The sequence below is a fragment of the Schistocerca serialis genome, chromosome 8 (assembly GCF_023864345.2).
Source record: "Schistocerca serialis cubense isolate TAMUIC-IGC-003099 chromosome 8, iqSchSeri2.2, whole genome shotgun sequence".
In the NCBI taxonomy this organism is placed as follows: domain Eukaryota; kingdom Metazoa; phylum Arthropoda; class Insecta; order Orthoptera; family Acrididae; genus Schistocerca; species Schistocerca serialis.
The window spans coordinates 327,074,363-327,146,451 of NC_064645.1; positions in this window are offsets into that span (position 1 = coordinate 327,074,363).

The window sequence follows — 72,089 nt, forward strand, 5'->3', positions numbered from 1 at the left end:
CAGGCCTGGTAGCTAGTAATGTCTTCAAAGATAGTCCTGGCCATCCCAGTACACCGTCAGAACCATCTGAAAAAAAATTAATACTGTTGTTCCCCATGAGAAACGCATATCGGAAGCAAAACATCTGCCAAAACATGGAACCTCAAGGCGCTGTGTGCACTGCAGCACAAAGAAAGAACCCCACAGAAGCAGATGGACATGTAGTCACTGCCAGAAAGGAATTGCTTTTTACTGTATCATCAAAAGTGATGACATTTAGTGGGCACTGGCTCCATTTGAAACCACCCTGTATGTTTTCCGTTAATGTATATTTCATTTAATTTTTGAATTTTTCTGTAGCACTGTATGAAAATTAATACAATAAAAACAAGGAAAAATTAAATTTTTTTTTTTAATTTTGCCCCTGAAAAGGTTAAACCCCATCAGCTAATTTCTACAACCTGCTGTTGGGAGCATTGTCATTCCAAACGCGTTGTTGACGTGTGTATAGGCCAGAAATTACGACCGAATGCTGTTATTATTACTGTAAAAGCATAAGAACCGTCACCTCGCATCCGTATTGGACAATACAGAGCGTCCACAAAGTCTCTCAGCAGCGGCGACTCCCGCGTATCTCGCCTTCCGGGGCGCGAAAGGTTGGCAGCACATTCGTGTTGCGCTATAAGCTAGGCGCCGGGATTCACTACTAGTGGCTGCAGTTACGTTGGCCGCGCGAGGCAGCCGTGCGGTCTTAGGCACCTTGCACGGATCGAGTGGCTGCCCCCATCGGAGGTTCGAGTCCTCCCTCGGGCATGGGTGAGTGTGTTGCCCTTAGTTTAAGTTAGGTTAAGTAGTGTGTAAGCTTAGGGAACGATGACCTCAGCAGTTTGGTCCCATAGGACTTACCACAAATTTCCTATTGCAGCTATGTTGGGAGATGAAGTTCAACATCATTACAATAAAAACAATGGAATTAATTAATTATATTAATTATAATTACATTAAACGCACTCACCAATATCACAGTAAATGCTGGAAACGTTTTCCTCTTTCTCTGCCAATGTTTCACGTGTCATAGAATGCACATAATTAATTATCGATGTCTTCAGTTCATCTGTCGTCTTTGGGTTATTTTGATACACAAATTTTTTAGCTGCGCTCTAAAGGAAATAGATTGAAAGAAATCCGGTGCGCGGCGGTCAGAGATCTTTCGTAACTAATCTACCTCCAAAGATTTCATTTAGAATCCGTAGGGACTGGTGTGCTGTATGAGCAGTAGCGTTGTCTTGTTGCGAGAATGAATGACTGATCTCATTATCATTCGAGGGCAATAAATGGAAAAATTACACAGATCAAAAAAAGGTGTGCACCTCCTCGGGTCCCGAGAGTTCCGGAACCTGTACAGAAAATTGGAATAGAGATCAACAAAAACTTCATTTCCCCTCTTTTTATTGCTCATGAAAACCGCACATTGCATGTTGTACCACCATACAGCGAGATCTTTAGAGGTGGTGGTTCAGATTCCTGTAGACACCTGTACCTCTAATACCAGTAGGACGTCCTCTTGCATTGATGCATGCCTGTATTCGTCGTGGCACGTGGCATAATATCCACAAGTTCATCAAGGCAATGTTGGTCCAGATTGTCCCACTTCTCAACGGAGATTCGGTGTAGATCCCTCAGAGTGGTTGTCACGTCGCCCATAGACAGCCCTTTTCAGCCTATTCCAGGCATGTTCGAGAGTGTTCATGCCTGTAGAACAAACTGGGCATTCTAGTCGAGCGAAAGAAATCATTCACAATGGGACGCAAATTGCCGTCCATGAAGACGAATGCCTCGCCAATATGCTGCCGATATGGTTGCACTATCGGTCAGAGGATGGCATTCATCTATGGTGCACCCATTACGGAGTCTTCCATGACCACCAACGGCGTACGTCGGCCCCACATAATGCCACCCCAAAACATGAGGGAACCTCCACATTGCTGCACTCGCTGGACAGTGTGTCTAAGGCATTCAGCCTGACCAGGTTGCCTTCAAACTCGTCTCCAACGATTGTCTGGTTGAAGACATATGCGACACTCATCAAAGAGGAGAACTTGATGCCAATCCCGAGCGGTCCATTCGGCATGTTGTTGGGCCCCTCTGTACTGCGCTGTATGGCACTGTGGTTGCAAAGATGGACCTCGCCATCGACGTCGAGAGTGAAGTTGCGCATCATGCAGCCTATTGCGTACAGTTTAAGTCGTAACACGACATCCTGTGGCTGAAGGAAAGCATTATTCAACATGGTGGCGTTGCTGTCAGGTTCCCTCCGAGCCATAATCCGTAGCTAGCGATCGTCCACTGCAGTATTAGCCTTGGGCGGCGTGAGCGAGACAGTTCCTGTATCTCTGTATCTCCTCCATGTCCGAACAACATCGCTTTGGTTCACTCCGAGACACCTGGACACGGCCCTTGTTGAGAGCCCTTCCTGGCACAGAGTAACAATGCGGGCGCGATCGAACCGCGGTATTGACCGTCTAGGCTTGGTTGAACTACAGACAACACGAGCCGTGTACCTCCTTCCTGGTGGAATGACTGGAACTGATCGGCTGTTGGACCCCCTCCATCTAATAGGCGCTGCTCATGCAGGGTTGTTTATATCTTTGAACAGGTTTAGTGACATTTCTGAACAGTCAGAGGGACTGTGTCTGTGATACAGTACCCACAGTCAACGTCTATCTTCAGGAGTTCTGGGAACCAGGGTGATGCAAAACGTTTTTTGATGTGTGTGTTTGGGAAAATGGACATCGGTAGTGGCGGTAGTGTCGAAAAAGATCGGCCCCGTAATTCGCGCTAGCGTTATGGCAACCCTCACTCCCATTTTCTCTGCGTGCAGTGGCATTTCTTTTAAGGCAAATGGTTTTTCTGATGACCGAGCTCATGAATTTTGGGAATTAATGTAGCCAGATAGGTGAAACCAAGCCTCATCAGTGAAAAAAGCATGGCCCACACAATGTAATTTTTGGACAGCAGTAATTTTATATGGATTAAATCACATACAGTATCACGATGTGGACACCTCGAAAGTTTCCTCCTGCACGGAAAACCTCTTAAACTAAAACCGCTTTCCCTACAATAGTAAGCATACTCACTACACTCAGCTTATACAAGAACTAGACAATAACACAACTAACAAATGCAACGCACACGCATCATTAGTGAGGCCAGTTAGGACCTGGATTGGTACAGTGGCCTCACTCTGCTAATGCCAAGGAACAAAGCAGGCGAGACATGAATGTGCTGCCAACCTTACGCCTCCCACAAGGCGAGACACCCGAGGCTCGCCGTTGCAGAGAGACTTTGCGGACGCACTGTACTAAAGTTAAGAAACTGATTTGTTGTTTACTTGCAGATAAACGTCTACAGTCCTGACACAAACTGATACTCCATCGCCACAATACACACGCTGCTAGATGAACCAAAACAAAATGATGCAACTGACTGATTAAGTGGAGCACAGCGCGGTCATTCAGAAGACAGACAATGCTACAAACAATCCACGCTGAGTTGTTGGGAGTATGCGGCATCACTGCACAATCACATGACACAGTGGTTACGTGGCGCAGACGTATCCAGTGCGGGGAGTGTCAGACCATCTGTCTGTGAAGAACCGCGAATCGCAAAAGCAGTGGAAGCCCTCAAGCAAGTACAGATGTTTACTTTAGCAGCCTTTTCGTCGTGGACGAATGGTACGTGTATCACTACAAACCTGAGTAAAGGTGCGAAAAAAAAAAAGGCGAGGCCACAATCACCATCGCCGGCCGAAGTGGCCGTGCGGTTAAAGGTGCTGCAGTCTGGAACCGCAAGACCGCTACGGTCGCAGGTTCGAATCCTGCCTCGGGCATGGATGTTTGTGATGTTCTTAGGTTAGTTAGGTTTAACTAGTTCTAAGTTCTAGGGGACTAATGACCTCAGCAGTTGAGTCCCATCGTGCTCAGAACCATTTGAACCATTTTTTGAACCACAATCACCATCGGGGAAGGTGGTGCTGAGTACTTTATCTTTCAGTAGTAAAATATTATGTAGAACACTCTTGGTCACATAACAACACTGTTATTCGCAATTGGTTGCTGCTTTCACCCTAACAACATGTACACAATACTGTGAAATCACTGGTTTGAATTTAATAGCAAACAACTGTTTAAAAATGTTGTTTGCATTTATCGCTACCGATGAAGTGTTTCAGTCGTTAGGTAACCAGCGGCCCCCAACAGCCCATCTTTGGTGTCCACAAAATCGTGCAGAATGCAGTCCTCTAACGTGCTAACAAATGCCCTTGGCTGAATAATTACATTTTTGCAAGTTACGCTATGTAATAACTGTACAACATATAAATTGCTATGGTATATTAAGCTACCTCCTATATATTTTAGCTCCAGTGGAAAAACTTTTAAAAACAGTTAATTGCAATTATGTTAAAGACAATGATTACAAAAAATTCTCTACTTATTATAAGGGTGACGTTGTAACTGGTGGTGCTGGACAACGGCTACAAGGGTTTTCTGCAGTAAATGACACTACATAAAATGTTGACGGTCGGCGAGCTTAACAACCAACGCAAATATGAAGACCACAAGCGTATGAATGGGCAAGGAAGTGGCATAGCCGGCTACGATGGCCGAGCGGTTCTAGGCGCTTCAGTCAGGTACCGCACGAACCCTACGGTCGCAGGTTCGAATCCTGTCTCAGGCCTGGATGTGTGGGATAGGTTAGTTAGGCTTAAGTAGTTCTAAGTTCTAGGGGACTGATGACCCCAGAAATTAAGTCCCATAGTGCTCAGAGCCATTTTAACTTTTTTTTTAATTTTTTTTTTTTTAAGTGGCATACGGATGTTCTAAGGCGTGAAGAGATAGGCTTTAAGTTATCTGGGGCTAAAGATAGTACGCTAACGAAAATGAAACGCTCAGTAGGCTGTTAGTTGAAGAGGTTCAAATAGTTCAAATGGCTCTGAGCACTATGGGACTTAATATCTATGGTCATCAGTCCCCTAGAACTTAGAACTACTTAAACCTAACTAACCTAAGGACAGCACACAACACCCAGTTGAAGAGGAATGGACATTATAAAAATGGCAATCACACTGGGAATAAAAAGGTACAAGAAACGGGAAATTCATAAATACAGAAATCCAACTCACTTCTCAACGAAATTGTAGGAACTGCAGGGAAGTTAAGGCGAAATTGCTCCTTGAACACTGTGAAGGAACCGAAAAAGAAATCACTGTCGGAAGGAGTGACTTAGCATATAGAAAGGTCAAAAAGAACCTTCGGTGAAATTAAAAACAATGTGAATTGCACTGTGAATGAAGAAAAGATTGCGGATAAGTGAAAGAGTGCATTGATGGCCTCTATGGGAGAAGCATCGGTCTAATGACGTGACACACGAAGACACAGGAGTCGATAGAGAAGAGGTATGGGATCCAGAATTAGAATCGGAATTTGAAAGAGCGTTGGACGACTTAAGATCAAATGAGGCAGAAGGGTAATATTCTATCAGAATTTCTAAAATCATTGAGGGAAGCGGCAACAAAATGACTGTTGGCGTTCGTGTGTAGAATGTATGAGACTGGCAATATACCACCAGAGTTTCGGAACACCATCACCCACATAACCACGAAGATAGTTAGGGCCGACAAGCCCGAGAATTATCGCACACTCCGCTCAACAGCTCAAGCATCCTAGTTGCTGACAAGAATGGTACACAGAGGAATGTAACATAAAATTCAGGACCTGTTAGATGACGATCAGTTTGGATTTAGGAAAGGTCAAGGCACCAGAGAGGCAATTCTGATGTTTCGGTTGATAATGGCAGCAAGGCTGAAGAAAAACCAAGACACGTTCATAGGATTTCTCGACCTGGAAAAAGCATTCGAAATGTCAAATGGTGGAAATTTCGAGAAAAATAGGGGTAAGCTACAGCGAAAGACGGGTGAAGATACAATATGCACAAGACTCAAGACAGAACAATAAGACTGTAAGCCAGCCAGGGACTTAGTCTTTCGCCCTGATGTTCAATCTACACACCGAAGAGGTGATTAGAAAAATAAAAGAAAGTTTAAAGAGTGGTGTTAAAATTCAGGGTGAAGGGATATCAAGGATAAGATTCGATGATGGCATAGCTACCCTCAGTGAAAGTGAAGAAGAAATGTAGGATCTGTTGAACAGAATGAACAGTCTAATGAGAACAGAATATGGACTGAGGGTTAATAAAAGAAAGACGAACGTAATGAGAAGTAGCAGAAATGAGAAGAGCGAGAATTGGAGATCACGAAGTGGACGAAGTTAAGGAATTCTGCTACCTAGGCCACAAAATAACCCATGATGGACGGAGCAAGGAGGACATGACAAGCAGTCTAGCACTGGCAAAAAGAGTATTCCTGACCAGAAGAAGGTTGTTAATATCAAATGCAGGTCTCAAAATGTGGATGAAATTTCTAGGAATGTACGTTTGGATTACAGCGTTGTATGGTAGTGATATATGGTCTGTGGGAAAAGCAGAATAGAAGAAAATCGAAGCACTTAAGATGTTATGCTTAAGAAGAATGCTGAAAATTAGTAGGGCTGATAAGATAAGGAATGAGGAGGTTCTCCGCTAAATCGGAGAGGAAAGGAATATATCGAAAGTGTTGACAAGAAGAAGATACAGGGCAATAGGACATTTTTTAGGACATCAGGGAATCACTTCCATGGTATTACATAGAGCTGTAGAGGGTAAAAACTGTAGAGAAGACAGAGATTGGAATACATCCAGCAAATAATCGACGAAAAGGTTGGCACAGGAGAGGCATTCGTGGAGGGTCGCATCAAACCAGTCAGAAGACTGATGACTCAAAATGAAATAAAATCAAAAAGTAAAACAAAATACTGCGGACGAACAAAATGTAGTGTGGTAGCGGCACAGCATCTTTGATCGCTGTCGATAAACGTCCGCATCGCTAGGTAACCAGGGGCGTCCTGCAGTTCATCTTTCGTGTCCACAGAGTCCTGCAGAGGGCAGTCAGTAACATGTTAATTGATGCCATTGGCTGGTTAACGTTATGTTATGTAAAATCTTAACTGTGTAACGCAGAAATTGTTAGCAAAGTATTGAGGTTTATATCTACAAAGCGTCAAGACGCTGCAGCGTGGAATACTTCGTGACTTTACTTTCAGTCGAGTCATTTTCCGTTCGTTAGGTGTCAGAAGATAATGTGCAGTTACATCTGGCTGGACGCATCTTTGCTGGCCGCTGTGGGCGAGCGGTTCTAGGCGCTTCAGTCTGGAACCGCGCGACCGCTACGGTCACAGGTTCGAATTCTGCCTCGGGCATGGATGTGTGTTATTTCACTAGGTTAGTTAGGTTTGAGTAATTCTAAGTTATAGGGGACTGATGATGGTTCAAATGGCTCTGAGCACTATGGGACTTAACTTCTGAGGTCATCAGTGCCCTAGAACTTAGAACTACTTAAACCTAACTAACCTAAAGTCTTTACACACACCCATGCCCGAGGCAGGATTCGAACCTGCGACCGTAGCGGTCACGCAGTTCCAGACCGAAGTGCCTAGAACCGCTCGGCCACTGCGGCTGGCAGGAGCGGTACATTAACTCTGTTAAGTTGTGTAATAATCAAAGGCCGTGGTCGCATTTTATCTTGGTGTATCTTAGGTCATATGCCTCACTATCATTCCGCTGCTCTTTGAAAGTTGGTTCAGTATCGCATACTGCACTACAGGTAGTCAGATCGCTTTATTGTTCATGTATCGTCCATATTTCATACATAGGAAAATGTTTTCAGGGCATTAAAACCCGACGCACATATGCAATGAACCCACAGGTTAAAGTTACAGAAGGGAGAGGCCGCTTTCAGGGTTTAAGCGCTTTTCCACGTTCTTTTAGGAAAAAGCTGGGCTAGCGCTTTCTCTCTCTCTCTCTCTCTTTTCATCTCAGATCTCAGAAAACACGATACACAAAGAGTTAAAATATGACAACACCCAGAAAAAAAAATTAGCAAATCATGAAGTCAGCAGATCCCATACGACAGGATGAACGCTAGGAAACAGAGAGATCGATTACAAGTTTGTGCATCAACTTTTGTTGGTAACGTGGAGCATCCATATTTATTAAAATACTACTGGCTTCGCGAAGATGTATGCTTTCGACCACGGATAATAGCCCGTGACATTTCCGGCCGTGAAAATTTACGTTTTAAAAGCCTGTAGCATTACCTGGGCAGCATAGAACAAAAATTGTTTAGTAAATAACGAAAAGAGATGTGAATCCTTTGTTTTCACAGTTAGGCAGCAGTGTGAATATAAATATCTCTGTGGTCGCAGCCTGGTGTTAGATAAGTATTTACACTACACACACTTTTTATAAACTGGAATAAAGTTGTTTAGTAGTAGCTATCGAGTTATTTGTTTATTTAATCGTATGGCTAGGGCCCCCCGCCGGGCAGGCCGTTTGGCGGGTGCCGGTCTTTCAATCTGACGCCACTTCGGCGTCCTGCAGTCGATGAGGATGACGGGATGATAATGAGGACAGCACAACACCCAGTACCTGGGCGGAGAAAATTCCCCGAGCCAGCCAGGAATCGAACCCGGGCCCAGAGGATTGACAGTCCCTCACGCTGACCATTCAGCTGCCGGGGGTGGATAGCTATCGAGTGGAAAGATCAGATAACATAAAAATCTATTGTCAACAATGGGGGATTTTATGTCACATATTGTAATCATGTTTTAATAGCATCGTTATTTTTTATTACTTATGTTTATACTGTGCGTGTGTGTGTGTGTGTGTGTGTGTGTGTGTGTGTGTGTGATTTAAGGAAACTCACTTGATAATGGTGGTACATCTTCCAAAACGTGTTACAGGAAGACCAATAAAAATGGTCGGTGAGTTTATGTAGGATTATGTAGGCCACAGTAATACACGTGGACATTTTATTTGTCGGGTCGTGTTGCTCTTCAACCAATATTATGAGTGCACACATTTGTCAGTGTGCTCTCTTCTGTTACATCAGTTCTCGCTTGCTAAAGGAATATTGCCGACGCATCATGTCCCTCACTCCGTCAGTGATTATACGACGTAGCCCAGGTGCGAACACAGGGGTGATGGCGAGTGGTCGATATGCTGTTGGCAGTATCCGCAGCAGCGGTTAATTGCCTTTGCAAATCCCGGTTAGGTCGCGCATCAGCTCGTGTAATCCACACAACAAGGGGTCGCCCTGCCACAGCGCCTGATGGAAGCTGGGGCGATGGGAACTGACGCGCTGCAGGCCGGCGCATGCTCGCCCACAGATACAGAGAAAAGCTGTATTGTCTGACAAGACTGACGAGGACACAGGTACACTTTCCGCGTTAACATCTACCGGTGGAGTTAATTTCTATACATTCAAAATACACTGCCTGACAGAAATGGTGAAACACCCGGAAGATATGGTCGGAAGTCACTGTAACTTCGTACACGTACACAACATCGGCGAGTGTGCAAATAATCAGAGCTGCAGTTCTCTGTGATAGGTTGAACGGTCACCAGAGTGCATTAGTGTTGTTACCAAGCCTGGTGAAGTACGTATACAAGTTTTGTCCCGGGAGGAATGGTCAGTATTCAGGGATATGACAAGAGTGATCATTCGAAACAAAAAGTCTGATAAACACGGGCTCTAAAATGAATACCTTAAGAGCTATGGACATTTCTCCACCTTCGGTACCGTGAAACAAATCTCGTTTACTGCAAACTCTTTGCTTTCCATATTTTTAGAGATGGTCGTATGGACCAACTCCGGACAGTCCAAACGAAGGCACGAACCCGTCTCCTCAAACTCCTCTCCAGCCGAACATGGGGCCTGGACCCCTCCACAATCCTCCACACTTATCCCTCATCCGCCCCCTCTTTTTTATGCCCCCCCCCCACCGCCTTGATATCCGCCCCTCCCACCTACTATTAGTCCCTTCAAATCCTTGAACGCCATGCACTCTGCCTCGCCTATCGCATCTGTCTCCCATCCCCCACACAGATTCTTTGTGACCTGATTCCTTTCCTGCACTTCCTCCTTTTCTTCGAACAGACATGGATCCTTTATACTTCCCACAAGCTTGATCCTCCCCACCCACTTGTCTCTCCCATCCTCTCCCATCCCAACCCACTGCCGTGCCTGTACTCTTGCATCCCACCTGCTCTCCATCTTTACACTCTCCACACACTTGCCCGAGGTGGCTTGTGCCAACTCCCCCTCCCGGATGATGCCCTCGTCCCCTCCATCTACACCTCCTACCGGATTTGATCCTCCCCTTCCTCCTCCTGAGTTTTTCCTCATAGTTCTCCCTCTTTCCCTTCACTCCCTCTTCCCTTCCCCTCCTCTCTCCCTCTCCTCCCCCCAGGCTTCCACACCCCGCCATACCCTCTCCCCTCCCCCTCCCTTCTTCTCTCCCACTGGCATCCTCCCCACCTCCCTCCTACCCTCCCCTATTCCCTGTGGCAGACCCTCCCCCCCCCCCTCTTTTGTGCAATAGTGTAGTGCACCGAAGATTGTCACCTATGTGCTACAGTGTTCTCTTCGTCTAAGTGCGTGGGTGTTTCTTCTTCAGTGCTCCTTCTTTCGCGTGTGAAACTGTTTGTCTACGTTTTTGTGTAGTGCTGCACTTCCTTGTACCACCAGTGACTTCCGCGAACGGCCTCTTTTCGTTTCTTATGTATGTCTCCTATTTTTACCATTCATGTATGTCTGCTTTTTGACCCCGTGTTTTTTATCTGTTATTCTGTGGTCGAAGAGTGGCGTAGATAGGCCACTGCCGGCCTACCTTTCGTAAGGTGTTAAAATAACAATAAAGAAAAAAATATGGACCAAAACAAGAAAATACTGTCCAGTAATCATGGTCTCTGAAGTGCGTACCTTTAGAGCTATGAGCACTTGTTCGCCTTCACTACTAAGAAACACTTCTCTTCTATTGAACTGTTCGCTTCGCTGGAACACCTTGTATAAGGGGTGTGAACAGCATCAGATGTTGAGTGATCGCTGTGAAATACAGGGAGACGCCGGTGCTCGCGTAAGCCGGCGTTTCCATTACCTGACACTGTTTGAAAGGGACCTCATTGTAGGTCTCCGTTTGACCGACTGGTCGAATAGTGCAATATTCAGATTTGTGGCGCATTCGGGTGTGACAGTAGTCCGATGTTGGATTGTTACTAGGTGAGAGTAGGCGTACTCCTTGTCAAGGTTCTGATCGACGACACCTAACCATGACAGAGGAGGATCGCGGTATTGTGCACCAAGCCCTTTGTAACGGATTCACGTTCGTGCCTGCCAGAACAAGTACTGGACTTCCCGCAACATTATGAGCCGCCCTGAACTATTGGTCGGACTAAGGAATTACTGTCGCATGCATAGGCCATCCATAAGACCACAACACAGACGGCTGTGTTTGAAATGGTTTCATGACCTGGAAGCATGGTCTGTTGATGAAAGCCGTCACATTGTGAGCGGCGATAACTCGAGGTGCTGCACTACTCCAGCTGACTACCTTCGACGAGTACAGTGGCGTTGTGGGGAGACGCCCCAGTCTTCCAATGCTCTGGAGAGTCACAGCCGTGTTATTCCTGGTGTCATGATATGGGGAACCATCAGGTGTAGTACTGCTCATTGTGATTGATAGCTCTGAAGGTACAACGGTATGTCACGGATATCTTGCGTCCTTGTGTGTTTCCTCTCATGCCACATTATCGCAGTGCCGTTTTTGAACAGGACAATGTTCAAATTTTGTAGCTGGTTCTTGATGTCCTGGATACTGGTAATGAGGCAAAGTTGACTTACAAGCTGTCCAGCACATGTTCTACTGGCGACAGATCTGGGGATCTTTCTGGCCACGGGACTTCCTCAAAATCACGCATACAATTCTCACAGATATGTTCCAGACATTTGCCATCAATGGACCTTGGAACATGTCTCTAGGAACTGTACGTGTGATTCTGATGTAGTCCCATAGCTGGAAAGAACCCCACGACGGTCGCCAGTAGAACATGTGCTGGATCAGCTTGGAGGTCAATTCTGGCTCATTACCAGTAGCCATGATATCAAGAACCAGTTACAACAATTGCGGCATTGCAACTGCTTTATGATATCATTCTGGGCCAAATCACTGCATGTGTCCAGACCAAAAGGGGAGCAAGGTCGTAGTGATAATTCGCCACAGACTGTCAAGTTCCTTGTGAATTTGACTCGATTTTAGAATCATTGAAAAAACATCACATGCCCTTTGAGCTAATAAAGTTTCATTTCGTTATTTGCCCCCTTGTTGGCATTTCACTTCTTTTACCAGGTAGTGAATTTATGTTACAATAATACTTTTATGTGAATCTCTTCCTTGTTTTGTAATTTCGCCTTCCTTGTAATGGCGTACGAGCGATGTGGTAGGACATACTAGGGGTATCCACAATGTTTGACTTATCACCTCAAAAAAAAAAAATAAAAAAAATAAAGCTGAGACAATGGAATTCGATGGTAAAGTTACGTGACCCTTTTTTGTTTTCAGAGACAGCGAGATACGTCTTTAAAATCACAATGCAAAGACCCATTTGATTGGAATTATTAACCTACACTCAGAAATGTGATATATAACAGTAGTAGCGACTGTCGGTAGTTGACCAATGTAATTTACTCTTTTGTTCGAATTTACATGCCTTATGTAAACGAGAGGACGATGAAAGCAGATTGGGATCAGGCGACAGCGCAACGGATTCACGTACATGTCCACCCTTGGAGCGGTTCTCCCAGAATGGAGTGCCGGGAGGCGCGCAGGTCAGTGGCTCGCAGACCACCGGACAATCTTTTGTAGTGCCGCTGCTCGCAGCCTGAAGTACTGCAACCACGGGTAAAATCTCCTGTGGTGGAAGGCCCTCAGCCATTACCATGTTTACAACCCAAAACTGGAACGTGAAGGAACACGTTTTTAACATGTTCCAAGGAGGCATTGTTGTTGTTGTGGTCTTCAGTCCACAGACTGGTTTGGTGCAGCTCTCATAAAGCTGCATACCGTCGGAAAAAATTACGACTGTTGTTTCTCCTTGCTTTCAGTACCAGCACAGCAAGGCCGTTTTGGTTACTGTTACAAGGCCAGATCAGTCAATCATCCAGACTGTTGTCCCTGCAACTACTGAAAAGGCTGCTGCCCCTCTTCAGGAACCACACGTTTGTCTGGCTTCTCAACTGATACTTACGGTACGGCTATCTGTATCGCTGAGGCACGCAAGCCTCCTCACCAACAACGAGGTCCATTGTTCATAGGGTGGGGGGGGGGGGGGGGGGTTGGGGGGGGGGGGGGGGAGAAAGAGAAGGCACCACTGTGCACAACAAAACATACAAAGTTATGTTTTCACTGGGAAGCGCTAGATGCTGCAATATCTCGATAATGGAGTGAGGGAAGTTCTGTAGGTATGAGACGCCGCTGAAAGTTTCTGCACTAGAAGAACTGCCAAGGTTGGTTAATATTGTAAGCTTTCTATAAAAAAAATTCTATACCTAAGAAAACAATATCCCTCCAGAATCACCTCCATCGATATAAAGAACGAGAAGGTATTGTAAATGAGTTTTCATCTCCATAATAAAGTTTTCCAGATATCTTCTCTCAGATTCAAAAACTTTCTCCTACTGTAATTTTCACTTTAGATAATGTATTCAACTGCTGAGCAAAAAACTAACTGTTAGTTGGCCCAGTGTTGCGCATGTGAACAGTGTCGTGAAATAAAACTTTAAATTTCATGAAATGGAAAATTTGAAATAAAGAAAATGAATCGAATCAAATGCTAAGAGAAATTAATTGTGTGCTCAAAAAAACTACACTCCTGGAAATGGAAAAAAGAACACATTGACACCGGTGTGTCAGACCCACCATACTTGCTCCGGACACTGCGAGAGGGCTGTACAAGCAATGATCACACGCACGGCACAGCGGACACACCAGGAACCACGGTGTTGGCCGTCGAATGGCGCTAGCTGCGCAGCATTTGTGCACCCCCGCCGTCAGTGTCAGCCAGTTTGCCGTGGCATACGGAGCTCCATCGCAGTCTTTAACACTGGTAGCATGCCGCGACAGCGTGGACGTGAACCGTATGTGCAGTTGACGGACTTTGAGCGAGGGCGTATAGTGGGCATGCGGGAGGCCGGGTGGACGTACCGCCGAATTGCTCAACACGTGGGGCGTGAGGTCTCCACAGTACATCGATGTTGTCGCCAGTGGTCGGCGGAAGGTGTACGTCCCCGTCGACCTGGGACCGGACCGCAGCGACGCACGGATGCACGCCAAGACCGTAGGATCCTACGCAGTGCTGTAGGGGACCGCACCGCCACTTCCCAGCAAATTAGGCACACTGTTGCTCCTGGGGTATCGGCGAGGACCATTCGCAACCGTCTCCATGAAGCTGGGCTACGGTCCCGCACACCGTTAGGCCGTCTTCCGCTCACGCCCCAACATCGTGCAGCCCGCCTCCAGTGGTGTCGCGACAGGCGTGAATAGAGGGACTAATGGAGACGTGTCGTCTTCAGCGATGAGAGTCGCTTCTGCCTTGGTGCCAATGATGGTCGTATGCGTGTTTGGCGCCGTGCAGGTGAGCGCCACAATCAGGACTGCATACGACCGAGGCACACAGGGCCAACACCCGGCATCATGGTGTGGGGAGCGATCTCCTACACTGGCCGTACACCACTGGTGATCGTCGAGGGGACACTGAATAGTGCACGGTACATCCAAACCGTCATCGAACCCATCGTTCTACCATTCCTAGACCGGCAAGGGAACATGCTGTTCCAACAGGACAATGCACGTCCGCATGTATCCCGTGCCACCCAACGTGCTCTAGAAGGTGTAAGTCAACTACCCTGGCCAGCAAGATCTCCGAATCTGTCCCCCATTGAGCATGTTTGGGACTGGATGAAGCGTCGTCTCACGCGGTCTGCACGTCCAGCACGAACGCTGGTCCAACTGAGGCGCCAGGTGGAAATGGCATGGCAAGCCGTTCCACAGGACTACATCCAGCATCTCTACGATCGTCTCCATGGGAGAATAGCAGCCTGCATTGCTGCGAAAGGTGGATATACACTGTACTAGTGCCGACATTGTGCATGCTCTGTTGCCTGTGTCTATATGCCTGTGGTTCTGTCAGTGTGATCATGTGATGTATCTGACCCCAGGAATGTGTCAATAAAGTTTCCCCTTCCTGGGACAATGAATTCACGGTGTTCTTATTTCAATTTCCAGGAGTGTATATATCTAAAACTAAGCAGTGAAACAAATTATGAACGTTGGGTGGTATGAAGTGCAATGTTTGACTTGGAATATCCCAAAAATTACTGCTTTACTTGGAAGAAAATAACTGCTTGAAATTACCAACACAGTTTACTGAAAACTGATCTGCTTGCTAGCACAACACCTGACAGTCGCGACTACACACCTTATGCTAAGAATGGTAGGTGAAATCTACCCTGAAATAGAAGTGACTTATCTATTGCTCGGCACGTTGTTTTTGTGTCTGACGTTCTCGAAAGCAAATACAAATCACCAGGAAATCAAACTCTGATTAATGACAAAAAGACCGCACAACGTAAGACACCTGTAACAATTACAAAATTCTCTCATTACACACCAAAAAGACCACTTCAACCAACTGCGTTATCTGTGACATAATGCGATCAAATTAAAACTAATCATGAAAGATATTAGTTACCTGAGGTACAAAGGTTCCCTTCAATTAACAGTTCTGACAAACAAAAATTTTATTCTTGTGATTGTCCTTAGTTACCTTTCAAATTCCTCCAGAATCTTCTCCATCGATATAAAGAACGAGAAAGTATTGTAAATGAGTTTTCATCTACATAATAAAGTATTCCAGATAGCTTCTCTCAGATTCATAGAAAACAGATCTCATTCTTTCAAAAAAAAAAAAAAAATTACCTGCTCGCTACAAAGCCTCAAATAAGAATGGTCCAGAGCTGCGCAACAAATTGACCAGCAATTCAGCCGTAGATAAAAATAAACGCAGAGTCAAGGATATTATTCTCTAGTCGTGCAGTGTGCTCATTTAGCTTTGTCCCAGTACTGTACTTGTGCATCAATACAATAGCTGAAGACATATGAATAAACTAGAGGTTGGACAGAGAAACTCGCCTATGTTGACGAGGACCCACCTCGCTGGCCACACAGAGAGGCGGAAAGAGAATGAGGTGCCTTTTTTTAGTGTTAAGTGACAGGAGGTGCTTTACTGGTTTTGTGCTTAGATAATAGATTTGGGAAGGGAATCAGCACTTTCTAATAAGCATTTTTACTGGTTGGCACTAAGAAGGTCCGTAGCCCAGCCATTCAGAACATCTGAAAGAGCGAAAACGTGGAATTGCGAGTCTTCCATTCAGCGATCATTCAGTATAAAATCACTTCTTCTTAGAGAGTCGTCAGCGCTTCACCTCTGAGGGTATTGACAGCCAGGATTCATCAAAGAACAGTTGTATCGAGGGACTTTGGGAGATTTTGGACTGATGTGCACCACTACTGTGGTGAGATCGAGCAGCAACCGTGAGACGATGCATAGGGACATTAAAGCCATTTTATAGAATTTCACAACTACAAGCTCCAGTCTGAAGACTGATTCAATGGCTAGCTAGCTTTCCGCATTTCCTTCTGTATTACTACTAAGTTTTTCTGCTAACGTCATGACAGTCACAGTAAAAATCAGCTATTGTAGTTGTTTCATTTATGCGATTATTACCTCAAACCCTTTTATCAGATATGCCAAAGTTTTACTAGAATACTATTATCATTGCTTGTCTGTACATGTACATCACCTCTATCAGCTTCGTCCCATTTCGATCATTCGTTTGTGGTGCGCTGTGTTTTTTTTTTTTTTTCTTCTTCTTCTTCTTCTTAGAGACTACTTCTAACCCTATCATTATCCAAAAAAGTAGTATGAATATTAATAATCGCAGAAATGGAACTCTAGAAAATTACGAGTGCTTCACACAGTAGAATTTTTAGTTTCTTGTGCCCCAGCTGGCTGCAAAGAACATCTCAGTCAGCAGCAGGCCTCTTTTTCCCAAGTTGACCGCACGTCCACGAAACAACAAATCCGACAGGGTTGTGTGAGTGCACAAACACAAGCAAGAGATCACAAAAATTTGATTAAAGTGTGACATATACAAAAGTATACACCACTAAGCAAACAAATTATAGAAAGACTTTTCCGAAAGGAGGCAAAAAAGATTGAAAGGAACAGCATTGTCAGCCATTTATATTTAGCTATAGTTTGGAGACCTTTGTTCACTGTCATAGTGGTAGGTGAAATACTTTTAACAGAGATGTAAACAATGATTTAACAATGTGTAAGTTATAAAGATGTCAAATTTGTGACGGTTTGCTATTGCTAGAGTTTTCAAACCAATTGCATGACACATGCACTTCTCCTACTTTCGAGCGAATTCTTTTTTATTATTATTTTTAATTTTTTATTGGCTTTCGGACCATACCCATTCAGGCATCTCAATAGCAATGTAAATTATGACGATACCACAGTATGGACAACACAGCGTCCAGTCACCGACCGGAGAAAATCCCCGACCCGGTCGGAAATTTCAACCCTGGCCGCTTCCTTTGGCAATCCACCACGCTGACCGCGCAGCTTCCCAGACAGACTTTGTATGCTTTTAAAACGACATTAAAACAACATATTTACCTGCACTGCGATTTCTTGAAAGTTACGCTGAAGCGCTGTTCTGAACATTGTTGTAAAAAGTAATTACTGTTATATCATTGTTATTATTTCAGAATGAATTTCCACTCTGCTGCGGAGTGTGCTCTCATGTGAGGTACTGGCGGAAGTAAGGATGTGAGGGCAGCTCGTCTGGATGGCTCAGACTGTCATATTTCTTCCAGAAGCAAAGAACTACAGAGCCAGTGGATTGTCGACCAATTCACATATTTTGCAACGAACACAAAAAATTGGAATATAAATGAATATAAACAATATATAATGGAAGAACTCAGCAATCTTCCAAAAAGTCCAAAATATAAAGCACTGGTTCAAAATTTTTTATTTCACACTTTACTGTAAATAAGTGAAAATTTTTATTTGTGCTTTTCGGCGAAAAAGAGCTGCCAAGAAGTGCGTATCTATGTTAATGAATTTGATAAAATTTCTGTTTTGAGGAACCTTGGTGTCTCAGGAGAACTCTGACTTCGACAAAAGAGTAGGTACAAAATCTTAGAAAAATGAAATACCTGCTTGATTTATTTTTTCTTAAAGATTCTAGGTGTTAAAAAAAGAAGACTTCTTTTAAGTTTCATTAGTGAATAATTTAACATTTTAATTTACGGTTCTAGAAGAGGTCATTAACGGTACTCAAGTTAGACTGAGAGGGCAGAATATTGACGAGTGTTTGGTAGGATTGGCAAAAAAAGAAACGAAGTTCGGTAGAACAGGTGCCCGCGAAAGGCAGACATTCCATAAGTTTCGAGTCCTCCTCATGCACACAGTTTAAACTTGCCAAGAATTTTATTATTATTGTTATTATTATTTGTTATCGTATTTTAAAAAAATTATACAATTCATTGTTGTTATTATTAAAATCCTAAACCTATGTGGTGGCGTCCGTAAATTATGAAATAATGATTGGGAGAGGGAGGGGGGGGGGCGGAAAGAGGGAAAAACTGCGACCACCCCTCCTCCGTCCCAAACTCTTTTTTCGTGTATGAAACTAAATAAGTCATGATTACATGACAACCTGAGTACGAAAATCTGTGAAAGTGTCCCCAGTTTCTACCAGATAAAAATTATACACTCCTTGAAATAATTAGGGGAACTCCACTGAGGACTGGGTATGCTATAAAAATTAAACCTTTATCTTTCACGAATTAAGTACACAACAAAACATTATAATATCCTCGATCGTTTACACAAAAATAACTGAAATGACTGATAGGTGTCGTAAAAAATGTGGAAGCAGTCATTAATCCCGTTATCCTGGGTGCTCTTCATTGGGCTCTGATTATGCCCTCCATGAACAACCACCAATGCCTGACACCTATTTGGCATGCTCCGTATAAGTCTGCAGAGGAGGGGGGGGGGGGGGCGGGGCACCCTGTGCTATTTGTTCCCATTTTTCAGTGAGAGCTCCTGAGAGTTCTTGGAGATTTATTTCATTTCTTTCGTTAACAGTACAGATCAACCCACTGCCTTGAAATGTTGCGTGAGTCAGATGCTACTAATCTAATAACAGAGACTTCTTATTCTTATGGTTTTATTGGTATGCAGTTGTGAAAGTTATTTTAAACAATATAAGAAACATAATGTATAAAAATTTCTCTAAGGTCACAATGCTTTGCAATTGTTAAAGTGGTTCTATATAATTTGGTTCTACTTAGTTGAGGAGAATATAATTTATATAATGTGAACATTAATAAAATGTAACACATTAAGTGTGATAGAAATAAATTGCAGTATGTAGAGGGAAATGATACTCTAGATTTATATGTGTAATATGGTGTATCTAATTTGGTGGTTGATAATAGCCTATTTCTATCTATTTCATGTTAGAACTTCTTGGTAAAACCTTGAGCTGTTTTCATCTGAAATGGTATGAGCTTATATTGCTCTGTTGTGTTTGTGTGTATTGATATATTAATTAGAGTTGCATGTCAGAACACTACATGATATTCAGTAGTTGCTTGTTGTCTAACTGTTGGTAGTTGTATATTCTGTGAGATATCTTAGATACATACATACCTGGTGTTATACAGATTATATACTAATTGAACATTTGATACACAGAGTATATGAATTTTAACTTTACATGAAAACAAAACATATAGCTATAAATTCATTAGTAGAATTAGAATGTAATTCATTGCAACTTGATAGCAGTATTCCTTATATAACTTAATGCAGTACATTTTTAAGTTTATATATGGTTTATACACATAATACATTTGATAATATAAATTCATTGATTATAGCTTTACATAAAGCAGAAAATATACTTCTGCTTACACATAGGACAAATAATACATTACTGCCTGTGTACAGTATACTATATACAATGTATCGTTTGACTTGAGATAAAAGTTCTTCGAGTCTTCTCCTCCCAGGCGACGTTTGCCTTATTACTGGAGTCTTAGAATGAAGTGTCGGTGCTTTGTTTGTTTTATGATTGTTACTGGCTGTTGTTTGTGGCTGTGTTATGACATGCAGTGTCATGTGTTGCTGAGTCATATTCACTCAGTGTGTTGGTTCCTTCCTCTGTCAGAACATGCGTTTTGTAGTGTATTCTTCATTGAACAATGTGTTGTGACGACACCTCAATTATGTCTCGAACTTTTTGACGGTTGGTCCTTCCTATGATCCATGTTGCGTGTATTGATGTGTGTGTCTATGGTTGCGGAGATTGCGTTATTGTCGCTGTGTGTTACTCTATCCAATACCCTCCATGTGCCGACTAGTGGAAGAGATTTTGTGTTCCCTAGAGAAAGAACTATGTTACATACGCCACCAGCGTCTCTCTAGCAGGTAGGTGGCTGTCTTCGATGTTCAGGCTTTGCAAGTCATCACTGCTGACGCTGCCACATAGGCCCTGGCATTAGAAGGAATTCAGGGCCATCACAGCATGCAGCAGTCACTTCATGGTCTAACCGTATCTGTTCAGTGTACTGCCTAATAGTAAGGTGACCATGCAATACGACAAAATTGATATGACTATCAACATTGAAGGCCTCCCAAAACATCACACAACAAACGAAATCCTTCGATTTCCTGGACAAAATTTGGCATATACCACTCACCCCACGTCTTCGTACACGAACACGGCCATCACGTTGTGACAGAGGATATCTGGACTCATCTGCGAATAACATGTTTCACCAGCAACAAAGTTCACATGGGGATAGCAGAACTGAGGGTATGGTGGAAGATGTTGTGTCAAGCGAGCTACTTGGACAGGACATCTGCATCTTAAGATCCTTTTCGTAACCTGTTCATCACAATCTGATTGGCACTAGCTGTCCTTCTGAAACCGTTCGGAAGTGCTCTGGCGATACCCATATGATGCAGGTGGGGCTATAATGCGTCAGCATCTGGTCCAAATCGCCTTGTGTACTGACATGTTTCAGTGTAGTGTGTCCAAAATCTACGAACGATACATGAAGAGGCATTGGCGTCTGCAGCAACAAAACAGGAAGTCCGTCATTCTGGGTCAAACAGACTGCCCTTGCAGTTGTATTGCATGCTCTTGGTTGGATACGATGTCAACAAATACCAACTGCAATATATGTAACTCACTAGAAAACACCAGGACATCAACACTCAGTTCCTTCTGACGGGTCGCCTGGCACTGTAATGCATAACACACGCAATAGATTGCAAATGATTTTCATTGTTGCCTACATTTAAAGTCGGCCCCGATAGCTGAGGGTCAGCGCGGGGGTCTGTCACGCCAAGGGGTCCGGGTTCGATTCCCGGCTGGGTCGGAGATTTTCTCCGCTCAGGGACTGGGTGTTGTGTTCTCCTCATTATCATTTCATCATCATCGGCGGAAGGCAACGGGAAACCACCACTGGATTCACTTCCCTAGACGCTCATGCGGTGGACCTCTCTGACGAGGCTTCCCCCATGACAAGACCTGCCTGCTGTAAGGCAGAACACCAAAGTTAGTTTAGCTACATTTAAAGCAAATATATCAAGCCATGCAATAAAACAACAGGCAGCATCTGTCTCAAAGTAGATTCAAACTATCAGATACACGTGCTCCCCTAATTATTTTGAACTGTATATAACGTCTTCAGTACGGCAAAAATAAACAAATAATGCAGAAAAATTGCGTTGTTTATGATCTAAGTTGGTAGGAAATGTGAAATGTTTAAGTAAATCGTATGCAGTGTGACTACAGTGCGATTTAAATGCAGCTCGTTTGCAGTTTCCAGTTTGCCCCACCTCACGCTCAGACAGAATGCAGTGGAGCCGCGGGGGGAGGGGGGGGGGGAAGGGGTAGTGTGCAGGTAAGCTGAATGCTATGGCACAGCTCAGGAGCCGCATTCTTGGCTGCCTCTGTCTTCAGCGCACGTGGCAGGACCCACGGTTAAGAGCAGCAGAGCGAAAGCGACAACAGCCCGCCTGATTAGCACCGTGCAGCCCTCACCTCATTTGAAATACTCACCTCGCCGCTCACAGCGCAGTAATTTGGATTTAAATTGGGAGCGGGATAGGACGCGGAAGGGACTGTGCGGCGGCAGTGTTGGCGTGTTTACTGCGAGCGAAGAGGGTAAGTGGGCGGCATTCAGGGGGCGAGGCAGCGTGGGCGGCAGTGGTGCCGGCCGCAGGTGGGCGGCGCACCGAGCCAGCGCCTTTCAGGGCCTCCCCGGCCACCGCGCCCGTGGGCGGCGTTAACAAGCGAGCGGCAGACACACAAAGTGGATTCCGCCGCGCCCCAGAAAAACCCCGCGTCCGTGTCCTCAGCGGAGGGAACCAGTCTCGGAGCGTCTCCAGCCATTGGCTGAGCTGCAAAACCCGATACATTGACATTTGAATATATGCTCTGTCTTAGCCCACAGTGTGGGACGGAGGTTAAATCGAGCAGCACAGGTAGATTCGCTCGTCTCATAGACCTTTGGAGAATATACCTGTAACCCCCTCCCCCCTCCCCCACCGCCCAATTCCCGATTATTTCGTAAATCGAATTCCGTTTTAATGAAAGCTAGTTTTTCATGCAACTCATTGTTTATGATGGCATATCTCCTGAACTATGTGTCATACTATGATGTAACATTTGAACTGTAATATGGTAATTTGTTTACTGTGGGTTATTCAATGTACGATCAGTCAACCTTACGTGCGTATGCCAGCTTTATCTCGTTAATAATTTCTTGTCGCCGTTCTACAGAGTGATGGGAAATTCCTATTACAAACTTCTAGGGCATGCAGAAGGGAGTGAGTACGTAATAGTTGAATAGCAACCCATGTCCGGAAAGGTACTGTTTCCGTGCTGCAGTAGTTTAGAAATAAATAAACAAAATAAAATAAAAAATCAAAACTAGCAAACATAATTCGTGAAACACTAACAGGTTTTTTTTTTTGTCATCAGTCTACTGACTGGTTTGATGCGGCCCGCCACGAATTCCTTTCCTGTGCTAACCTCTTCATCTCAGAGTAGCACTTGCAACCTACGTCCTCAATTATTTGCTTGACGTATTCCAATCTCTGTCTTCCTCTACAGTTTTTGCCCTCTACAGCTCCCTCTAGTACCATGGAAGACATTCCCTCATGTCTTAGCAGATGTCCTATCATCCTGTCCCTTCTCCTTATCAGTGTTTTCCACATATTCCTTTCCTCTCCGATTCTGCGTAGAACCTCCTCATTCCTTACCTTATCAGTCCACCTAATTTTCAACATTCGTCTATAGCACCACATCTCAAACGTTTCGATTCTCTTCTGTTCCGGTTTTCCCACAGTCCATGTTTCACTACCATACAATGCTGTACTCCAGACGTACATCCTCAGAAATTTCTTCCTCAAATTAAGGCCGGTATTTGATATTAGTAGACTTCTCTTGGCCAGAAATGCCTTTTTTGGCATAGCGAGTCTGCTTTTGATGTCCTCCTTGCTCCGTCCGTCATTGGTTATTTTACTGCCTAGGTAGCAGAATTCCTTAACTTCATTGACTTCTTGACCATCAATCCTGATGTTAAGTTTCTCGCTGTTCTCATTTCTACTACTTCTCATTACCTTCGTCTTTCTCCGATTTACTCTCAAACCATACTGTGTACTCATTAGACTGTTCATTCCGTTCAGCAGATCATTTAATTCTTCTTCACTTTCACTCAGGATAGCAATGTCATCAACGAATCGTATCATTGATATCCTTTCACCTTGTATTTTAACTCCACTCCTGAACCTTTCTTCTATTTCCATCATTGCTTCCTCGATGTACAGATTGAAGAGTAGGGGCGAAAGGCTACAGCCTTGTCTTACACCCTTCTTAATACGAGCACTTCGTTCTTGATCGTCCACTCTTATTATTCCCTCTTGGTTGTTGTACATATTGTATATGACCCGTCTCTCCCTATAGCTTACCCCTACTTTTTTCAGCATCTCGAACAGCTTGCACCATTTTATATTGTCGAACGCTTTTTCCAGGTCGACAAATCCTATGAAAGTGTCTTGATTTTTCTTTAGCCTTGCTTCCATTATTAGCTGTAACGTCAGAATTGCCTCTCTCGTCCCTTTACTTTTCCTAAAGCCAAACTGATCGTCACCTAGCGCATTTTCGATTTTCTTTTCCATTCTTCTGTATATCATTCTTGTAAGCAGCTTCGATGCATGAGCTGTTAAGCTGATTGTGCGATAACTCTCGCACTTGTCAGCTCTTGCCGTCTTCGGAATTGTGTGTATGATGCTTTTCCGAAAGTCAGATGGTATATCGCCAGACTCATATATTCTACATACCAACGTGAATAGTCGTTTTGTTGCCACTTCCCCCAGCGATTTTAGAAATTCTGATGGAATGTTATCTATCCCTTCTGCCTTATTTGACCGTAAGTCCTCCAAAGCTCTTTTAAATTCCGATTCTAATACTGGATCCCCTATCTCTTCTAAATCGACTCCTGTTTCTTCTTCTATCACATCAGACAAATCTTCACCCTCATAGAGGCTTTCAATGTATTCTTTCCACCTATCTGCTCTCTCCTCTGCATTTAACAGTGGAATTCCCGTTGCACTCTTAATGTTACCACCGTTGCTTTTAATGTCACCAAAGGTTGTTTTGACTTTCCTGTATGCTGAGTCTGTCCTTCCGACAATCATATCTTTTTCGATGTTTTCACATTTTTCCTGCAGCCATTTCGTCTTAGCTTCCCTGCACTTCCTATTTATTTCATTCCTCAGTGACTTGTATTTCTGTATTCCTGATTTTCCCGGAACATGTTTGTACTTCCTCCTTTCATCAATCAACTGAAGTATTTCTTCTGTTACCCATGGTTTCTTCGCAGTTACCTTCTTTGTACCTATGTTTTCCTTCCCAACTTCTGTGATGGCCCTTTTTAGAGATGTCCATTCCTCTTCAACTGTACTGCCTACTGCGCTATTCCTTACTGCTGTATCTATAGCGTTAGAGAACTTCAAACGTATCTCGTCATTCCTTAGTACTTCAGTATCCCACTTCTTTGCGTATTGATTCTTCCTGACTAATGTCTTGAACTTCAGCCTACTCTTCATCACTACTATATTGTGATCTGAGTCTATATCTGCTCCTGGGTACGCCTTACCATCCAGTATCTGATTTCGGAATCTCTGTCTGACCATGATGTAATCTAATTGAAATCTTCCCGTATCTCCCGGCCTTTTCCAAGTATACCTCCTCCTCTTTTGATTCTTGAACAGGGTATTCGCTATTACTAGCTGAAACTAGTTACAGAACTTAATTAGTCTTTCTCCTCCTTCATTCCTTGTCCCAAGCCCATATTCTCCTGTAGCCTTTTCTTCTACTCCTTCCCCTACAACTGGATTCCAGTCGCCCATGACTATTAGATTTTCGTCCCCCTTTACATACTGCATTACCCTTTCAATATCCTCATACACTTTCTCTATCTGTTCATCTTCAGCTTGCGACGTCGGCATGTATACCTGAACTATCGTTGTCGGTGTTGGTCTGCTGTCGATTCTGATTAGAACAACCCGGTCACTGAACTGTTCACAGTAACACACCCTCTGCCCTACCCTCCTATTCATAACGAATCCTACACCTGTTATACCATTTTCTGCTGCTGTTGATATTACCCGATACTCATCTGACCAGAAATCCTTGTCTTCTTTCCACTTCACTTCACTGACACCTACTATATCTAGATTGAGCCTTTGCATTTCCCTTTTCAGATTTTCTAGTTTCCCTACCACGTTCAAGCTTCTGACATTCCACGCCCCGACTTGTAGATTATCCATTCGTTGATTATTCAATCTTTATCTCATGGTAACCTCCCCCTTGGCAGTGCCCTCCCGGAGATCCGAATGGGGGACTATTCCGGAATCTTTTGCCAATGGAGAGATCATCATGACACTTCTTCAAATACAGGCCACATGTCCTGTGGATACACGTTACGTGTCTTTAATTCAGTGGTTTCCATTGCCTTCTGCATCCTCATGCCGTTGATCATTGCTGATTCTTCCACCTTTAGGGGCAATTTCCCACCCCTAGGACAAGAGAGTGCCCTGAACCTCTATCCGCTCCTCCGCCCTCTTTGACAAGGCCGTTGGCAGAATGAGGCTGACTTCTTATGCCGGAAGTCTTCGGCCGCCAATGCTGATTATTTATCAAAATTTAAGCAGTGGCGGGGATCGAACCCGGGACCGAAGACTAACAAGTACAGTATCTAAAGTCAAATTTATGGGAGATGTATCTCAGCCTTTTGAAATAAAAACTGGTGTTAGACAATGTGATGGTTTATCACCTTTACTGTTTAACTGTGTTCTAGAAAAAATTTTAAGGATCTGGAATTCGGAGCTAAAAAATCACAAAATTGAACCAATAACTCTGGGAAGGAAAACAAATGGAATTAAGGTAAACTGCTTGGCTTTTGCGGATAATTTCGCAATACTTTCAGGAAACCTGACAGAAGCAGTTACTCAAATAAACATTCAGGAAAAATTAGCAAACAGAACTGGTCTCAAAATTTCAGCTGAAAAAACCAAATTGATGGCAAATATAAAAAATGCACCAAAATACATAGAAACACAAATAGGTAAAATAGAGCGAGTAAATAAATTTAAATATCTTGGAGAAACTATACAACAGGATGGACTAAAAAAATCTGCAAAAGATGTAAGAATTAACAAAATGGAAAGAGCATATTGTTTGACCAAAAATATTTGAAACAAGAAATACATATCTAGAAAAACAAAACTAAAACACTACACCACAGTGGTACGACCAGAACGTTTATATGGATCTGAATGCCTAAAGATGAACTGTAAGATGGACAAACTAGAAGTACTGGAAAGAAGGATTATTAGAAAAATAATGGGTGCAATGAAAACTGCAGATGGTTGAAAAATAAGAAGTAATGAGGAGATCTACAAAAATATAGATAAAATATCTGAAGTAATGGCCAAACGAAGATTAACCTTTTTTGGACATCTATACCGAATGGATGGAAATAGACTAACAAAACAAATACTCCTATATTTCTGGAAGAAGAAATCGACAATAGCATGGATTACAGAAGTAGGAAAAGATCTTGAAAGAAACGACATCAAAGAATCAGAAATAGCTGAAAGAAACCGTTTTAGAGACAAAATACTAAATTTGGAAGGCTTTCAAAGCAGAAGAATTAAAAAATCGGGAACAACATGGACAGAAGAAAGGAAGATAGTTCATGGGGAGAATATGAGGGAATACTGGAAAAATAGGAAACAACAACAAAGGAAGAAGAGGAACTGAAGTTCTTAACGTGATCCTAGTTGGTCAATACGATTGTCAAAAAAATAAAATAAACATGTTCTTAGGTAGGTGGTGAGGGGTACTTATGTCGGATTGGCTGATTTCATTTCACCACTATCCTACTTCTCCGGCCTGGTTTGAGCCTCTCACGTGTGTGTGTGAGTGATAGAGGTGATGGGGAGTGTTGATGCGGTGTTGGAGGTGGTATGGATGCAATTGTTACAACATACCAGACGGTGCTGGGAGCAATATCCAATTGCTATTTCACTCGTTCACGGTTTCCCTTCAACACGATACCGTATGACCCAGTTTGCATGTGCAGCATCTCCTTGGAGCGCCACAGTCACACCTTCTGATGGTGAAGGTACCTCTAATTGTGGCGAAAAGGGTATGCTATGGAGTTGGACGTTGGGGAGAACCATCTTGATAAACGCGACGAGCAGCTCTTCCATTACCGTTAGCCTCGCCATACAGAAGGATCAAGTCGGTACATTCTGCAAACGTGTACTCGACCAGGTTGCTCAAACACTACAGAATTGTGAATGAGCTTGAACCGGGCTAGACAGGTAGGGCAGACGCCAAATGACATCATCCGATCCAGCGTAAGCACCCCTGACCGTGACTACCCTGTCACAAACCCATCGAGCAAACATGTTTTCAAAAAGGTCTTGCACGGTAACGGTACATTTCCGGACGCGGGTTCCGGTTCAGATTATTATGTACTTATTCCCTCCACAATTCCTAGAAGTTTGTAACAGGAATTCCGGAACACCCTGTAGAAGTGAATTACTTTTGTTGTCCTGCTATGCAGTGCCGCATAACTGTGCTGTTAGACTTCTTCAGCGTGTTGCGGTGTGCAGGTGTTGGAAGAGAGGTCCTCAATATCAAAGCTACCAAACTACGTGAACAGACCTGCATCAACTCTTCCATACAAGGAGTCCATGGTAGCAGCGCACAAAAACATTTATTTATATTTCAGCACCTGTTAAGGTTTACAACTCTATTTGTCCATTATTGTACACAGGACCTCAAACACTTTCATGCATGTCGGTATAGCTCAGTGTGGACATGCATGTAGTTCGACAGATATCAAAACGCACATTTCTCGCGACGTCCATAAGCATGACAGTTGTTATGGCCTCTACTGCGGCATAGATCCACTGTCTCGCATCTACCAGAACTCGAAACCCTGATCGGTAAACAATGTCCTTGATAAACTCCCATAAACCACTTGCACCGAAATCCAGAGGAGTCACATCGGGGTCTGCATCTCGTGGTCGTGCGGTAGCGTTCTCGCTTCCCGCGCCAGGGTTCCCGGGTTTGATTCCCGGCGGGGTTAGGGATTTTCTCTGCCTCGTGATGACTGGGTGTTGTGTGATGTCCTTAGGTTAGTTAGGTTTAAGTAGTTCTAAGTTCTAGGGGACTGATGACCATAGATGTTAAGTCCCATAGTGCTGAGAGCCATTTTTTTTTTTTTTTAGTCACATCGGGAATACGAGGGGGCCAGACAATGTGACCCCTCCTTGCGATAGAGGTATACAAAAACATTCGTGTGCAACATGTTATATTTCAGCACCTATTAATGCTCGTAATTTTATTTGTGTAACGCTATACACCACTTGTCGCTGTACCGTGATGTCATGGCGATGGGGTGAGCTAAAGGCACGCGGTCGCCTTGTGTGTGGCCATGCGACCCAAGGCGGAATCCGTTGATATTTTACCGCGGTGCATTTTATTGAGTGTCGACGTGCGCCGGCACTATCTGGAGGAAAAGAGACATTTTTTTGAGGAATTCTATTGAGAAAGTTTAGAGAACTGCCACTTGAAGCTCACTGCAGTACGATTCAAATGCCGCCAACATAGACTTCACGTAAGGACGACGAAGATAGGAAAGAAAAATTAGTGCTAATACTGAGGCATATAGACAGTCGTTTTCCCATCGCTCTGTCTGCAAAAAGAATGGGAAAGGAAAACGATTAGTAGTAGTACAGGTACCCTCCGCCACGCACCGTGCGGTGACTTGAGGAGTATGTATGTAGACGTAGATGTAGATTTAGTCGTAGATCTCATTTTTGAGACGTTTGTATTCCTTTTTGCTGCTTCATTTACTGCATTTTTATATGTTCTCTTTTCATCAATTAAATTCAATGTATCATCTGTTACCCGAGGATTTCTACCAGCCCTCGTCTTTTTACCTACTTGATCCTCTACTGCCTTCACTAATTCATCTCTCAAAGCTACCCATTCTTCTTCTACTGTATTTTTTCCCAATTTTTGTCAATCGTTCTCTAATCCTCTCCCTGAAACTCTCTGCTACCTCTGGTTCTGTCAGTTTATCCAGGTGCCATCTCCTTAAATTCCCACCTTTTTGGAGTTTCTTCACTTTTAATCTACAGTTCATAATCAATAGTTTGTGGTCGGAGTCCACATCTGCCCCTGCAAATGTCTTACAATTTAAAACTTGGTTCCTAAATCTCTGTCTTTCCATTATATATTGTATCTGAAACCTTCCAGTAACTCCACGCCTCTTCCATGTATACAACCTTCCTTCAAACCAAGTGTTAGCTGGTTATCACTGTTAGCATTCAAACGCGATTCTTATATATATATTTTAACAACGCGTTTCAAGAGACAATGCTCTCATCATCAGGTTGTAAAGTCTATGTCATGAAATTAAACGGACTAAAAAGACAAAATACCATCACAATTGTTGGGAAGTCCATAGAGTAAAACAGAATTAAGAGTATATTGGACTGTGGGTCCTCGTCTTACATTGAAGTTGTTGACACAAGTCGATGGCCGTCCCATAGCTACCAGATATGCTGTCGCACTGCGCCGGCTCGGGAGCTGTTGTGGACTGACGTGCCTAGGTGTTGTGGCGAGGTTACAGCCGTGTGCTTGACGGTAACGCTATGCTATTGGGCGCCTGATTTCCTTATTGCATTGGTCTGCCATCGTTAGCCTCTCGCAACTCCGTCAGTGACATGCTACAAGTTTAATGTCGCATACCTGCCCTAAAATAATTCTAAAAACCCGCTAAAAAATCTTATTTCTTTAAAATTATCTTGTGCATTTAGAATATTGCTTTGCTTCTTTTCATGGATAGCTATCTCGAATTCCTCTAGTAAATCAAGTTTCCTCCCTTTCTTTTCTACATGCAATATTTCTACGTTGTCTTCTATGCTATTAAGGGGATGGCCTGTTTCATATATATGGTTCGCAACAGCTGATTTGTCACAATTTCCTAACCTGAACGCATCTTTATGTTCTTTATACCGTATCGCGAATGATCTTCCTGTCTGCCCTATATATTTTGCATCGCAAGTTCTGCACTGACTCTTATAAACTCCCGATCTTTCAAACTTATTTCTCTTCTCGCCAATATCGTGCTAAAGGCTATACCTCACTAGGTTATTAGTCTGAAAAGCTATTTTGACATCGTATGGCTTAAAAATATTTGCTATCTTTTGTGAGACTGTTCCGTAGTATGGCATCGTGATAGTTTTCACTTTCCCTCCATCAGGTTCATTCTTTTTGCGCTTATTACTTTTCCGTAACAGTTTTTTATCCATATCTATTCTGTAACCGTTATTCATCGCTATTCTCTTAACGGTATTAATTTCAATCTCCCTACCTTTTTCACTCATAGGTATTTTGACTGCCCTGTGCACGAGACTAAGGAAAACAGCTTCTTTATAAGCCTGCGGATGGCATGAATCATTCGGGATCACGGCATCGGTCGTAGTTTGTTTTCTATAAACGGAGAACGCATGTTTGTTGCCCTGCTTTTTTATATTCAGGTCCAGGAACTGTAAACAATTGTCAGTTTCATACTCCACGGTAAATTCTATTTTATTATGTGCGTCGTTGAAATTTTTTACTATTTCCTCAATGTTCTCACGGGAACCATCGACAAGTAACAGAGTGTCGTCTACATAACGTTTGTAATAAACAATTTTATCCATAATGTTATCGTCAGAATTTAGAACTTTATCTTCAAGGTCATTGATAAAAATGTCCGCTATAGTTCCTGAAATACTGGGCCCCATGGCTAACCCATGGTCCTGAATATAAAATTTGTCATTAAACGTAAAATAATTAAAGCTTGTAATGAGCTGTAGGAGTTCAATAAATTCAATTGTCTCTTGCGGTGAAATTTTACCGTATTTAAGGAAATTTCTCGTAATGATTTCTATAGTTTACAGAACAGATATGGTTAAAAAACTGTTACGGAAAAGTAATAAGCGCAAAAACAATAAACCTGATGTAGAGAAAGTGAAAACTATCACGATGCCATACTACGGAACAGTCTCACAAAAGATAGCAAATATTTTTAAGCCATACGATGTCAAAATAGCTTTTCAGACTAATAACCTAGTGAGGTATAGCCTTTAGCACGATATTGGCGAGAAGAGAAATAAGTTTGAAAGATCGGGAGTTTATAAGAGTCAGTGCAGAACTTGCGATGCAAAATATATAGGGCAGACAGGAAGATCATTCGCGATACGGTATAAAGAACATAAAGATGCGTTCAGGTTAGGAAATTGTGACAAATCAGCTGTTGCGAACCATATATATGAAACAGGCCATCCCCTTAATAGCATAGAAGACAACGTAGAAATATTGCATGTAGAAAAGAAAGGGAGGAAACTTGATTTACTAGAGGAATTCGAGATAGCTATCCATGAAAAGAAACAAAGCAATATCCTAAATGCACAAGATAATTTTAAAGAAATAAGATTTTTTAGCGGGTTTTTAGAATTATTTTAGGGCAGGTATGCGACATTAAACTTGTAGCATGTCACTGACGGAGTTGCGAGAGGCTAACGATGGCAGACCAATGCAATAAGGAAATCAGGCGCCCAATAGCATAGCGTTACCGTCAAGCTCACGGCTGCAACCACGCCACAACACCTAGGCACGTCAGTCCACAACAGCTCCCGAGCCGGCGCAGTGCGACAGCATATCTGGTAGCTATGGGACGGCCATTGACTTGTGTCAACAACGTCAATGTAAGATGAGGACCCACAGTCCAATATACTCTTAATTCTGTTTTACTCTATGGACTTCCCAACAATTGTGATGGTATTTTGTCTTTTTAGTCCGTTTAATTTCATGACATAGACTTTACAACCTGATGATGAGAGCACTGTCTCTTGAAACGCGTTGTTAAAATATATGTATAAGAATCGCGTTTGAATGCTAACAGTGATAACCAGTATAACGACAACTGCTACCTCGACTCCATAATGGATTATATTAAATCAAGTGTTAGCTGTTATTAAGTTATGCTCTGTGCAAATAATACTGAGGCATATAGACAGTCGTTTTCCCCTCGCTCTGTCTGCAAAAAGAATGGGAAAGGAAAACGATTAGTAGTGGTACAGGTACCCCCCACCACGCACCGTGTGGTGACTCAGGAAAGTTCTCATGGAGAATGAAGTAACTTCCCCATGGTAGGGGTCTGCGGCACCATTCTGCTGGAACATGACGTCGGGAGACATCTGTGAAGCTGCATAGTTCGTCAACATGTCGGAAACACCTGTGGAGCTGCAGAGTTCGCCAACATGTCGAGATGGTGTGCCCTGTCACTGCAGACTCTATTAAGGAAATGGACCAATCACACCATGTTTATGAAACCCCAAACACACAACAACTTTTGGAATGTCACTTTCATACTCAGTCACTTTTCCTGGAATCTCTTTTCCCCAAATTCGACAGTTATGTCAGTTAACTTTGCCACAGACATAGAAGGTAGATTCATCGCTGAACAACACTGTTTTGAGGTAGTTGTTGTTTTCTTCTATATGATGCAGATGGTCTGCGGTGACTCTCAGACTCAATGAGACGTTTGTGCACAATGTCGTGGACCGTCAAACGGGGGACAGCTAGTTCCCTACAACCTTGTCTAATGCATCTGAGGTGCTAGCGAATGCTTTGCACACACGTTCTGTGGTCTCTTCATTCACAGGCGTTTTAGGATATTTTCCAGCATTTGAAATCGAACTCCCCGTCTCTCGAAGAGTTCTCTCCCTGTGGTGAGTGGAATTACGTGTGGGAGGATCCACGTCCTGTTCTTTTCTTGCACGCCGCTGAACGCGTGTTACAGATTTTAACTTTGCTAACTATAGCATACTCTACACATTTCGTTGACGCGTCCATATGTTGACTGTCAGCTGTATGTCTGCCTGCTGCGCAGTAAACATTCGATTCAGCACTGTTCATGAGATGACGAGAAAAACATTTCTGGCGAGCGTCCCTATCGGTTGCGTATTTACCCAGCAACATAAAATGTCGAGTTGTTTCGTTATAAACATTTCTCTGCATATCTAGCCCGTAAACCCTGTATTTTACGCAATGACTGCACCTTGACTTGGCCAATAACTATGTGAAATACTGACAAATAAATTTTTGTTGCCCATGGAAGCCGTTACGCAGATAACCTGTAACTCGGACGGGTGACCGGTAGACCATTCCAGCTGTTTAGTACATTAAAATTTTTCATGCGAAAGCCGTACAGTCAAGAATCGGTATGACTGTCAAACAAAATCACCGTATTGAGGCGATCATCCCACTGACGCACCAGGCTGGAGGTACCCTTTTGGTAAAAACCGTGTCCTGCTACGTGAAGAAGTTCATAACTGCCTGCTGCACACCGTCGTCCGACGCGAATCACCTACCATTCAAGGCTTTCTTTGGGGGACCGAAGGGGCGATAATCGCAAGGGGTGGGATCAGGACTTAAGGGCGGATGCTCGAGTGTCTCCCATGTGAGTTGGCGTAATTTCCGCGTTAGTAAGTTTGGTGAATGGAGACACGCGTTACAATGAAACAGCAGCACCCCTTGACGCACCATTCCACATCGGTAGCTTTCGATAGACATGTTGCCCCACACACATTTTTCATTTTCCTATCGATGTCCACGGGTGTTCATCTTTCGGCAGCCAAGACTAGAATTAAAGCACGTTGGTCATGTTTGGACGCATTTGGCAATAACGTCGCCATTGTTTACGTTTCCGCATTTACCGCATGCATGTCGAAAAGAAAAGAATGTCACTGAGCCGTGGTGCGCCTTTTTGGGCACATCAGCTGTTTTGCACAACTATCGATTACCCAGCTGTGCTACGATCTCTACCCCTGTGTTGTGATCTGCCGGCGGGTATTTGTCGTAGGCGAGTTGGTTGCTGGACTTGCTACGAGGCGCTAGAACATGCTTGAGGGAATGACGGTGCAGATACGCAGGCTCGGGCAGCGGTGGCGCGGCCGGTCTACCTTGCAAGACGGTGGCGAATTTGTGGTGGACCTGTCTGACGTCAACTTCGGGCGCTGCTCGTCGCATTGCTTTGGGGCCTGTTTTCTCGGAGAGACCCATCAAAAATGGTTCAAATGGCTCTGAGCACTATGGGACTTAACAGCTGTGGTCATCGGTCCCCTAGAACTTAGAACTACTTAAACCTAACTAACCTAAGGACATCACACACATCCATGCCCGAGGCAGGATTCGAACCTGCCACCGTAGCAGTCGCGCGATTCCGGACTGCGCGCCTAGAACCGCGAGACCACCGCGGCCGGCGGAGAGACCCATCCCTCGAGACCATCTCGAACAACGTTCTCCATCGTACGCGTAAGTGGTTTTGGTGAATTCATTTCGTCAAACGACCTGCGTTGCAGCGAGTGTATTTGTTGGTCGGTTGGTTCTAATGTACGTGTTTAAAGTAAGAGCAGCCGGCAGAGTCTGTGTGACTGTATGCAGACCAGCAGGTACTATTTGCTTTAAAATCCGCTCGTTGGATGACTATTAAAAGGCGGATTAGCACGAAGGCTTGCGTGTGATTTAGGGTTATTGCCATCAAGCGACGTCCCTGGTATATTGCTGTAAGAGAAAAAAAAATTTGCAACCAGTTATTCTGTTGGTTTGTTGTTTTGGGGAAGGAGACCAGACAGCGAGGTCATCGGTCTCATCGGATTAGGGAAGGACGGGGAAGGAAGTCGGCCGTGCCCTTTGAAAGGAACCATCCCGGCATTTTCCTGGAGTGATATAGGGAAATCACGGAAAACCTAAATCAGGATGGCCGGACGCGGGATTGAACCGTCGTCCTCCCGAATGCGAGTCCAGTCTCTAACCACTGCTCCACCTCGCTCGGTTGGTTGGTCTGTTATTAGTAATACTTGTATTTGTTAAAGCTAGTCATTTATATGCACTTCTTGGTATACTTGAACTTATTATGGAGATCAGCAGTTACTACTACCTTTAAAATCCGCTGGTTGGATTACTGTTAGGAAGCAGATTACCACGAAGGCGTGCGTGTGATTTTGGCTCATTGCCAACAAGCAACGTCCCTCATATATTGCTGTAAAAGATAAAAAAAATTTGCAACCAGTTATTCTGTTATTAGCAAAACTTGTATTAACCCGGCCGGTTGGCCTTGCGGTCTAACGCACGGCTTTCCGGGCGGGAAGGAGCGCCTGGTCCCCGGCACGAATCCGCCCGGCGGATTTGTGTCGAGGTCCGGTGAGCCGGCCAGTCTGTGGATGGTTTTTAGGCGGTTTTCCATCTGCCTCAGCGAATGCAGGCTGGTTCCCCTTATTCCGCCTCAGTTATACTATGTCGGTGATTGGAGCGCCAACAAGTTATCCACGTACGCGTACACCACCATTACTCTACCACGCAAACATACGGGTTACACTCGTCTAGTGTGAGGCGTTCCCTGGGGGGTCCGCCAGGGGCCGAACCGCACAATAACCCTGGGTTCGGTGTGGGGCGGCGGAGGGGTGAAGTGGACTGCGGTAGTCGTCGTGGGGTTGTAGACCACTGCGGCTGCGGCGGGGACGGAGCCTCTCCGTCGTTTCTAGGTCTCCGGTTAACATACAATACATACAAAACTTGTATTTGTAAAGCTAGTCATTTATATGTACTTCCTTGTATACATGCACTTATTGAATGCACTCACACAACAGTAATTGATTTGTGTATTTTATTGTTTATCAATTTCTCAACGTATGTTTATTGATGTTTGCTTGGTGTTTGCCGTATCTTCTGCGATCTGTTTGTGTTCCAGTTTCTGCAAGTTGGGGTGCGTGGGTGCGGCGCCACGTCCCGCTTCGGTGCACGGAAGCTGTGACGTGCCGTCTAATGGGAAGTGACTCCCGGTTGGGCCCCGGCGTTTAGGTGCTGTTTGGATGGCTGGTCTACTGCTTCCGGCATTTACGTCAAGTCACCTTTGCCCAGGGCAGCCTGGGTTCACTGCCCGTTTGATAAATGTAACCTATTTCATGTACTGTTTTCTTTTTGTGTGTAAGAAAGGTATTAAATTTTTGATTATTAATTGTAATGCTAGTCACGTGTTGTCCTGGTTGGGTTTTTGGGAGTTCTAAACGAACTGATGCTTTTTGTAAACCAGCTTCATATTGTAAATTTTTTTTTAAATTGTGCCATTTCTTCAAATCAGCTTCAGACTGTAAATTATTTGAAATCTCTGTGGGTCATCTCTTTTAGTAATTGTTATCTGCTGTCTTGTTTGAGATGAAACATATCTGTAATACTTTATAAAAGATGCCCACGTTGTCTCTTATCCATTTTGAATAAACAATGAATTTGGTAGTTGTTGTTTAAGGAGTGACATTACAGGGGCCTTGACTTTCCATCCTAAGTGTACCCCTCACCCCCACATCCTATGTTGCAGTCACACTAATCCGTTGCCTACATCCCGGTGCTTATGTATCCGTATCGGATTCGCGCTAAGTCACATATATGCTGCAGCAACCCCCCTGAAACGAATACATTTAGTCACTCCTTTAATATAGATTAGGCAGAACTCCAAGACCCCCAGTAGGAAAACCAAGAACGCATAATCCAATTATTTCAACATACGGTATAGCAAATGTGCATAGTGAGAATCTGAATATATTGTTAACTGCTGGGGTGCTCAGTGATCCATCATGCGTGTATGAGGAACAATGACATTTCGTTTTCTAGTGTTTCCACTGTTAACCATACATCCTTCTTCGATGCGATTCGGTGACTGAATTAAACCATTTCACGTAATGGTATTCTATGGAGCAAAATGTACGTGCATCAGCGATAAGACAGTCCGCACAGTTAGTTGGTTACATGTACCGTAGCTCATGTGAACGATTGTTTTATCTAAGCGATGTGGAAAGAGTCAGTTCACAGGAGATGTATACATGATTAGTGTTATCATTAATGAAAACGTTACAATGACGCGACAAAAGTCGTGAGATAGCGATATGCTCATATGCAGATGGCAGTACATAAAGTATAAAAGAGCAGTGCATTGGAGGAGGTGTCATTTGCACTCAGGTGATTCATGTGAAAAGGTTTCTAGCGTAAATATGGACGCACGACATGAATTGACAGACTTTGAACAGGGAATGGTAGTTGAAGCTGGACGCGTAAGACATTTCATTTCGAAAATCGTTAGAGAATTAAATATTTCGAGAGCCACTGAATCAAGAGTGTGCCGAGAATACCAAATTTCAGGCATTACCTCTCACCACGGATAATGTGGTGGCTGACAACCTTCATTTAACGACCGAGAGCAGCAGCGTTTGCGTGGAATTGTCAGTGCTATCAGACATGCAACACTGCGTGAAATAACCGCAGAAATCAACATGAGACATAGGACGAATGTGTCTCTCCGTTAGAATACGAGGCGTGTTTTTTAAGTAAGTACCGTTTGGCCACACCGCGTCCGCAGCGCTGCGGTAGGCGTTCTGCACATGCGCACTGGGTACCTACATCTGTTGTCTACGCACTGACGCCATTACAGTCTGAGTCTGAGACAATCAATGCAGCAGCTTACTGTAAGACATTGCACAATCTGCTCCGTTCAATTCAGAACAAAAGACGTGGCAAGTTGAGCAAGGGCATCGTTTTGCTGCAAGACAATGCTCGTCCGCATGTGGCGAATCAGACCAAAGATCTCATCATATCTTTTGGATGGGAAACTAGAGCATCCTCCGTACAGCCCCGATCTTGCGCCCAGTGACTACCAGCTGTTCCCGCACTTGAAGAAACGCCTGGGCGGTCAGCGCCTTCAAGACGAAGACAAAGTCAAAACAGTGGTGATGCAATGGTTAACGAGTCAGGGGGCAGACTTCTAAGAGGAGGGTATTCAAAAACTGGTACAACGTTCTGACAAGTGCCTCAATGTTGACGGAAATTATATTGATTAAGGTACAGCCTTTGATGTAAAAACAAAATTATTGAGATATCTTAGCACGTCTTTTTTTGAATTTCAAAACGGTACTTACTTAAAAAAACACGCCTCATAGTACGGCGAAATCTGGCGTTAATGGGCTATGGCAGCACGAGACAGACGCGAGTGCATTTGCTAACAACATGAATTCGCCTGCAGCGCCTCTTCTGGCCTCGTGACCAAATTGGTTGGACCCTACGTGACTGGAAACTGGAGAATGGTCAGATAAGTCCCGATATCAGTTGGTAAGAGCTGATGGTCGTGTTCGTGTGTAGCGCAGACCTCACGTAGACATAGACCCAAGCAAAAGAACGCAAAATCCCCAAGACTGGCAAAATTTTCCAGAAGTTTGAAATATAGCACTTACTTCAATGCGAGATGCTTTTAATAATTTCCACAACAAAATTCTGTTTCGAAATCCGGCAGAAAACCCAAAGAGATTCTGGTCATACATAATGCACACCAGTGGCAAGACGCAATCAATACCTTCACTGCGCGATAACGACGGTGAAGGCACTGATGACAGTGCCACTAAAGCAGAGTTATCAAACACGGTTTTCCGAAACTCCTTCACCAAAGAAGACGAAGAAAATATTCCTGAATTCCAATCAAGAACAACTGCCAAGACGAGAAACATAGAAGTAGATATCCCCGGTGTAACAAAGCAGCTTAAATCACTTAATAAAGCCAAGGCCTCTGGTCCAGATTGTATACCGGTCAGGTTCCGCACAGAGTATGCTGATAGAGTAGCTCCATATTTAGAAATTATATACAACCAATCGCTCACAGAAAGATCCGAACCTAAAAACTGGAAAACTGCTCAAGTCACACCAATACCCAAAAAGGGGAGTTGGAGTAATCTGCTGAATTACAGGCCCATATCACTAACGTCGATTTGCACTAGGGTTTTGGAACATATACAGTAATCGAACATTATGAAATACCTCGTAGAAAGCGATTTATTGACACATAGTCAACACGGATTCAGGAAATATCGTTCTTGCCAAACACAACTAGCTCTTTATACTCATAAAGTAATGAGTGCTATCGACAGGGGATGTCAAATTGATTCCATATTTTTAGATTTCCAGAACGCTTTCATACCGTTCTTCACAAGCGTCTTCTAACCAAACTGCGCGCCTATGGAATATCGCCTCAGTTGTGCGACTGGATTCGTGATTTCCTGTCAGAAAGATCACAGTAATAGACAGTAATAGACGGAAAGTCATCGAGTAAAACAGAAGCAATATCCGGCGCTCTCCTAGGAAGTGTTATAGGGCCTCTATTATTCCTGATATATATTAACGACATAGGAGACATTCTGAGTAGCCATTTGCCGTGTTGCAAAGTCATCAGATGACCATAACGAATTGCAAAATGATTTAGATAAGGTATCTATATGGTGCGAAAAGTGGCAATTGACCCTGAATAAAGAAAAGCGTGAAGTTATTCATGTTTGAATCATACTCAAGAAACAAAATGGAAAAGGTTTTAGTGAATAGTTCATTGTCGGAAAGACAGAAAACTTTACTGACTGGGAAAAAAATCACAAACGGAGTCCTACAGAGACCAATTCTGGATCCACTCGTATTCCTTATATATATGTGAATGATCATCCACTCAACATTCAACAAGGAAAATTAGTGCTTTATGCAGACGATATTAGTATTAAAATAAATCACATTAGAGAGAAAGCAACAGAGGCCTTGTTAAATGTTGGTTTCCAAAGAATTATTAAGTGTTTCTCTGAAAATGGACGCTCTTTGACATTTTTTTAAAGAAAAACCCATAATACATTCATTTCTGTACAAGAAAAGCAGTCATACCAGCATATGATATATCACATAGGCAGGAGTCAGTAAATAGGGTAGAATTCTCCAAATTTTTGCATGAAAAAATTGATGAAAACTTGAACTGGAAGAATCATGTTACTCAGCTTCTCAAACAATTAAGTTTGCCTACTTTTGCGCTTCGTGTAATTGCTAATCTTAGGAACAAACATTCTACCTCATGATATACTTTTCATAACTCATCACTTTGAACGAAAGTACTGTTTGCACAGAAACAAGCAGTAAGAACACTATATGGTGCTCACCAACGGACATCCTGCAGTTATCTCTTCAGGGAGCTGGTCATTTTAACTGCGCTATCACAGTACGTATATACTCTGATGAAATTCGTCATAAATAATCCGTCACAATTTGAGAATAACAGTGATGTCCATATCTACAACACTAGAGTGAAAAATGACCCTTTATTACCCTTTGTTAAAGCTGTCAGTGGCTCAATATACAGAAACGAAATTTTTCGATCATTTATCCTACAACATAAAATGTCTGCGAGGTAGAGGAGCAGCTTTTGAACCTTATTTAAAATCATTTTCCCTGAACAACTCCTGTTCCACTGACGAATTTCTGCTTATAAACTAGGTATCCAGCTAAAAATGTTAAGTGTAGTTTTATGAATAGGACTAAAAATAATACACTGAGGTGATAAGTCATGGGATACGTCTTAATATCGTGTCAGACCTCGTTTTGCCCGACTTAGTGCAGGAACTTAATATCGCATGGACTCAACAAATCGTTGGAAATCCCCTGCTGAGATACTGACCCATACTGCCACTATATCCGTCTATAATTGCCGGTGTAGGATTCTGGGCACGAAATAACTGAAATCCCTAAACACAGGATGGGGTAGGACACGGAAAGCATGGAAGGGCAAACCCAGAACAGCAGCGTCATTTGCAGTTTGATTGTTTACGTTTATTTAACCACCAGATTATAGCATAAATAAATTGATACAATAACCACAAAAAATTATGAGTGACAGGATACAGCTAATTAGTTGTTTACACCAATAATCTGCTTCAACAAATGATTTTACTTTAACAAGCTACAAAACTCAGTGCCAGAATGAGTACAACGCAAGAAAAAATTTAAAGAACTTTTTTCCTTATAAAACGGAAACTGTTCAAAGTGCAAAAGCAACCATCTCTGAAGATAATTTAAGAAACGTGACAAAGCCTTCAAAGGATTTTCGGGAAACTAATTGACAATATGTTTTAATAAAGAGGCTCTTAGCACAGAGGAGGGAAAATACACTGCTAAAAATCAACATGAAATTTGCTGAAAATTCTATCAAGCATCGAAACAGCAAAAATAGATTAAGGTTATCCAAACGTGAGGGAAGTAAAATGTCAGGTTAGGCTGAAACAGTAATTATGGTTAAATGATTTGGAAATATTCACGTTATATAAGAATCAAGACGGTGGTTTGTTTAAGAAATACTTAGCTACCCGGAATTCACGAAACGTGCAATAGAAGCATATTCCAAACGAAACATAAAACTTTAAATAAGGTTCCATAAATCAGAACATTAATTAATCTTTTAACAGACAGCCAGCGGACACGCGGACACGCTTCAATGACAGCCGATACACACCAAAGCAGTGCGTACGGCAACAAGCCCAATCGATCACCACCAGGTGCAAATTTGGCCGCAGGACTCGGAAGACTACGTAGGGCTGTTAACAAGCGCCACTTACGTGAAACGTAGGCCAAACAGACAAGTTAGACAAATATTAATTGCAACCATCTCAAAAAATAGTCACCATAAGGTTTCTTAATCCGCCACAAAATTTTATCCTTAACAAAATTTTCATAATATCTAGAGCGTAGTAGTGACGAAGGTAATGTCTCTTAGAACATTTAGCAGAATAAAATTTGACAGATGAAAACTTAATAAATGCTCAAAATAAGATCTGACAGTAATTTAGCTAAGCCATGCGGCAAGGTACCTTGGGTGAAGCGAACAGTTACGCAAGGACAATGAAGAGCTTAGCCTTGCGAGGTGGTACCTTTACAAGCAGTACCTCCTGTCGTGGAATTCAAAAAGTGTAAATCTACAACACGATTTTAATACATATATATTAAACACAGGACAATTTCTGTTAAACCAAACAAATATAAAATAAGAGATTAACTGGAAAATGCTTAATCAGTACAACAGAACCTCAGCTTAGATAATTACACTCAAACAAATGTTTCAGCAAGACACCCAGTGCACGCAATAGAGGTGGGTGTATCGTTGTAAGAGAAATATTGACTATAAACACACGCTCTGGCAGATATTTTATAATCCTGGAAATATCCAGTGCGGCTCTCAGGACCCAGTCCCACGTAGCATGGAATATCAAAGACGGACAAATCCGCGGAAATGGACAGAAGGACGCGGCCCATAATGCCCTATAGTCCACTGTGACTCGCTGCCTGTCTATTACTGCCTTTCCGACGCTGCTCAAGGCGTACATTCAGACTCGCTAGGCCAGAGATGATGAGCGACAAGCCACAATCGATTGTCGCTGCCATTAGTGGCTCCAGTGAATAATGCTCGAGATCCAGGCACGGGAATTCGATTGCAAGCCCACCACGGCTTACTAACGCTCGACGATGTCCCATTAATGTTCGACAGAATTCACGTCAGGTGATCTGGATGGCCAAATCATTCACTCGAATTGTCCAGAACGTTCTTCAATCCAGTCGCGAAAATCAGTGGCCCAGTGACATGATGCATTGACGACCATAAAAATGTAGTCAATCAATGGCTGGATATGATCTCGTAGTACCAGAAAATAACCATCTCTTGTCTATGATCGGTTCAGTTGGACTAGAGGACCCAGTCCATTCCATGCTGACACAGCACAAACCGTTATGGAGCCATCAGCAGCTTGCGCAATGCCTTGTTGCCATTTACATCTACATCTACGTGATTACTCTGCTATTCACAAAAAAGTGCCTGGCAGAGGGTTCAATGAAGCACTTTCAAGCTGTCTCTCTACAGTTCCACTCCTGAACGGCGCGCGGAAAAAACGAGCACTTAATTTTTTATGTGCGAGCCCTGATTTCTCTTATTTTATCGTGATGATCATTTCTTCCTATGTAGGTCGGTGCCAACCGAAGGTTTTCGCAATCGGAGGAGAAAATTGGTATTGAAATTTTATGAGAAGATCCCATTGCAATGAAAACGCCTGTGTGTAAAGGCATCAGTTCCATAAAACTAGATTTTTTTGAAAAGAGTAACGTGATCTAGCAGTCAAATGCCTAGCGATGTATCTTTATTTAAGGCTTTTACTACTTGATGAGTCAACGTATAAAAGGCATTCTCAGTCCAGCAACACTTCTGGATTCCAAATTGTGATATACTAATTAAATTGTTTCCACTTAAGGGGCTCCGGAACGCCCTATACTTGCAATGTTAAAATAACGCTTATAAATTACATCTTTCCTCACAAAGTATTTGAGGTAGGAAGTTGAACTTTTTACAGATTATTTATTGGAATATGAGCTACAACGTAACACAGGGATTTTACAAAATTTTAGTTCAGTTATTAAAGATGATTTTTTTTCAATTGTAATGAAAATTCACAACATTTTTTTGCAATTTTTTATTTATATATTCAAAAATATACAGTTTTTTGGTAAAAGGCTGTGTTAAATTATGCATAAGGTACTGTGTAACATTTACTGAAAGTTTGAAACAAATATGTTTGGAAGATCCTTAGAAAACATGTAATTAGTATGGGAAAATAAAAGTTTTGGGAATCGAGCGACAAAGATTGGATTAACTTTTTAGTGCATTGCAGGTCCATAGGATGGATTATCTTCATCCTATGCAAACTCCTCCTCCAGCTTCCTCTTGTTCCTCCTCCTGTTTACTCTAGCTTGTATTTCTAGACTCTTTACAGCCCTGTCTGCAGCCCGAAGGCGTTCCTTGTCTAAAGCAAGCATCGCTCGTTGTTGTGTTCGTAAATTTTGCTACCATTTTCTTCAGTTGCAGTTACTGCAACACTGTTCCAAAAGGTGGTCGTGTATGAACACTTATCGCATTTCAGTTGTATTTCACTAGCAAGTCCTACGTGCTTTATTATGGAGAGTTCCAGACCAACTTCACTACAATGAATACATCTTACACAGTTTGAAAAAATTCCTTTGAGAACCGACATATAAAATATTTCGTTCACATCCGATTCGCCCATAAAACATTCATAGTTTTCACTCATTGAACCAAGCTTCTTCTGTGAAGTATTTTCTTTCCCACTTTGACTGCTATGGGCAGGTGTACTTGAGAGGTTAGGTTCACTCACTTGGTTATCGTCTTTATTGTTTACAGTAATAACACATACCTTTGGCTTTCCAACATTTCTCCTTTTCTTAAAAGCCTTCAGAGGATTTCTAATAACTTTACTTTTACTCATTATTATACTTCAACAAAACAGAGACTCAAGAAACAGAATTAATTACGAATATTTTCGAGATAACGACAGAGTAAATAAACATGAAACAATCGACAATCACACCAGCGATATATATTGAACCATCACAGGTTAGCCACAACACATACTTTATCTCACATCACTAAAATGTACCTGATGAACACGGACGTTAATAATAACACCATTTGATAGCAGTTTAACAGCGCCACAGTGGGTCACGCCCATGTAGAACACATTTCAAAAAAAATTTAAAAATAGTTGTAGTCTTCGGAATTGAATAAATTATATATCTATTAAAAGGTAATAGTCTGCAGATTCAGAAAACGCAAAAAAGTAAAAATTGAACTTTTCATGATTTTGAGCCTTTCCGGAGCCCCTTAAGTGTGCGACTACCCTTTTTCAAATATTTTGGAAAAGATGTCAGTAATAAAATCGCATAATAAATGTTAAGGTCTGTCTTGTCACCTTTCTTATGAAATGGTTTGGCGACTGTGTATTTTAACCTGTTTGGAAAAATTCCCTGTGCCAGTGATGCATTGCATATATTATTAAGGACATGACTTACAAACAACTTTTCCGAATTCTGTTTGAAACTCAATGAACCCCATATGAGCTTTCGTTTTTCAGAATTTTTACATCTGTATTAGTTTCAGTGAAGGATGTGGATGCTACTTCTACTTGCTAAAAGCTTTGTCGAACGACATGTTTTATATATTCTCTTAGTTCTTCATAAAAACCCTTTAATCCTATATTTGCTGCTTCGTTTAGGAAGTGATTGTTGAAAAACACTTGCAACTTGTGAACTGCCAATCGCAACATTCTCATTTAGTTTAAATCTTATGGAATTTTGTACACTGGCTGGGAGTCTTATCTCCCAATTTATAACGTCTCATATACTTTCAATCTTATCGTCTGCATTATTTACTTATGTCAGAAGGAGCATACTTTTAGACATTTTAATGGCTTTTCTTAAAAGATTACAGTATTTTTGGTAGTATGCAAGTAATGTCGAATGCTAACTTACTCGGGCTCTTACATAAATTCACCTCTTCCTCTTTTATGAGACTTTAATTCCCTTAGTTATCAACGAAATACTTTTTTATAGGTCTTCTGGATAATAACTTTGGAAAGCATTGGCACAAATCTGCTATGAACTGAATTTGACATTAGCATCTCTTTCTACACATACCTCAACCAACACAATCCATTTTAACTTACTCTTAAAACATTGTATCCTTTCCTCATTAGTAAACTTGTTTACGCAAGACAGAATTATTCTCCATTTTATGAAATTTTATAGTTCCCAACCAACACCCTCGCAAGTGATGCAAGCAAGTGCTGCCACTGAGTCTTTGCAGGAGTAGTTACTAACAAGTTAAGACACCAATTTTCTTTCAATATTGATTGAATAAAGTTTGACGTGCTTTGTGTGAGTATTCAGATTATCGTGATAAACACCTGTTTCATCATAAAATTGACTTGCAAATGTTCAGGCCAGTCACAGTTTTCCATATCTTAGCAAATCTCCCACATGATCTATACCTTCTGATTTTCAAGAGATAAAGTAATACACTCCTGGAAATGGAAAAAAGAACACATTGACACCGGTGTGTCAGACCCACCATACTTGCTCCGGACACTGCGAGAGGGCTGTACAAGCAATGATCACACGCACGGCACAGCGGACACATCAGGAACCGCGGTGTTGGCCGTCGAATGGCGCTAGCTGCGCAGCATTTGTGCACCGCCGCCGTCAGTGTCAGCCAGTTTGCCGTGGCATACGGAGCTCCATCGCAGTCTTTAACACTGGTAGCATGCCGCGACAGCGTGGACGTGAACCGTATGTGCAGTTGACGGACTTTGAGCGAGGGCGTATAGTGGGCATGCGGGAGGCCGGGTGGACGTACCGCCGAATTGCTCAACACGTGGGGCGTGAGGTCTCCACAGTACATCGATGTTGTCGCCAGTGGTCGGCGGAAGGTGCACGTGCCCGTCGACCTGGGACCGGACCGCAGCGACGCACGGATGCACGCCAAGACCGTAGGATCCTACACAGTGCCGTAGGGGACCGCACCGCCACTTCCCAGCAAATTAGGGACACTGTTGCTCCTGGGGTATCGGCGAGGACCATTCGCAACCGTCTCCATGAAGCTGGGCCACGGTCCCGCACACCGTTAGGCCGTCTTCCGCTCACGCCCCAACATCGTGCAGCCCGCCTCCAGTGGTGTCGCGACAGGCGTGAATGGAGGGACGAATGGAGACGTGTCGTCTTCAGCGATGAGAGTCGCTTCTGCCTTGGTGCCAATGATGGTCGTATGCGCGTTTGGCGCCGTGCAGGTGAGCGCCACAATCAGGACTGCATACGACCGAGGCACACAGGGCCAACACCCGGCATCATGGTGTGGGGAGCGATCTCCTACACTGGCCGTACACCACTGGTGATCGTCGAGGGGACACTGAATAGTGCACGGTACATCCAAACCGTCATCGAACCCATCGTTCTACCATTCCTAGACCGGCAAGGGAACTTGCTGTTCCAACAGGACAATGCACGTCCGCATGTATCCCGTGCCACCCAACGTGCTCTACAAGGTGTAAGTCAACTACCCTGGCCAGCAAGATCTCCGGATCTGTCCCCCATTGAGCATGTTTGGGACTGGATGAAGCGTCGTCTCACGCGGTCTGCACGTGCAGCACGAACGCTGGTCCAACTGAGGCGCCAGGTGGAAATGGCATGGCAAGCCGTTCCACAGGACTACATCCAGCATCTCTACGATCGTCTCCATGGGAGAATAGCAGCCTGCATTGCTGCGAAAGGTGGATATACACTGTACTAGTGCCGACATTGTGCATGCTCTGTTGCCTGTGTCTATGTGCCTGTGGTTCTGTCAGTGTGATCATGTGATGTATCTGACCCCAGGAATGTGTCAATAAAGTTTCCCCTTCCTGGGACAATGAATTCACGGTGTTCAAATGGTTCAAATGGCTCTGAGCACTATGGGACTCAACATCTTAGGTCATAAGTCCCCTAGAACTTAGAACTACTTAAACCTAACTAACCTAAGGACATCACACACACCCATGCCCGAGGCAGGATTCGAACCTGCGACCGTAGCAGTCCCGCGGTTCCAGACTGGAGCGCCAGAACCGCTAGACCACCGCGGCCGGCACACGGTGTTCTTATTTCAATTTCCAGGAGTGTACATTATCAGACATTTCTCACCGTGTGTAAAACCCATGTTTATTTCGTCGCCCAGTGTTCGTACCGAATCGATCTGCTGCGCAGTCTAAATTCACAACTTAATAATGAATGAACGCTACCAGGAATGGATGGCATACACCGACTGTGTTTTTTTGTTTTGTTTTCTTTGTTTTGTTTTTTCCTAACGGCACTACATAATTTTACCTCCTATGAGAACATCAACGACATAACATGCTTAGTACTTGATCAGATGCTGTCAAGATAACAGCGCCACAAACCACTGGCCACCGCCAAGAGATGACGTTCTGTAGAGGTCTGTCGTATTGCACCAAATGCAAGCAAGCAGGTAACTCAAGTACGGTTCCTGTGTTTATTATCACGGCTGTCATACAAATGACTCAAAATGTTGACCTTGTGCATTGCTACACGCTATAAAGTGATTGTAGAGGAACAATACTGCGCGTTGAATTTTGTCTGGAGATACCGCAGCACGGGTCCGTGTATTAAGCATTTCGTGCCTTCGGGAGTCGTTGGTCTTTTCTAACAGACCTCTTGTGTTAATTTTCGGCACCGCTAAAAGTATAGAAGTGTTACGGTTGGTGAGAGTGCAGACCGTTTTGTGTTTTCTGAACGAACGTTCCAATGCAGTTTTCTCTCAAGAGTGTCTGTCATTACATGTCACGTTGCTAACACACTGATTGCCTCACGTCCTGTGGGATGCCTTCCAGTAACTGCGGCAGCAGCATATCTTAGGAATTAGAGGTTCAAATGGCTCTGAGCAGTAAGGGACTCAACTTCTGAGGTCATAAGTCCCCTAGAACTTAGAACTACTTAAACCTAACTAACCTAAGGACATCACACACATCCATACCCGAGGCAGGATTCGAACCTGCGACCGTAGCGGTCCCGCGGTTCCAGACTGTAGCGCCTAGAACCGCACGGCCACTCCGGCCGGCAATTAGAGGTTCTTGAGAGTAGTTAAGCTCCCATCGATAAAACGTTGACCGACGGCGCGGGTCTTGAAAAACACGCACCAAACGTTGATAGACCATGAGCGCTGTTTTCTATCCTCTTCTTTCAGTCAGTGTGAATTTTCAGCTGACGATCCGTGGGTACCGCGAAGATTGAATTTTCCATGGTTTGTAAACAATGTTTCTATCTTAAACAAAATTTTGCTTAGATATGCAGCGTCAATTTGCACTTTTCGTAGATAAAATTCCGTGTGGCGTCGATAGTTCCGATGCCACAGCGTAGGTGCACGCTCGTAGGTTCGCACTACGAGAGCGGACCAACTACGCCGACCACAGCGCCTTCTAGCCGACGCTGTGGAGCTCACCGAACGACGCTCTGCTTTCTGTCCAGTTGATCAAGAACAGACGACCAAGCAGCTTATCTTCTATTTCACAGGGGGCTGGCCATTACAGACTCCGCCTTTGTTACTTCAATGACAGTTTGTCCAACTACTAGTAACTACTAGGTTTCATACATGGACCACGGCTCCACACCTACGTGCTCATCTTTACCAAAAGTTACGTATGTGTCATTGACTAATATTTTCTATTAAATGTGCTTTTAGTTAACATGCAGTACCGAAGTGCTTTACCTCTCCTGCTCCTAATCGCTTCCTTCATTCGGCCCATTTTGCAGATCAAAGGAGCAGACCCACGCGTCGCCTTCCAGGTGGGATACAAAATTCGTAGAGTTTGGGAATTCATTGCCATGAAGCTGCAAATGCAGTGAAATGCGATGGAATGTAGTGGTCTGAGAACACTCCTTTGCTTAAGTCCTCTCGTACTCCCGAGATGCCTCTTAGTGACATTAGCACTATATGTTACTGCTGCTAAAAAGTTGGTTTCATCACTTCATCACTTGCTCTTCTTTTTCCTTGGCGTATTTTATTCTTCATATTTAAGATTCTATAACTTTCTTTATAACGTTTGCAAAGACAGATCGTGAGTGCTTGGCACCATCTGGACACTCCTCAGCACACAACAGCACCGCTGCTCTTACAGTTTTGCAGTATGCTCCATAAACGCTCTTCATGTTTTTGACTGTCTTATACATTGTGAATGTTCAGATGTGTGTGAATTTCTAAGGGACCAAACTGCTGAGGTCATCAGTCCCTAGACTTACACAATACTTAGACTAACTTATGCTAAGGACAACACACTCATGCCCGAGGGAGGACTCGAACCCCCGGCGGGAGGGGCCGCGCAGTCAGTGACATGGCGCCTCTAACAGCGCGGCTATACATTGTGAATGTCTCAACAGATTTATAAATAAGTGACCTCATTACTACAACAGCAGAATACAAACAGATAGGCTTCAAGCGCACAGGTAAACATATAAATCCTGCATGAGTTACCTGCTTGTTTACATTTGATATAACAGGACAGATGTTTGTGGAACCTTTTCTCCTGACAGTGGCTTGCAGCGCTATTATGTTGATACTATTTGATCAAATCTCTTATATTTTATGTCATTAAAGTCTTGTAAGAAGTACCTTTCAAATGCTACAGAAAAGAGTACATAATTCCATTGACAGAACAAATCAAGATCATAATTCAACGACTGTAAATAATAAAAATTACTTGCGAACGTCAGGAAATTCATTATATTGTCCGGATAACTTTGAGAAAACCGCACCTCGATATATTTATTCATTATAAATATATTTGGGATGGTCTGCCTTATTTGTCTCACCCAGATAATCGGAAAAAGGAATAGGTGGTCTTCACTTACCGACACGTCCAAGAACTACTAAAATAGAAGTGCTTCTAGTGTGTGCGTCGCTGATGTTCGACGTCTCATTCTTGTGCTGTCCTTCTTGTTTCTCCTGCGTAATTTTTACTACACTGGCAAGGAATTTAATAAACAATCTCCCAGACTCCTTTCGTTAAAGCAGACCACCTTTCAGAGATCCAACAAAAACTGTCATCTTAGCTGGTGGGTGAAAGTTCACTTCCAGTTTATGCTTCTTCATTCTTCTGGCAGTTTTTGAAGAAACATTTCTTACATACGATAGAAAGCAGGAGGCTTTACGTATCTTTCCTCGAAAAGTTGCGTTTGGTTCGGTGTTTTCGCTTGCAGTTGTCTCTTAATCTGATGTTCTGTGCATTCACTTTTATTGAATACGACTTGCAGGTGCTTCAGTTCGCCCTGTAGGCAGTCACTGTAGGACACTACGTGGACTCTACGTCCTGAAGTTTTAAGTAGCCCATATCTTGCGAAGGATGGTGGCAGCAGTACGCCTGCGAGTATAAAGATGCAAAGCTGATACTTTTTGCCGATGATACAAGTATATCTATCACACCCAACAGACAAGAATTAACTGGTGAAATTGTAAACGATGTTTTTCAGAAAATCATTAAGTGGTTCTCTGCAAATGGGCTCTCATTAAACTTTGACAAAACACAGTACATACACTTCCACACAGTAAATGAAATGACACTATCAATAAATATAGACTTCGATCAGAAATCGGTAGCTAAGGTAGAATATTCAAAATTTCTAGGTTTATGCATTGATGAGGGGTTGAACTGGAAAAAAACACACTCAAGATCTGCTGAAACGTTTGGGTTCAGCTTCTTATACTATTATGGTCGTTGCAAATTTTGGCGATATACATCTCAGTAAATTAGCTTACCACGCCTATTTTCATTCTCTGCTTTCGTATGGCATCATATTCTGGGGAAACTCATCATTGAGTAAAAGAGTGTTCATTGCATAAAAGCGTGTAATCAGAATAATTGCTAGAGCTTATCCAAGATCATCCTGCAGACTCTTATTTAAAGAACTAGAGATCTTCACTGTAGCCTCACAATATATACATTCACTTATGAAATTTGTTATTAACAATCCGAACGAATTCAGAAGTAACAGCAGTGTACATGTCTACAACACTAGGAGAAAGGATGATCTCCACTACTCAAGGTTAAATCTAACTTTGGCTCAGAAGGGGGTAAATCATGCTGCCACAAAAGTATTTGGTCGCTTACCTAATAGCATCAAAAGTCTGCAAGGTAGCCATACAGCATGTAAAAGGAAATTAAAAGAATTTCTTGATGGCAACTCCATCTACTCATTAGATGAATTTTTGGATATAGTAAGTGTGGTGTCACCACCAGACACCACACTTGCTAGGTGGTAGCTTAAATCGGCCGCGGTCCATTTAGTACATGTCGGACCCGCGTGTCGCCACTGTGTGATCGCAGACCTAGCGCCACCACAAGGCAGGTGTCGAGATACGATATAGCACTCGCCCCAGTTGTACGGACGACATTGCTAGCGACCATACGGACGAAGCCTTCCTCTCATTTGCCGAGAGACAGTTAGAATAGCCTTCTGCTAAGTCCATGGCTACGACCTAGCAAGGCGCCATTAGCCTTACCTACTTTGAGAGTTATCGTATAAATGTCTCAAGAAGAACGTTGTAAACCAACAAAGATTAAAAGTTAAGTATAAAGCAGCTACGTACTTTTCTTGCTACCATTCAATAATTATCCTGTTCCAGACTTGACGCCAGTCGGCGTGTGTGTACGCGTGCCTTTCGGCTCCCTTCTCAGTGTGGCGTAACTAGCTTGTTACGCCACAACAGTAAGTGGGTAATTTCCCCAGCCCCCACAAAAAAAAATTAAAAATACTGTCATGTAATATTTTGTGTAATGTAATATCTTGTATGGACACCTTTTATTAACCTGACTCGTTTCACATCATTACGAAGGGTCGTATTCATGATCCATGTAACAAGTACTAACCTAATCTAATCTAAACTGTTATGGCTGGGTTTTCGTTAGAGGCAATTTCCTAAAAACCCAATCTCCTTACGTCGAACTACATGTTCCAGTGACGTCAATGTGACCACCTGTCAAAAGCCTGAAGAATCACCTTTAGCAGCGTGGACGACGATGTAGAGGTACTCGATAGCTCCACACCTATACGCCCGTACACGGCTCCTCAGCTGTCGATCACCCGTGGAATCTGTGGCCGGTGATGCACCACAGTTGCCGCAGTGCCGGTTTTGGATAGCGCCATTTTGCCATGCACGATATACTCTAACCACGACGGTTTACAGACTTAGCCTTTCCGGAAACGCTTCTACCTTTGGGCTGAAAGACAATGATTATGGCATTTGGACATCAAATAAATCGCTTCGATTCCCCATTACGACAATGATTACACTGCTTCCCACTCCCCTCCCCCCCCCCCCCCAAACGCTTTGTATACACTTCACTGCAAGTGCTGCCAACTGCCGTATATAAGGGGTTATTCCACGTTGACGTCGAAAGTAGGCGGAGGCCTCAATAAAGTGACGGTAGACAGCGATAAATCTGATTCTTTCTGTGATTAGGGTTAAGATCCTCAAGATATTCCACCAATTTATGCTCGCCTTGAGGCTGAAGTATGGATGTGTCATCGACGTATCTCCAGAACTCTGTCGAGTTTAAAACTGAGGAGTTCAGCGTTTTTTCTTTTAATTCCGCCATAAATAAATTAGCTTCCGTGGGTGATAGAAGACTAACCATGGCGCATGGCCAATCTGATCAAAATATTGGTTATCAAATAATGGTTATCGGGAGCTGAAATATTGCTATCCCAGGCGCATGCCAGAATGATGATGTAATAATCCACCCGTCCTGAAAATTTCAAGAAAGAAATTGTTGGAGGTTTCTCACTAAACACCAGCCACGTCTCTCATAGAAAGCAGCATAGCAGGAACTGGAAGTTGGTTGAAACACGAGGTACAGAGTACGGAAATGTTCGAAAACATGTGGAACCTATACCCGAAAAACAGAGTATACATTTCAGGGGGAAGAGAGTTTACAGCGCCAAGAAAATCTAAATAAGTTGAAAACGAAACCGTGAAAACTAATGTGGACAACAGTAACTGGGAGGAAGGACTCAGATTACTAATCAGGTGTGCTTCTGTCCACCAACGAGGTCAGATGGTCTTTTTAAACGTATCGGACATAGTAGCGACGGCAATGAACGGTGATAGAATAATATATAGAACAGCCTCGATTGCATTAAAACACTTTTATTCATAAGTAATGACCGGTTTCGAACCGATGTGGATCATCTTCGCACCACACTCTGAAATTCAGAGTCCAGCAGAATGAGGATAAACATGTTATGCAACAAATACAAAGTTAAAACTAAATTACATAATGTTATTCCATGCGATGACAACTGGGGACGATGGCACGGAGCACGAACTGTGGATACAAATCACTGATGTGGACTACTGACTACGTGGCGATATCATGTAGTTAGCATAAGCTCCGCCCCTTGCCTGTTACCCTACGTCAACTTTAGCCAACAGGATATAAAGTATGCGACATACGTCAGGCAGAATGAAAAAAACTGGATATTATCGTAAGATATATCTAAATAACAATTTGTATGTTATACAGTTGAAATTTTACGTAATATAAAAAGCATAAGTGAAAAAAGTATAACTGAAACACTATAAGTGAAAAAGAATAACAGAAAAAGTATAACTGAACAGCCAATGGCATCAGTTAGAACGTCAGTTGACTGCCCCCTGCGGGACATTCCTTACACCGAAGATGGGCTGCAGGTCGCCGCTGTTGGTTGCCTATCGACTCGGACGATTTATCAATAGCCATCAAAGATGCTATGCCGCTGCCGTACTGCATTCGATTCGGCCTCGTGTGATCTTCATATCTGCGTTGATTGCAAGTCTTTCGGCAGCTCCGAGTGTTAGTATTACATGCTGAGTTATGCACCATAGAAAACTTGTGTACCCATTCCTCAGCATTAATGTAGATACCTTAATAATACGTACAGAATTCTGTGTAGTCACTGTTTTGAATTAAGTTACAAACATCTCCTTGAAAAACCTTTTTTCATTGGGGCTAAAATATATAGGAGGTAGCTTAAAATACACCTCTAAAATATTTCATGAAATACTTGCTCGTCAGTATATAGTAAAATATAAAGGAGTAGGCAATTTTTTTACAGTAAGTCACGAAGTAGATCAAAAAATATCTTTCTTTAACATATATTCGTTTCTTGAGTAATACTGACTTGTTTTTTGTGCTGTATGAAAATTTGAATTTCTTCTAATGTATTTAGCAGTGGGCCTTTACGCGCATTATATAAAATTTTGCAGTTATCTTCAGTAGAGCGGTAGGAGAGTTTATTCTGTGTCATATGCTGTTTTGGAAGTTTGTGGTGAGTTCCTATGGGATCAAACAGCTGAGGTCATCGGCCCCTAGACTTACACACTACTTAAACTGACTTTCGCTAAGGACAATACAGACACTCATGCCCGAGGTAGGACTCGAACCTCCGAGGGGGGTAGCAGCGCGAACCATGGCAAGGTGCAGTAGACCGCGCAGCTAACACGTGCGGCTCATACGCTGTCCAAATAACGATTTGCTGCTGGCTTTACCTACTGTGTGTTCACGAAATCTGAGGTGGAACTTACGTATTGTCGGCCTCATGCATTGCGTGTCACAAGTATCGCACGTTATCTTATAAACTCCATATTTCAAAAATAAACTTAGTGTTTATTATGTCACATATTTCCCTGTGTGCTGTTGTACTCTAAATTACGCGTATCGTTCGAAGATAATGTACATCCTGTCGAAACCCCTAATCACTTCTGAAAAAAAGTCATTTTATTTGATTAAGACTGTTCGTATATTTTATTAAAGTCAGATAGGCCTACATCGTTTCCAGAGTCAGTCAAAAATAGCCTAAACTCTCTTGCAAAGTGATAGCCTTAGTACACGGCAATGTTGGAGGGCGACTTAAGTCTATCCAATATCAGCTGGAAAAGTACACAACGTTATAGGCAGTAGATACAGTCCTGCGAAGTAATACTTAAAACTTCCTTTGACAATTGCCTCGACAAACTATTCTGATCACCCACACGCAAAACAATATTTTAGATCGCTTAGTTGCAAACAGAACCGATCTTTCTGAGGGTGTTACTGATGAGAGAAGCATTAGCGGCAAAGATTCTATTTGAGCAAGTGTGGTCACCAAAGACAATAAGGCTATCTAGGAAGCTACGAGAGTATTTGAATTGGTGCTCACTGATAGAGAATGACTATTAATTTATTTAAATAACGAAATGAGGGTATTTAGATCAGATCTGGAGAACGTTAAAGCAGTCTTAGTTATAGCTTAAAGACTTTATAAACTGCTGTTTGGATACATAAGACAAGTTGAACTTTGTCATGTAATTAAGAAGCATAACGAGAAATATATTATATCCTTGGACTCGACGTTAGAGTCGATGTAATTATTGCGTTATTCTCTTCTTGCTACCCACTACTTCATCTATCTCTGTAAACGAAATATCGCCATTATGGTACCTCTGAATTATTTATGAATAATAAAATGAGGAATAATAATGTTAATGTTGAATTAAAATGAGTTATTTCTTAGTGAACATGCGTCTTAATGATCGCTAATTATTAGTATAGATTTATATCGTGTTTCAGCAACTTAATTCCGCTGGAAAGAGAAAACTTATTGATGCGACAATCACACGCCGTCAGCGTGCTTACACATGCATATTTGAGTCCTTACTATTAGAACCTGCAGTCAAAATTATTTTATGTACGAAGGACGATTATTCTTGCTGTACATTGCGATTTGCTGTATCGGATTGTACTGCACATTAACACAGTGACCCGCCAGGTTAGCTGAGAGCGCTAATGCGCTGCTTCCTGGACTCGGGTAGGCGCGCTGGCCACGGATCAAATCCACCCGGCGGATTAACGACGTGGGCTGGTATGCCAGTCGGCCTCGATGTCATTTTTAGGCGGTTTTCCACATCGCGCTAGGTGAATACCGGGCTGATCCCCACATCCCGCCTCAGTTACACGACACGCAGACATTTGTCACACTTCCACACTATTTCATGGTTTACAGTAGGCGCAGACAGCTGGGGTACACAAATTCCGTCCTGGGGGGTATGGGGTGGCGGCAGGAAGGGCATCCGGCCACCCCTTTCAATTAACCTTGCCAAATCCGTTGTAACCACGCCGACCCTGCGACCATTGCGGGACAAAGGCACAAGTGAAAGAACTGCACATTAACACGGTAGACCATCTCCCAACTTAACGTTCTCCTTCAGAAGGTATATCCGCCCGGTTTCGTCAAAACAGGAAAAAAAGGTAACAAAGTCTATGTTGAGTGTGGAGTTCTGTTTGATTCAAATCCTAATTACTAACTAAACATGATCATTTACTCTTTGTGATTTATCCTCCCCCACGGTAAAATGCAATGTAGCATTCCATCTTTAGCCTGATCCCTCCACAGGATGAAATCACAATACGTTCCAAGTAAAGTAATAGAAGATGGAAAGGAGTTGCTCTCAGTCAATGACACCAATCAGAATACGTTGCGAGAATGCTACCCTGTCATTAGAACAGACACCGCAGGGGAACTAATAGCAAAAAATGAATAGCAACTAGTGCAACTCATTAAGAAACCAGACAGAAAGCGGATATTTTAAATGAAATATACATGACACGTGTGTAATATTCCGCAATTTACACTGTTTGCGCCAGCTCAAAAATTCCTCTGTGTTGCGATACATTCGAAACCTTCGCGCGGCCGCTCGCGGCCTGTACGACTATGGCGACTCTTAAACGAAGCTGCCTGCTTCGGAGAGGCAACGGGTTCAACTTGGATGTCTGTAGCGACCGTCGGTGGAGTCCCTAACACTGGAGACTTCGACGTTTTTCCCCTGTATCGTTAACTGCGGCGGCTACCATCGAGTGATCCGTTGGATAATGGTCGCCTATTCGCGTGTTCGTGGCTGTGAACCCTAGTGTACTTGGTGGCATGGACAAAAGTGCTGGGTGACCTTGAACATTATCCAGAAAGGCTCTGCTCGTGGTTGAGGAAACCTTTATTGTGGGTGGCCCAAGGCAAGCTGTCTTAAGTTTATAGAGCAGTGGCTCCAGTCTTATTGGTTTGCTGTATTTAATCGGACTTTAATTGTGGGGCAGCCAGAGTTGGAGTCCATTTAGTCAGTGATCAGTTTCGGCCAACGCCGATTCCCAGGGCAACCAATGTTTGCCAAACAAAATGTCCGTCAAAACAGCAGTAAGCAAAATGTTTACCTAAGCGCATATTCCCAACTAACGTACTTTAATAAATAATTTTTGCATCACAATCTGAAAAAAAAGAGTTGCCGTCTCACTACACCCCGCGCGTGAGTTACGCAACTACATTTTTTGTCATTCATTTCACAGCAATATTTTCCAGGCGTGGATAACGGGGGATTTACAAATTAGTGGTTTCACGCGGCATGTCTGTGGCCCCCACGTTCAGCGCGGACCTGCGATTTTGCGTGGTAAATATTCTCGGCCAGCAGCGGAGCCACGTCAGGTGCTGGTGACGCAGTCTGTCAGAAGTATGACGAGAGCAGGCGTGCTGGTGGCCTGTCACTGCAGCAGAGTGTGGCGGAAACGGTGGCATCTGGGAAGCGATCGCTGGCCCCGATATTTGGCTAGCGGCACTTGGTGATCGTAGATGCCCAGTAGCTCAGTTGTTGGAAGGGTTCCACTTTGACCATCAGCCGACTGGAAGTGATGTTGGATGTTGGTAACACTGCTGGTTACTGACTGGCTGGTCGTAGTATCTACCGAGGCGGATGCAGCAGCGAAATGCAGTGCCGGCTGATTATTGCAAGCAGCTTGTTTATGGCAACGAGTGCTTGCTCTGGTCGGCTTCGAAACCCTGAATTCGTTGATTTAGTGGCATGATTTCCACACGTAATCAAAGTTGCGCAAAAAAAAAAAAATGGTTCAAATGGCTCTGAGCACTATGGGACTTAACTTCTGAGGTCATCAGTCCCTTAGAACTTAGAACTACTTAAAACTAACTAACCTAAGGACATCACCCACATCCATGCCCGAGGCAGGATTCGAACCTGCGACCGTAGCGGTCACGCGGTTCCAAACTGAAGCGCTTAGAACCGCACGGCCACACCGGCCGGCAAAGTTGCGCAACATTTGCACTTCTTATTAATAAGTATGGTAGTGTCCCATAACATTTGTGCAAGAAATCATTCCCATTGTAGTGTCAAATATCGGCATAAATGTTTACAGTAATGTGGAGCTGTCACAGGAGCCTGAATGAATGCATAAAAGGATCTATAGCCATTCAGTGATTCTGCTGTAAGCAGTGAATATCTTTATATGGCTCTAGGCTAGAAATTGCCACCTGTATCAGTGCATCCGCTTGCAACACCCTTATGAACAGTACTTGGGGAGAAACCTTACAGCACTCTCACATCTTCGACAGTAATAGTGAGTGTGTAGTAAGGGTATTGGAGTCTCCTAGTTTATTAGTCTATACCACCAACCCTAAATATAATATGCCGTCACACTCACTGTTAACTTATCACGCACTAGTAGTGACAGCGAAATATACAAACTGTCTTAATATTACAATAACACTAACTCATTTGCACCAGTGGTTGGTAAATAGCTTTAGCATAACTTCCAAGAAATTCCATTTCCGCAGAATATGTCGTGTGCAAACATTTCGTACGAAAAATTAAGAAGTAAATGTGTCGTCCAACCGATTTATGAATTATAACAGCAACAGATTCTCACAGTTTCTGACGGCATCATAATTTACACGACTTAAAATCGGAGTCTGCACTCATCATAATCAGTGTGACAGTTACTGGTAGCCGGCAGGAGTGGCCGTGTGGTTCTAGGCGCTACAGTCTGGAGCCGAGCGACCACTACGGTCGCAGGTTCCAATCCTGCCTCGGGCCTGGATGTGAGTGATGTCCTTAGGTTAGTTAGGTTTAATTAGTTCTAAGTTCTAGGCGACTCATGACCTCCGAAGTTAAGTCGCATAGTGCTCAGAGCCATTTGAACCACTTTTGAGTTACTGGTAGCACTACGATTGTCAACAAAGGTCTACGATTGTCAACAAAGGTCTGCGCGCGATGCTCATGCTTGGGCGTGTAAATGGGGAGATGGTTCTTCCTTCAATCCGATTTTGGCTACGTTTGCGAAGATTTTATGTCAATTTTTTCCTATTGGAGGGTCTTTTACCTTCTTAAAGTAGGTTGAAATTCTTAGAAAAATGGTTCAAATGGCTCTAAGCACTATGGGACTTAATATCTGAGGTCATCAGTCCCCTAGACTTAGAACTACTTAAACCTAACTAAGGACATCAAACACATCCATGTCAGAGGCAGGATTCGAACCTGCGACCGTAGCAGCAGCCCGGTTCCGGGCTGAAGTGCCTAGAACCGCTCGGCCACAAAGGCCGCTAAACTCTTAGAAGAAAGCGCCTTGTTGCATGGCACAAGATCGCATATTCATTGAGCAGGTGGGTTCTGTGGTGGACATGTATCTTGAAAAGGCTTCTTTTTGCTTGCTGGTTCTATCTATGCACTGCTGGCACCAAGTTCCGTTAGCCGATGAATGAGTACTTTTTGCTGGTCGTAATATATTCTGCAGCCGGTGAAGTCGCAAGCCGATGCACGTGTGCAGGCGATTAGAAAAACAACTGGGAAGTTCCCGAGTTACACACAGATTGTAATTTTTTAGAATTCGTCCCATTTTCGAGACTGTAAGCTTTCATGCTACTTTATTCTGCAATAGTTAATTAAAATTTTGGAGCTGGTGTATTTAAACATACAAAGACATTAGCATATAAAATGTTCTTGAGGGTGGGAGCTTGTGCTTCCCATTTTCCCCACGTTCTTGAGTCGGTGCACGTCTCTAACGACTTCCCCGTCAAAGGGAAGTTACTGTCTAACGTTCTGTGTTCTTTAAGACAAGAGAAACCGTCATAGTAGTGGTGACAAAATTGTCTTATACGCAACCTGATCGTAGTTCATCTTCCTAAAATCTGTACTCTGGTGATACGAATATGACACCCTTTGAAGTAGTCGAGCCATGGATAGAGCTGTGACGGTGCCTACACACAGGTCCCCCGGCGGCAGTGCTAAGTAATTGGGTGACGGCCCCCACGCTATGTGCTCCAGCTCAAAGGAAAACGGGGGCGGCTTACGCCCACCTGCTGGGCAGTGCTGCATCTCGCTTGCCTCACTGCACTATCACGCCAGTAGGAGCCTTCTCGAGCTACACGCCTGTTACTGTGTCCGTCTGCTCACTGAGAACGCCCTGCTTTGCCATAGAATGCAAAGCGCTGTGCTATACGAGCTTCGCCCCTGCGTAAGATCAGACATCCCGTTGGGAACTCACCAGCTTCAGAGACGCAGTTTGCCCAGATGTCACTATCGTCTTGTAGTCTCATCCGCTCGTATAATGCAATCTGGGGAGCTTGTCAGACAGGTAAATGTGCCGGATGCGGAAGCGGATGGGATACGAGCTATACTTGATTTCGTTCATCAGCCATCATGTGTATGATTTTTTAGAAACAGGATGCAGGAACGTCTACATTATGAACAATCTTTAAATGAGACCATTTTCAGGCTGAATATGCCTCAGATCAAATCCATTTTTAACCATCGCCGTGATGAAAATAAAAGTATGTAGCCTGATTTAGCTTGGTAACCGTATCCCACGAATGTGACAGTCTCATAGTATGGAGACACACTGTATGGGTCAAAGTAATATACGAGGGGGATCAAGTGAAAACCGTAAGTACTTTTTCACATTATTTTTATTGAACAGAAGTGGAACACGAGTGTATTATTTTCCGACTAAAAAAATTATTTTTTAAAAGCTATATATTTTCAAATTGTTTACAAACCAATCTTATCGCCTTTAAAATGCTCTCCATAACAACTAATATATTTTTCCCTCCGGTGCTTTCCCTGTTCGAAACATTTTTTGTGGTTATGTTTAGAAATGGCTGACAGCTCCTCCCTTTTTTTTTTTACTTGACTCCTTCAATGCTGTCAAATCGGTGTTCTTTCACGCCACTGTTCTTGAGTTGAAGTAAGAAAAAGTCACGCGGATCCAGGTCAGGCAAGTAAGTTGCGCGGGGCAGCGGAACCATGCCATTCTTAGCCAGAAACTGTCTAACATAGATGCTTGTGTGTGTGGGTGCGTTGTCGTGGCGGAAGAACCAGTCTCCCGCCTGTCACAAATCGGATGTTTTTTCACGAATACTGTTGTGTAAACTTCTTCAAACAGTATGTCGACGGTCTGTGAGCACAAGCTATCGAAGTTTTTAATATTTTTGTTGATTCGGGCAGTTGATGGACGTGCAGAACGAGGGCTGTCATCGATCGACAAGTCGCCTAGCGACATAAATGCGCACTACACAACCTCCGCCCACGACAATGTTATTACATTTTTTTATCCCCTCGCATATTTTAGGGGAGAGTTGGGTTCCATCCCTGTATTTACATAATCAAATAACAGGGAACCACCTATAAACGACATCCGGGATGGTCGGCACATCCAGCTTTCATTCGATCCGGGGCCATCGAAAAAAACGTTACAAACTTCGAGAACGTGCTAGTCAGGACAACAGTAGAACGTCCGTTCTGTCGACGTAGGTCAGCACAGCATGGGTAACATACGATCTCTCGTTATCTTGCTGAGAGAAAATCTCGAAGACAGGGAGCAGCCACCAGTCTTAACACGTCAGAAACGTAACGGCAGTTCTTCGCATTATCGGCTATGCGATCCAAGGGTGATCATAATGAGTATGCAGTGGCATCCTATGCTGCCACAATTTCTCAAAACGCGCAAATCATACCAAAGTAGTTGATTTGAAATTTCTAGTAAAGAGTGGAAGAATTACGAGGCTACCAAGGAGAGAAGAAGTAACTGTCTGTTTTAAACAATTACGGATAACTCAAGTAAGTAAATTAAATAAGCTGTCAAAACTAAGCTTGTGATATGCCTCAAAAGGAAAGTGTACAATACGTCTGTATTACCAGTTTTGACTTACAGTTGGGAAGCACGGACTTTTAATGCGCAGACCACTTACAAACGTTTCATTGCTGAGCGGACACAGGACACATCACGCTGGGATTCATCAGTAGAGACCGGAAAGTAGCGTGGGATTCAGTGTATTGGTTCGATTGGAAAATGTAATTATCATTGCAATGAAAATGACATTGATGTGGCGGGACACATAACTACGTGAATGAACAAGTGGATGAACGAATTTATTTGCCTAATGATGGTGACACTACTGCTGGTGAATGTGCGTAGGAACTATAAAAACTTGAGTTCAGAAGATGTTTACCTACAGCAAAATTCGCGACCTACCAGCTTTTCATGGCGTTTGAGGGAGGATCGGCACCCGTCCGTTTCTCCTGTAATCTGATCTGCTACGTCGGTGAAAGCAGAAGAGGAGCTTCGCGGTGCTGTATACACAAATAGAATAACGCGGATTACGCAACTGATCGTAATGTAACTGTCAGCATAGCTTTCTTCCAGGTCGTTGATCAGTGTGCGATTCCGCGGCATCCCATTCGTTTTACTTTAGCTTACATACTGACATAGGTGACGCTGTTGAGCTTCGTTTAAAATAAGTGTCGGGTTAGAAATGTATGGAGATTATTTTCACTACAACTATTTTAAGCAACTTTGGTATCTTAATAACAAACCAATATCTTTATTCTGGAAGATGACTCAAAGTCCATATTTAGTCAATACGTCGTCATGCAATACCTCAATAATTCTGCATATTGTTTGTCAATTTGCGGACAATATAGGACATCTGTGACTACCGTAATACTCATTGGATCATTAACTACGTTATTTTCTACCAGTCACTGGCAGGTGAAACATCTCTTTTGAACATAGTGCGTTTCCGCAATGGAGTAGATGATAACGAAGTATAAAAATTCAAGCAGCATATTATATATAGATAGCTGCTACAGAAATCCAGTTCTTGTAAGATGCATTAGCTATCACGTTTTACTCGCAAAGTCAAAGTGTGCTAACCGTGGCCATTTAGTTTGTGTATAGTGTAAAACAGCACTAAACAAAATCTCAGATGACGGCTATGTCGTCTATAATGCTCCAAGGTTTGCCTGCTTGCTATAGGAAGGTCTTGAACTATCCAGCTGTCCACTTTATACGATGACAGATTCTACCAGCTCCCATAGCAAGTAAAATACGTGACAAACGCACTATATATATTTTCAGCCATATCGACTTCTATTCCGTTCAGATATGCAGATATTTATTATATTGAGTACCTGCGTGACATATACGATACAACCAATAGAACTGAACACAATCAGGATTTGTCGATTACAACAGTCGTTCCCAAGCTGTGGGTAATTACTCCATAAGGGGTAAAATGAATTTTTCTGAAGGGTGAAAACTAAACGATTCGATTCTGTTTCAGTCACGAAACTAAATCATTTTCAGAAGATCATTACTACTATCACAAATCTGTAACACTCTGATACTGATTATATAAATCATCAATGATTACTTTTTCTCAATTAATTGCATTAAAGTGATGGAGGTTACAGGTTCTTCAGGTAGTCCACCCACTACACACATATGTCGTGCTTTGTCCCATACATTGCTGATCACAAAAGTGAGTCATATATGTAACAAATGCTAAATGTCTCAAGAAAAAGTCTTCTCCAAGTTGTAGTTAAAATCTGGAGTAGTCCAGAAATTGCTCCATTGCTCGCTTCTAAACAGGTAAATGAATTTATTCACTGTGCGACACAGCAGTAACTACATAATGTCTACTATAGTACTGCACCCAGTACTACTACTATTATTATTATTATTATTATTACTAATACTGTAAGATGCAGTTTATTTTTTGCTTATTCTACAATTGAGAACAACTGTGTAAGGTGAAATGACTAGTTTAATGTCGCAATTTTTCACAAAAAATTACAGCTTTTACACAGTTTTCAACTCGCCAACATAACAAGAGCACAATGGATAACGCATATTGCCAACATCAAAAAGTGAAATAGTTTTATACACAACAATGTGAAATATTAACTCTCTGATAGAACATTAATCCTAAACACAATGTTATGGAAGTTTAATTGGAAGTTTCTTTACAAAATCGCTCCTACACATACGTTATGATGTTGGTCAGCACTACGAAAATCGTTCGATTCCGGTTCAAAGTTTGGTACTATTTAGGATGACAATCAAGTCTATGGTGGATGGTTAGTTATGTGACAAATTTGACCACAAAATTACCCAAGGCCACTCGAGTTTACAGTGGACGCAAGCTGGTGAACCAACAAGGTTTACACCTCTGCATGCGGTATTTACCTTAAGCTGCAACGTGCTGCTGTCTGCAAGGCCGCTCTCTTCCACTGAAATTCCTATAAAACTAATCTGGCCTTTGCTAAACTTTCCAGCAGAAACTTTCCCTATGTTTCTCGATATGCGAAAAACATGTATTCAACCCCAGTCTTCTTATGTGGCGATATACACACGCATGGTTGGAGCAGCGTGCATATTATAGTGCCCTCTCAGTTCTCGCAAGAACAATAAACTAATTTGGCTGGTTCGTTTCTCCACAGTTGGAGCTAAGCGTTGCTACAGCTAATTTCCAGCTGAAGTACAGCCACTGTGAACGCAGTGTCCACACAAGTTTCTTCTCTGCGCCATACGGAGCGTTAAGCACTCCGTTCTGCACTTGACGCCAGTTTAGAGAAGAGCCCCTGAAAAATTTCTCTCTTTTCCTACTCATGGCAGAACTGCCTCTCTCCTCTTGGGTTCCTTTTTCGCGTCATGTCTTTTTTCGACCAACAGGAGTGTTACTCTCATTTTGTAGAAGCTCTCTACCAATTGCAATATCCCTTCTATCAAACTGCATCGAAACTTCAGTATTTTTCTCCTTCCTAGTGCGTTTCTGCCAATCGGACGTTTTGTGCCCATTCTAGACGCTAAAGTACATTGAGCTTCCCATGTGTTGCACACCTTGGACGAAAATGCGTCACTGGCTTTTGTTTGTGTGCTGTTGGAATTCCGAAATGCAGCTTTCTAAAGCTTTTTTTCCTTTCCCTTGTGCAGAGGTGCCGCTACATGCGCCCTCCGGCATGAATCACCAGGCTTGGTGTCGCTGACGTTCCTCCTGCCACCCCTGTAAGTGGTTTCCATCGAAACTCCCACAGCGTGGCTTCGCTACGCCATTGTGGTGCTGGCTTTTCAAAACTAAAAGCAACTCGTGTTCCCTGTTCCACCTTACGCACAATGACATGCATTGTATAGGAATGGTGTGTTAATTACTGTCGATTGGCTGTCATTCCTTGTTGAATTACATACTGATAGGCAAATGTTATGATTACGTTAGGTGTCATCTTCATATTCTCATTGCAATGTGTAAAGGTCTTATGTAAGGTGCAAATCTGACCATTTATTCTGCCACGTTACATATCCTCTCGTTCCGTCTTCAATTTTGTACTGGGTTAATCAATGGTTGAGAAATTGACTGAAGACAGTGCAAAATTGGTTCAACTGCTGACAGTAGCAATTGACAGTTTTACTGACCAACTTCCTGTCTTAATGTTTAGTATAACTTAAACCGTGGTTCTGTTCAGTCTCCTTTCTTTACATCGTATTTGATTTTCTGATATTTTGTGCAGTTCTATTGAACTAATCTAAGGGATTTTTTTCTTTCAAGGATAGTTGACTACAATAAATTGTTATTGAAATTCAAACAATGTGCGTATCTCTATATATCTGTATCATTTCAAAATTCTCCTTTTTATTTTGAGACTGTTATATTTTATTCAGTTAATTTATGTTAAATGATGATGGATATGTATTGAAGTTGAGGAAACCTTCATTTAATATTATCTTCCCCTTTTATAAAAATGTTACTTTTTTCTTTTGTATTACTCATAATCGAAAACATGTTTAATTCTTTCAATTTAACTTTATACGCCATGTCTCAATCTATCTCATGATTTTACAGCTACAGTCCTACTTCTGAAACTATTTACATTCTCCAAAAATCTTAATTCTACACATCATGATTTTACAAAAATTATCAACATTGACTTTCACAAACATTGAATTTCTAAACCTAATTTTACTTCACAAAATTTACACTGACATCCTCAAAGTTGTTAATAGTAGGTTTTCATTAACTTAAACATGTTGAAAAACTGCAATATAAGAAAATATTATTGACATGTCAAGATGAGCAACAAAACAATCGTTAATTAAGATTTATCCCTAACACATGAAAAGTGTACATTAACATATTTTTAAATACAATAAGAATTCAAGTTTTTTTTTTTTTTTCTAGATAGTAGTCTGTCACAGACAGTTCTTTCTCCTACCTGTACCATGGTTCACTTTTTCTTCAAGAGTTTCTACTGTTTCCATCGAACGTGGAATGACGGTCTGCTGTGTGCCTCACCGTGTCTCCGTTGAATATGGTATGACGCTTGGTATGCTTTTCGCCGCATTTCCATTGAGTGTGGCATGACGGTCGCCCTTGCCTCGCCACGTTCCCATCGAGAGCAAAATGACGGTCGGCAGAGAGATAGGTCTGAATGTTTGAATGTGTCGTGAATGCGTGGTAGCCTTTGTTCCATTATGCATCTGCCTGTAGTGCTGTTGAATTAGATATCATTTTTGGCAGCGAAAACTTTTACGCTTACTCATTCGTCGAATTCTTATGCTGGTTCACTGTATGTCATTTCGTCTGTAGATTTCCATACGAGATATCTTCCATTTTTCTGGTCTGCCATATGAAGGTGATGCAATCTGCCATAAAGAACATCAAATATTCATGCTGTTAGAACAGTTAAATTAGATTCTCATTGGTAGTTAAATGTAATAATGGTCTTTTATGGGAAGGGATTTGAAAAGGTTTCTTGATTTCTTCTGGTCCAGGCTCTTCTTTCTTCAAATCTTCTGCGATGTGTCTTCTGTTCTTGGTGCTTCTTGCTGTCTTTTTAGTTGTGTCTTTGTCCTTCTCTGGACTGGGAGTTAGGATTGAAGACCTGTTTAACATTATTATCCTTTATCCATTCTTATGGTGTCTTCTTCACGGTTGTTGTCTGTTCTTCATTATAATTGGTTGTTCATCTAGGTAAGTTGAACAGCCTTCCATCCTTTTCCTGCTCCGTCCCATGTGTTGTCAGGGATTGTCACGCAGATGTTAAAGTTCATATGGTCTAATGACAGTTTCCGCTATTCTGCACACTGAGTTACAGAAACGCGTTTCGTCTTCTGCCTGTGGTGAGTCTAAGCCTCTGCTCGTCCTCGCCGTAATATGTCCGCCACCGTTCCGGTTAGGTGGACATTTTTTATCCCTTCATATGCTGCTTCGAATAGCTTGCGATAGAAGTGCCAAGTGACGAACACTTTCGCAAGACCCATTGTTGTTACGCATTTGGGTGGCTTTCGTAGGAATAAAACTCACTTCAGGGTACATGTTGCTTCAATTCAGGCTGCGTTTTAACTCTCCAAACCTTTCCACAGAGGAGTTATCCTGTAGGAACGTCGTTTCCACCAAGGCCCCTTCTTTTGTTCTCTCGTAAGCTGACGTACCAGGCACTCACACTCGGTGTCCCTTCCTCTCACGCCTAACCGCTCTCCTCAGTCTCGTTAGTAACCTCTTTCTTTCTAACTACAGGTCTATTATGTTGTTTTGAAAACTTCTCACCTTGACTCCGGTTCCAGCGTCTTTTTCCCTGCAGTCTCCTCAGCTGTAACAGAGCCTCAAAATATACTTCTTATTTATTTTTTGTTATTGCCCTTCAAAAACCGTCTCTATTGATCTGTTGTATTGTTTTTAACTTCGTACTTATCCTTTCCACCTATTTTTTCGATCGCAAACTTTTACATTCCTATCTTCCCTCATTGTACTCGTCCATATAGAAATCTTTTCTGGGTGAACTTAAGCTCCTACTGTTCTACCTCGTTCCACGAAATAACATGTTTCTTGCTTAGCTTAATATTTCAATTCTCTTTCTTAATAATTACCTCCTAACGACTTCTTATACTTATTTTCTTCGTATTTCTAATTGAGCATCACATTGTGGTATCTTCCACAAATCCCATATGCTTCATCATTCCCTAAAATAGTTCTTCAGTTATTTGTTCACCGTCCTCGACGGAACAAAATTAAAATAGCTATCTCCTTCTCCCCTAATCATCTATTTCCTACCTACCTCTTCTCTTCGTCTACAAAAATAAGCTTGCTCCTCCTTCACACTACGTCTTTAAGAGAAAATCTACTACTATTTCTTTACTCTAACCACATGCTGATCCATATTTTTCTTCTTACGTCAATTCTTTCCCCAGAACACATTTCGTTTGTAGAAGAGTTACATTAGTTGTTACTTTCCTGTCTTTTCATTATCATTATTACCTTATCTCCTTACGAAATTTATTTTATCCAATTAATCGAGTTAAGTACAAGTTAAAAGTTTTATTTGTGTATATTTTGCTCTCTGTCCTATTCTTTGATTTCAGGACATTCAATGCAACTAAATTCTCGAGTGGACTATTCTTTTTTTTGTCTAACTTTTGTATAACTTTAAATGACTCACGTGGTGCAAACCTAATGTTTTTCTTGTCTTTGGGTTAATCTACTCGACAGTGTTATCATGGATCACTTTACTCACTTCCATGGGGCCTTTGTGTACCGGAAAGAATTTTACTTTCAACGCTGTAACCTTCCTATCGCTTGGTGCTAATTTAGAAAACGTCTATGTTTTACTTTAGTTACTGGTGGAACTTCATTTCTAACTAGGTATCACTACTGGCGTAATCAATGGTGCTTTATCCTCATGGCATACCATTACTTTCCCCGTTTCGTATAAAGTCGCTGCCTCTTCTGCAGTTTGGTCATCATCATCAATTTTTGTGCTACAGTCTATATTCGCCGTTTCTGACTCCTGTTCCGCATCATCGTCGGTCGATTCCCAGTCAATCGAATCCCAGCACGCTGGTGTCTGTATTCGATCTCCCCTTAAACCTACTTCAAAATCTGGCTTATCAAAACTAAGTCTATTTACATGTTTGATTATACAATTAACTTCATTGTTCGATCGAATTGCTTCTGACAGGTCTTCGTACCGTTCATCTCGTCAATTTTGCCTTTTACCTGGCTTTGGTGGCCTCACTCGACATCCTCTACCGGTTCATTTCGCTTGATTTTTTCCGCTTAAGCTTGATTTTCCCAACCTTTCTAAGTTCTAGCCATTCCACTTCCAGCTGAATAACCTGGATTTTGCTGCCGAAAACCTCTGAACCTTCCGCCTTCGTTTGCACGGGGATTATATCTCGGATCATAGTTACCATCATAGTTTCTAGGACCAAACCCCCCACTGTAATTCCGCGGTCCACCAAAACCATAATTGTTATGTGCCCTCTGTGCGTTACCAAAACCATAGTTATTATTGTTCTCCCGTGGGCGACTACCACTCCTTCCAAAACCATTACCTTTTCCTACGTTATTATTAACGTTGGAATTATTATTAAAACCTGATCGGTTGCTGTTACTCCTCCTATTATTGTTTCCTCTAGTTGTACGTTGTTTTCTTGCGTCATCCTCACTGAATATGAATTCAGGTTCTCTCAACATTACTTTAAAAGCTTGTATGTTGTCTCCTGCCTTACCAACCAATGACTGCTAATAACGTAACGGTAACTTCATTGTCCACATCCGTATCAGTTCCCCATCACTGTATGGATTATCTAAACACTGATTTTTTTGGTCATATCTTCGGAAAATCTAACCCGTTTCTTTTCTCCGTAATTTTCTAACAACTCTTTCTGCAGCAAATCATACTTTATTCTATTTTGTGTTTCTGTCAATCAGTACCGCTTCAAGAGTGCAGTTTTAAATTGTTCATATGAATGACAGTTCGCCGCTACTCTTTGCGTGGTTTCCGCTATTGCTCCGTCCATATGCCCACAAATGAAGTCAAGTTTATGGCTAAGTGACCAGTGCTCTGGTAAACCGATCTGAAACTGATTTATAAACGTGCGTGGATGTAAGCCGTTCCCGCTTTCTTTGTAATGTTGGAATTTTCTGACTCTCAGAAAGTGGTCATTGTCAAATTTTTCTCTTCCACCATACGGCGTTTGTGTTTCCACAGCATTAACTGTTTCTTTCAATTGTGTCATATTCTCTTGTACTCGTTCTACCACATTTGGGCCTTGAGCTGACGACATATTTATGTCCCATTTAGCATCGTATCTACGCAGTGGTGTGCAGTTGTCTACGTCGTACCGTTCCTCGTGTATCGGACTGAAAGATTCGTTTACACTTACCGTTACTGGTCCCGTATCTTTCCTTTCTATTAGATTCACGTTGTTTTGCGGTCTGTAACCTGTTGTGCTGTAACTCAGACATTGTGGAATTGTTAGACTTTTGGAGGGTCGGCTGCCGCTCTGCTGGAATGCGCACGTCTACCGTTTCTCGCTCCCTCGTCTGTTGTGAGAGCACATCACCTACTTCGCTCGCCTGTGTTAACTGTTCCTTTCCTATTTGTTTTTCTTTCGCTTCGGTGATTACTGACACAACCTCTTGTGAATAAACGACTGGAATTTCATGACGTTTTTGTTTTTCCGCTACTGCTACGGAAGATTGCACGACTGACTTTTTTCTTTCTGGATTACTGTCTATTACTATGTCGGATGATACTACCGATTCCGTTGCCTCGCTAGTACTTTCTGTACGATTCTCGATACACTGTTTCAATTCTGTGCGAAGGTCTTAAAACTGTTTCTGAATTTTTGAGACTACGTTTTCAATTCGGGTGTCGAATCTTTTTAATGCGGCTCGCGTGACAACTTTTTCTGACATTGAGCTCTTCCACTATTTGTTGCGCCTTGCCAGATGTCTTACGTGCTAACTTATCCACTCTTTGATTAACGTTAGACACTGCATCCTGCACCTGGTCGAATTCAGAAAGTATCTCTTTCTGCTCAGTCATTAACGCTTGTATCAGCTCGCGTGAGTCTCTCGCATCTCTCCGGATTACAGTAAACTGTTCATTGACTTCTGTTCGTAATTTTTGCTGATCTTCGCGGACTTT